The sequence below is a fragment of the Lagopus muta genome, chromosome 1 (assembly GCF_023343835.1).
Source record: "Lagopus muta isolate bLagMut1 chromosome 1, bLagMut1 primary, whole genome shotgun sequence".
Taxonomy (NCBI): Eukaryota; Metazoa; Chordata; class Aves; order Galliformes; family Phasianidae; genus Lagopus; species Lagopus muta.
The window spans coordinates 162,787,459-162,859,547 of record NC_064433.1 but is presented as its reverse complement, the minus strand read 5'-3'; positions in this window follow the sequence as shown (position 1 = coordinate 162,859,547).

Below are 72,089 nucleotides of genomic sequence, written 5' to 3'. Positions count from 1 at the left end.
TTTTTTTTTTTAATTATGTAGCAGACATTCAGGATTTTTATATTCCAGTTCAATTTCACGGACAATTAAATGCAATTTAAGTTCTAAGTTCTGTCAAGGTATGATGCAGATAACAATGACAAAAGAATAAGTGACAGTTCCTGCTTTCAGAGGAGTTGAAGCTCCCTTTTTCACGGAATCATAGAATTATAGAATGGTTTGAGTTGGAAGGGACCTCAATGATCTTCTAGTCCTTGAATACTGACAAGCTTTCTTTGGCCACTCTTTCCTTCGTGGTTTTACCCTGCCAAGCAGTTCCCTGAAAAGAGGTCCTTGTTGTAATGTTTATCTATTTGATAATTGATTCAAAGAATGTAGCTTTATTCATAAACCCATTAGTCTCATTCATGCAATGTGAATAGCATCTAAGATAAATCCAGTTTTAGCAGATTGTATCTCAGGCTACCACCAGTCCTCATATTACCCTGACATGTATATGCAGAGTGGTATGAGCAAGTTGGCTCCTGCATCCTTAAGAAGAAAGAAGAATAAGAAAGAAATAATTACAAAATCATGAACTGATTAGAAAGGGAGAAGCATGATTTTGCTAGAATTCATTGCTTTCCGAAAATCAGAATGTTAGACAATGATCGAAGAGTTAAAACTAGAAATTCAATCAAATCTATTCCTGCCAAATAAATGTGCAGTTTTTCTTAGGAACTTGCCAACTCCACGAATGCTCAGGCTTCCAAGTCAACTAGTTACGAAGTGTATTCCCTCGAAGCTTGCAGAAATTGTGGCAAATATCATCCTGTTTTTGTCATTTCTACCTCTTATGCTCCTGAAACAGATTGTTACAGGAACTGTCATGTGCCAACTGGAGAATCATGAGGACTATCAACCAGGTTTCTGACCCTGAAACCAACCAACCTGACATAGCCATCAACCTGTTATAATAGATTCCGCACTTTCCTGCTTGCTTCAATTTCAAATGAGAGAAAAACAAAACATTTTAACTATTAAATTGATTTATAAACTAAATTTTCTTATTTCCAATAGCAATCTCATATCTTTTAAATAAATTTTTGGTACATAAAAAAGGCTTTTAAATAGATGGAGAAATTTTTTTTTTACACAGGCAGATGCTGATAGAACAAGGGGAAATGATTTAAAAATAAAAGAGAATGGATTAGATTAGATGTGAGGAGTAAATACTTTACTCAGAAGGCAGTGAGGCCCTAGAGCTGACTGTCCAGAGAAGCTATGGATGACCTTGGAGGTGTTCAAGGCCAAGCTGTACGAGACCCTGAGCCAATGTGATCTAGTGTGTTGCACCCCTGCCTGTGATGATCAAGATAATCTCTAAGGTCTCTTCCAACCCAAGCCACTTCATAATTCTTTGAAAAACTAAAGCATCCTGGATGTGGCCCTGGGTAACTTGGTTTAGGTGTACTTGCCTGAGCTGGAAGTTTGGACTAGATGGCCTCCACAAGTCTCTTGCAATCTCAACCTTTTGATGATTCTGTGAAAAAGTTAGATTTACAGATTTACAGTCTGTGAAGTACTAGTGCCTTTTTTTTTCTTTTTTTTTTTCCTTCTATATCTCTGTGAGGAAGGTGGAAGGACACAAAGCAGAGGGAAGATGCAGATATAATAAACAAATAGGAAAAAAAGAGGCATACATTGCCAGAATACTTCCTAACTTCAGAAAGTTTTCAATATAAGCACTGTTCTGTAATCTCTAGAGACTTTATAGATCTCCACAGGCTTGTCTCAGTTTTTTTATGCCAGATTTCCTTAGAGATTTCACTTGAGCCTTTAAAATAAATGTTCATAAGGGAGATTGTATGATACAGTACTTCATTTTTGTTTCAGTATCTCGGTATCTCAAAGGAAAACCAAATTAATCTATTTTACCTATCAGTCGTGATGTTTTCAGAATATGTTGTTGATGCACTACCACTGTGTTGTTGTATAAATAAATTACCATAACATCAGAAGTTAGGAAGGGAAAAAGTAGATGGTAAGGTGGGAAATACTAAGACACAGTAAAATATTTTAAAGGCTCATAAAACTTCTGCTCAGCTTCTCTCCTTCTTTTGTTATACAAATTTCTGTTTTGCAGTAGAGCATCTATGTGTTTGCAGAATCAATCGTTCAAATAAAAGTAAGTAATGCATTCCTCACAGTGTGTTAAATGTGGTCTGGAAAGCTAAATATTCTCCCAAATCTTTCAAGTAGTTGTTGCTTGAAAATATTGCTACTTTTTTTTCTGTTTTGTTTTCCTACCCCCTTAATTAACTGTTAATTGGTATTTAAGCTGGAAGCTAACAGAGAGATGAAAAAAAAAAAAAAAAAAACACACACAGAAAAAATAAAAAATAGAATGAATGGAACCTCTCAGTAGACAAGTCTGTTTTCTTATCTGTTATCGGTAATCACGTAACACGGCAGCATTTGCATGAAAGGAGCAAATATTTAGCTCTTTGTGTTCACAGCCTTCTCCCTCTTTCTGTATGTGAAAGGGAAGAAAAATGGCATATTTGGAAGATGTGTGCAACATAAGATTAATCACTCTCCTACACCTCTTGCACAAGGCAAGCTGTAAGTCTCTCCATGTACTTACTGGTAATAGTCTGCATTTAAATGGTTATTTCAAGATAGGTTTAACTTTTGATGTATTACCTTGTCAGCCTCTTGCGAGGCCTATACATAACAAGGATGCAATGGGTCTTTTTTTTTCACCTTTCTGCATCAACTAAACAGCTGACACTTTAAAATCCTTTTGTGTTGATATAGTGAATGATCAGCACAGATAAACACCCACTGAGTGCCCAGCTTTCCAGTAAATCAGAAAAAGGAACACAATGGGTAACTGCATTTTCTAAGTAAGACTGAGTAAATGTCTCGAAAAGTCAATATGAGTCATCAGCTCTGGGGCCAGGTGTAACAGTATCAGCATCATATATAACCTTTTGCATAGACTGATCAAGCTCTGCCGTAAAATAAATAAATAAAAAGTTAAACTGCCTTCTGCCTTAAAATAAATAAATAAATAAAAAGTTAGACTGCCTTCTGTTCCTACTGCCTCTGTTTTTAAAGCTTGTTACTCTGACCAGAAAAAACCTTTAAATTTACATCCTGTATTCACAATCACTTCATAGACAGTTATGCTAGAGCATCACTAACTTTTACCCACAGTAGATCATGGATAAATGCTAAATCAGATCCAGGCCCTGAAATATTAAACATATAACTCCCCTGCAGTATATATTTTGTTATGTTTTGTTTTGTTTTATATTGTTTTGTTTTATTTGTTTGCTTATAGAATCTTTTTTTGCTTCACATTTACTTAATTACCACTTTCATAATTTCAGAACCAGTTCTTCCCTAATTTCATACACAGTTTCATATGCAGCACATTTTTTTTTTAATAATGCCTGAGGACACAAGACCTGTTGCATTCATTTTGCTTGAAAACTATGTGAATACATTGACAAAATCTATGAGTTTAGTCTGGTGCATTCAACCTTCATCTAAATCTAAATGTTTTTCAATTGATTCAAAATGCATAAAAAGCTTTGGACAGTGTGGAGCTCAGATTAGTGGTCAGTACAATTGAGAAAATCACATAAAATGGCATACTGAGGTCCAAAACATTACACTGGTGAGGAATTTGCATATTGCACTGTTTTTTGTTTGTTTGTTAGTTTGTTTGTTTTGAGGAAGGTAGGTCATTTCAAGGGTTTTTTAAAAAATTATTATTATTATTATTTTATTACAATGATCTAGTCAGATTTATTTATCTGGAGCTGAGTTATTGAGAGGAAAACAGTATTCCTCAAATTTTCAGTGCTGGGTAAGAATTACATGGTGGATACATTGCAGCACAAATACATAGAAAGTGCATTATCTCTGGTTATTCTTCTCTAATTTACTGCCTTTCATTATACCATAGGATTTCACTATTTTTTTCTTATATTAATATCTTCAGTCTGTTGTGAAAAATACTTTTAATTATTGTACTACACACAACTGCTTGACCCATTTGAACACACAAAGAAACATATCAAACCAGAACAACTAATTTGACTTTCCTTCTTTCTTTTTAAATAATACTCTCAAAATAGTTTTTATTAACATTTCATATTTTTGATCCCAGTAGAATTCCTTTCTTTTTGTTTTAGAGAAAATTAATAATATAAGGTGATGCATGACCAGAAATATGATGCATAAACATACTGAGTAAGAATAAATATATGCATATCTTTCCCTTAAATAGTTGTACCTTACTATACTTCCTCATGGGTTTATTTCTCCAGGGTAGACACAAATCGTTTTCTTAAACTGGCTGACCCGCCCTTACTCCATGATTTGCCAAAAATAATTTAGTCTCACTTTTTTGTCGTAGCAACTGCAGAAATAGCATAACCACTCATGGCTTTGGCTCACATAGAAACCCAAACCACTTTGATGCAATGTAATAATTTATTATGAGCTACATTTCCTCAGGCCAGATGCATAATAAAGTATATTAGATGTTCTGCCCTCTGTCCTGACAGTGTATTTTCCACCGTGGATATACAGTGAAAACCTCTAACTCTTTCCTGAACTGACATGAGTACTTCCTTAATGTTAAGAGTGTGTATGTATTGTAATGCAAATAAAGGAAAAAAGCAAATAAAATGGAGCACAGTTAAGAAGACAGATTAATTTCCCACATGCTTTGAACTGTTTTTCTTGTTTGTTTGTTTGTTCTTGTTTCTTTGCAAAATGCAGGGATAGAGTGAGGAAGTCTCAGAAAATCATTTTCTTTAATTATTCTTTGCACATTTTTTCACAATAGTAATCAGAAAATTATACTCTATTGTAAAATCAATATATTGATATATTTATTTTATTTTTGTTTTTATTTTTATTTTTACTTATTTGTATTTATTTTTATTTTATTTTGCTCAGAAGACTGCTGTCTGTGTTGTTATCATTTCTTCTCAGGGGGAACAGATATAAGGCCTTGGTAAGTCATCTGACAGTCCATTGTCAGGCTCTCCTCCCTGCTGCTCAACTGGACTGTGCATCTCACCGCAGTGTTATGGTGAAGCCTATCCACCTTTTGGATACTCTCTCCCATTATATTTGATTTATTAGCTTCAGTTCTAATTATATTGTATTACAGTGTGCTATCTAGCATTCCAATAATAAATTTAGTAAATTAGTTTGTTTCTCCTCAGATCATTGCCACTGTTTTTAATTATTTGGAGTCCCCTGTTTCCCTTTCCTGGAGGTACCCCGCTAGTCACGGAACCGAGCTGATCAAGCCCACAAACCACTGACACTCAATAATGTTTGACCGTAGAAGTAAATATTATCTACTTCTGTAACACTGGTGGCTGTCAGGCAATAGACCAAGATAAAAACTTCCTTTTATAACATTCCCATGTATCACAGCCTTGCCATTTGTGTAAGCAGCATGTCAATGCTGTTTTTACTGTAATAAATTTCTCTGAAACAAAAGTCATTAGGATTCTTAAATATCTCAACTGGAAATGATCCATATGGATAAACCAAAATGTGGCAGCTAAACAAGCTGAATGAACATGTCTTCATTTATGTCGCAAAATCTAAATTCTTCAATCACCTTGCATAAATTTTCCATGGTCATTTGTTTACTGAAATTATTTTGAACTACCAGTAGATTTCTCTTAAGGTTTGTGTCAGCTTATTCCTCTTTCTACTTCAAAAACATCACTGCTCAGCAGTGAAAAAGTTCTGTTGTGTCACAGACCCAATTATGCGCTGCAGTCCAAAGCTGCATTGCCCTTTCATAAACAACATTGCTAAACAGCACTTGTATTGAATCTGTTCTCATCTCATACAACTTAATGGAAAGAACAGGTGCCGTAAAAACCTATTCTTTAAAATTGAAAAGGTACAAAAAATTTATTTTGTTAAAAAAAAAAAGGCAGGGAGGGGGGAGGAGAAGGGTGGGAATGGTATTTTTTCTTGTAATTATTGTGGTTTTTTTATTTTGGTGTTTAGTTTTGGGGTTTTGTTTTCATTAAAAAAATAAATAAATAAAAAATATATAAATGTTTTTCTATGCAGCAGGTGATTAGAACAAATACCACATAACTTGTCTTTCAGAGCATCACTGTCTACCTAAAGAGGATTGCTATTGCCTCTCTCAGACATTCTGAGATGAACTTTTCTTTCTTTTCTCTCTCCATTTCATAATGTTGAAAGCTGGACCTCATGCACAGGCAACCTTGCATGAAGTTCTCCAATGAGCTAATAGTCCCTTCTGGTTTGGACAGTGATGCATTCTATTAATAATTTTGATTTTTTTTTAATTTTTGTTTTTTTTTAGGTAATTGCACATTAAAATAATTAGATCTTGTTTTCTGGCAATATTCACACTCCTTTTAGTGACAATTCATCTTTCTTGCTGTTTGCTAAAATTTAGAGAACTATGAGAAATTATCACTACCTATTTAAATATTAACAACAGACTCAGGGGAATTTATTTGAACATGCACAAACCTTTTATCTTTGTTTTCTCTAGTACATTATCTGCTTCTGCTTATGCATTTATGTGTGATCTTGGACTGAAAATTCATCAGGTTGAGTCATTCATTAATCTATATCATCTTAATCAATACAATGTAGTAGAACAAACCAGTGAACAAATAAGAAAGCCACACAGCAGCAACAGAAATACTCCTTATTAAGGAATCTGTGAACTTCTCAAAGCCTCCTAAGCATCTACAGGATGTTATAATTTGGGCAGATAATAGATATAAAAGACAAAGATTGGCCTTCTAAAGTAAATAGCAAACTTCCCACTGACTTCATGGAGTCCAAGGTTTTATTTCCAGGTTGAATAAATGTAGAGGGAAAAATAAATAAATAAATAAATAAATAGATAGATAAATAAATAGATAGATAGATAGATAGATACATACATACATACATACATACATAAAAATCTAAATTGGTAACTAATATTAGTCAGAATTAATAATTCAACCAAGTATATTTAAGGGAATTGTCCAGGAAAGATTTACATCATTCATTTTAAAAGAAAGTAACACAAACTTGTAATAAATGAGGTGGTGGCTTTTTTGAGTTATAGCTGTATAAAAATATTTCCCTCTGGATAGAGGTGTTACCTTTATTGTGTAATAACAGTCTTCAATCTCGGGCTTCAGGCATTTCATCAGGATCTCAGTAAACGGTCTACCTTTAGGACACTATTTTATCATTATTGCCCTTAAAACTAGTTACTATTTATGTGACAGAACATTTATAGTTTTGATGGTTTGGCTCACTGAAGATAGTCATGCTACTGAATAGCCAGTAGTGACAGATACAGTTTCTTACATCAAACTATTAGAAGAATAAGCTGTTTTATATGTAAGAGATTGAGTGTTTTCCAGGAATGCTAAACCAGTTCATCATGATGTTCAAATTTGTTCTAATTTCAAGACTGGACAACAACAAGAGAAAAAAAAAAAAAAAAAAAAAAAAAAAAAAAAAAAAAAAAAAAAAAAAAAGAGAGAGAGAGAGAGAGAGAACAAGAGAAAAATTCAAGTAATATTATTTTTTTCCTCAAAGGAAAAAGGTAAAAAGGTGGGTGGGAAATATAACTAGTATAGTAAGTAAATGAACTGAAGGAAACAAAATGTGATGTTCAGTCATCTACAAAATTTCTACAATTTACATCTACAAATTTCCTACTCCTAACAAGCACCTTCAGAATCCAGAGTTCAACCATAGATTTGCAAAACTATAACATGTTCTGGACAGTTAATATGAAAGAAATACATAAGAAACAAACAAACATATAAACAACAACTAACAAGAACATGATGTTATAATTAATTTAACTGTGTTCCACTCACATGTTAGTGTCCATCTACCACGTACAGAATATTTACTCTACAGGTAATATACTACATAGAAAATATCAGCAAGAAACATGTAACCATGCCACTGTACTGCTGATATTCTCAGAAACAAAGCTAATTTAGTACGAAAGTGACTACAGTTCTAGTCACATGTAGAACTGTAGTGAATTAATGTTAACTAAATCCTTGACTACTACAGAATTTTCATAGCGACAAAGTATACTATTTCTTTGTGAATACAGAACATAAAATTACTAGACTAACATATTTTTACTTCTTTTTCTGTTTCCCCTGATTTCTGATATAATAGGTTTATCTCAGGATTTTTGTATTTGGATGTGAATTTGTCACCCACAAAACCTTCCAGTTCTTACAAATAAACCAAGTTCTTTTTAATTTAATTTTAAGAATACGCCTCTGTTAGTTATTCTCCAGGTTTGAAAAGCTTTCTTTCTGACCCACGAGCAACACCAGAAATATTAAAATCTACACATATATTGTTTTCAGTACTTTTTCATAACTTAAATAGTAAGTGGAATTTTTCTTTTCATGTGGTTAGGAAGAACATAGTTGTGTTTTTCTTTAATTGTTACACTTACATTTAATTCCTTGCCTTGCATTTCTCATTTAAAAATTTTTTTGGGGGTAAATAAAGGCCATTGGTCTTTCAAGAGATTTGGAAGATTTTTGCCATTAGGTAGAATAGGAATGAAAAGAGTGGTCTTGCTGAAGAGTGGGACCAGAATTCTATTTCAAGTTTATAATCTATCGCAGGAAAGAGAGTAAGTAGAAACTTTTGAGGAATTCTAAGAGCATTTTTTTGCAGAGGGAAAATCATGATCTGAGCAGTGAGAGATTTAGACTATCAATAGTAATGCTATTCAGACCACAGAGAAATTAAAGAAATATTTCAGCTTTCTCTGAAGATGCGACAATCTTTCCCTGATTCTGTGGGAAGTCTTGGGGGCTGACATTCTCAATCAGCTGTAAATATTTAATGGTACATTCAAGAAAGAAGCAGTTTAAGTTCTTTCTTTACTTTGCCTAATTGAAAGTTACATCATTCATTTTCATTCTCTAAATACTTCTAACATAAAATCTTGTTTCTCTTCTGCTTACTGCTTTGAGTTATTGATATTATTTGTTGCTTACTGTGAATGCCAAGGCCGAGGAGTTAGACTTTGGCAAGATGAAAGTTGTGCTTGTACTGAGAGCAACAGTGAATAGAATACATTTGACTTAGGAACTAAGCAGATTTATCTCTTTATAGAAAACCTTCACTTTTGATATTTTATTTTCTTTTAATAGCTATTTTTAAGCTTGAGGAACAAAATATACAGAAAATATCTATATTTCTTTTTAATAATATATATATGAAACTTCTATTTTGGGAAAAAAAACTAAAATTTAGAGTAAAAACAGTTTATATAATACTTTAAAGAAAAATGCAAATTCACTTCTCTAAGTTTTTGTCTTGCTTTCTTGTGTTCTGTTTTGTTTTTTAAAAACACAGTCATTATTTTATCTATAAATTATAACTCCAGCAGTTCTTATTTCATTTGTGTTTTGTTTTTAGTCTTGAAATAGTGTTGCCCATATTTCTGTTCTGCTTTCATCTACCTGACTCGAAATTATTCTTAAATACTTAATAATTTATATAATCTGTTAGAGAAGTAAAAAAATGTCCCTGCTGAACTACGACATCTATCACCAAATTTATCATTTTTGTCATTACTTATGTTCTCCTAAATTATTTAAAGGGATCATTGTTATGGTAGTTACACTCCAATATTTAGTGGCATACAAAAAGCATTTCTTTTAATACATCCTATCCAATATAGTGTAAACAGAACATTAGATATTTTAATGAGGAGACATTTTGAGACTGCTTAAGGGAGAAACAGTGAATATAGTTCCATTTATGAACTACTCTACTAAAAGTGGCCCTTAGTACCACTGCAAATCTATTTCCTCTGTGGCAAATTAAAGGTCAGGATGGAGCAGGAATACATTTATATTACATTGTTGTAATAGATCTGTAGCCTGTTAACTGAAGTTTCCAGTACACATCTATGTTAGTTCTTGTAGTGACAAAATATTTTTGAATGTATTATAAGTATAGCAATAAAATATAACTCTCTGATACTGTGTTTATTTGCATATCAAATGTGATCAGGACTTCTGTCCTACTCATATTAATTTCAGTAGTACTGCATTATACAAGTAAGAACAGAAATGCAAGGAGACATTTTTGCTAAACTGTTTTGTTACTTTGCTTTTCCACCTTCATTCAGTTCATTTCTTTGTCAGCTTTTGACATACAGCATAAAATTTTCAGAAGTGCCTAAGGGCCATATTAAAAACAAAAAAAGGACTGAGGTATCTGAAATGAGACTTATTCTACAGATACTTACAATGAAGAGAGTGATCCTGAAAAGAGCAGCGCTACCTCTGCAAGCGTTATATGATTCAAGTGTAAAGTTTTCTAGGCAATTGAAATATATACCCCAATCTTCACAGACTTGAGTTCAGTATTGCAGTTTTTTGGGAATACAGAAATCAGACATTCCTCTACCTAAATCCCTCTGGAGTTGGCTCTGGGAAGCAATCTCAGAGTATGCATAATACAAGAGATACAGAACTGATGTCTTTCAACCTGCCTTAGCATTTCCTGCTCCCCTCTGAAGTATTGGTGGAAAAGAAAGAACCCCTTATATTCTGATCAGAAATTTCACCAGGTTGCTTCTTTTGCTATCTCAATTTCTTAGCTTAATGAAGAAGAATTATACCAGTAGATGACACACCACGCAGGGAGATCACCTTCTCTTTTTCTTTGTGGAAGCCATGATACAATTCACACCCTGATTCATCTCACCAGAAAGAGGTAGTAAAATAATCTATAAAACAGCAGTTACTGTAAGCTTAAGTCCTTTATTTCAAGGACCAATTAGTATTTAGACTAAAATTTCATGGCTTCCAACTTAAAACAAACTTCATTTTGATCTCTCTTAAGCATTGGAGTGGCACTCTCTTGTTAAGATTTTAATTGCTTCTTGGGGAATTATTTTCATAAATTATTTAGGGACTCCTGAATGTTTACATCTGCTCATAAACTAGAGGATATTTAAGAATAGCTTTGACTGCACTAACTACATTAAAGAATGTACTGCCATATAGAATGTAACAGTAATAATATTCAGTATTAAGAATCAGAATCATAGATTGGTTTTGGTTGGAAGGGATCAAAAATCATTTACTTCGAAACCCCCTGGCATGGACAGAGTTGCCAGCAGCTAAATCAAGCACTAGATAAGGTTGCCCAAGTTATAAATTATACAAGAAATATTTAATAATGTATTGCATCTTTTTTGGAATCTTCGAAACTATTTGCTTTAGATAATTTAGGTTATCTTTCCTCTCTCATTTTCCTGTATGGTTCTGCTAGTAATACAAGAGGATCACACAGTGAATCCCAGATTGCATGATGCTGCAGAGGCAGTAGCAGGTGCTTCTGTCTCCTTTCAGAGAAGATGAGCAGCAGCCAAATACTCACCCTGATCACAGAACTGGCAATGTCTGCTGCCTGAACCTGTCAGTTCCAGGTGGAGAGGAAGGACAGACTGATTTTGGGTGTGTGTGCAGGAGCAGGGGACAGAGATGGGTACAGTATGGGAATTGGCTATTTCTAGCAGTCAGTATATTAACCATACAAATGAAGACTGGGCTAGCAATAATCTTTCGAACAAAGTAAGACTGATTTTGGTGATAGGAGCTGTTCTGTCCTAAGAACTGCGTGTAAAATAGGGTCACTACTGAGGCTTTTAAAACATTGATTCACACAAGTATGCATTTTTAAACTCCACTAGTAATGCGCAGAATCAAATTACTTCTCTTTATGAGAAATTTATAATTCCTTACTGGACTGAGTATGGCATGTGACCTCCTTTACAAAATTTGCACAGAACATTAATTTTTGTTGTTATTTTGAAATATTCAATAATTTCCTAATAATGAGCAAAAATAAAAAACTTTTCCACAGCAGCAAATGAGGCATAGTGAAAATCTTTTGCTGGCCCAGAAACTTTGATGTTAAAATAAATTTTATTCCTTAGTATTGTCTTTGTTAGTGGATGGATATACATTACTGATAGTGAAGGACAGCAAGACGTTTCTGTCCTGTGTGTAGTCAATTGTAATTAATAATTATTAAAAAAAAATATGACCCTGAAATAAAATATTTACTGCATTTGTACTTTCTGATAGTAAATTTTTAGAATGAGCCCCTCAGGATCCACATGAGTAAGACCAGTATAATATTACTGTTGAGATCTGACTGCTCAATGACTTCAACACAGCACAGAACCAATCAGAGGGGGAGCATGAGCTTAACAAACAAACAAATAAACTAACTAACTAAAAAAGCAATGAAGTCAGGGAGCTTGAGTGCAAAATTTACAAAATGATTTCTCATGCAGTTCACCCCTGTGTCATTCCCTCCCTTGAGCGTCAAACAGTGTTATAAAAGCAGTTACTATAACAACGCTAATTAATTATAGTGAGATTTCATGTGTTGCAGTAAAAATCTAAGCCACAGCAGTCCTACTTTATGTCATAGCCAGTGGTGTAAGGCAGAGCTATATGATACTGAGATCAAACATAGCACAGTAATTACCAAGAAAGGCCATCTTGTGTCAAGGCAACAAATTCATATCTACCTTTATGTTTTGAATACATGAATAACCCTCAAAAATACTGAAACCTTTTGCACAGAACATTAAAAAACAAATTGAAACTGTGTGTGAAACTGTGAAAAAATGGTAAAAGCTTTGCAGAGCTATCCCTCTTAAAAAAAAAACTTGCTTGTCTGAGATCCAGACTGATGGATCTAAGTCAGGGGCTAAGAGACACCAGGAATTATTAAATGAATGTGAAATCTGTCTTGTGATAGGTGACGATTTAATGCTGGTCCAGTCATTAGATCGAGACAAGTTAACATGAATTATTCCATATCAGTGAAAATATATCTGAGAATTATATAAACAACAACTCCTACCAAACTTAACTATGCTAAGAAAGTATGAATGCTATATAAAGATAAATGTTTGTTCAGGGAAAATTAATACTCTTTTTTCATGATTGTTAATGTTTTATATGTTCTTAGTGTTATTATTTTGTTGATTTTGTGTGTTATTTTTTTCCTTCTGAATAAACTTTGTGATAAGAGAGTTTCAGTTTAAAGTTATATTGCTCACAATGTGAATTAATTCTTATTGAATAAATAGTAAATCTTAGAGTTATTTTAAAAGACTTCATATTTTTAGGAGATAATATTTTAAGTGGTGCCAGTGTGTTCATTTTAATATGTCCAGAATGGTCCACAATAAATTTATGTGCCAATGACCTAAAAACTGAAAGACAGAGGAGAATGCTCACTCATATAAAAATTGCTACACTGAGCAAATAATTATATATATATATACACAATACATACAATTTAAGGGATGCTTTAAATATTTTATATGTACATGTATTTAAGATATCCATTTAGGATGATCTTCTCATATATTGGAGCCTATGTTTTCGCTTGCTAAAAGTTGAAATAGATGTATCCTATTCTATGCTCGTTGGATTGTTTTCTGCAAGCTTATTAGACTGTCTTGGGTACATTTTGGCTGCAACCATCAGCAGCATTATAGCCTAAATTTTCACTGCAGTAGTGTAGGAGGCAGCTAATCAAAATCATTAAGTGAAAAAGAGACAGAAGCCTGTAGAATAACCATGTCAGTTTTAGTACTTTTTTTAGTTCTGTGTTGGACATTAACGTGGACTTGATCCATTTTCAGAAGTGATGCATATTTCATTGTTTTGATCATTCTTAGCTCTCAATCATATTGTACATTCTTATCACCGAAGAAACTATAAAATTAAAAAAAAACAATTTGTTAATGGATGTAAAAAGGCACCTACAAAATGAAAATAATATCTATAAATGTCATTTAGAAATTTAGTATAGATGTTCAGTAAAAGTTTAAAAATCTGTAATCTTACGTTGTTGTCTTTTCATATATTGAACTGTGTTTTTACTTGAAGTGTCTTATTGTGACTTTTAAAAAGTCATACAAGTTTGGGATATTTCAACTGTAAGTAGGAGTTAACTTGGAAGAGCCATCATGAAAAGACTAATCATTGGATTTCACATCTATAACTGTTATTCTACATCTTAATAATGGCACAAAACTTCATCTGTCCAGGTGGCAGATTTTGTCTATGTTTGGTCACTTTCTCCAGCTGATATCACAACATGTATATTGGTTCATTATATGTTTACTTCTGCTTTCAGATCCCAGCCATCAGAACCACCAGTAAGCCTAGGGAAAATAAATAAATAAGTAGATAGATAGATAGATAGATCAATAAATAAATAAATAAAATTACTTGAATGGTCCAGGGACAAGATTCCAAAGGCCTAAAACAAAGACTTTTCTTTTGCTAGGAGAAAAACCTCAATAATTTATTAGTTCATTGGCCAACGTTGTCTGAATATTTTGAGACACTGGGATGCATAATTCTCCAGTGAATATGGCTAGAAATACTGACCAGCTTGAAAAGTACACTTCATTCTAGCAGTTGTTTATTTGCTGAGACCACGGAGCAAGCTTCTTCTGGTAAAATTGACTTTCAGCAAAACGTAAAAAAGGAATCAAATTTATGAACTTCAAAAATGTGTATGACATGTCAAAACACTTTATTCTTTTGATCAAAACACCTGGAGTTTTTTTTCCCAATGAAGAGGGCATAAAGCAATTCATGGAGATGACAAGTTAATGGTCTTTGTGCTGTCGTATATTATCTAACCTGTGCATTAAAGACTCTTTGTTCATTTATTCAAATGACATCAGTCTCAATATCCATACTTGACCATCATCAGAATTGAATGCATATTGAATACCTATACTTAAGGCAGCTTCATCTTCAGCCAAGGACAAATAAAATGATACCCAATGTTTTAATCTTGCTTAATATGCCCCCTGCCAATCATTTTTAAGTGTATTTATATCTTAACATACTTTGATACTCACTACCCTGAGATTTTACAAATCTTTATAAAAAAATCAACCTGCTGCCAATTTCTCAATAATCTAGCTGGCTGAGCATGAAGTAAACATATTTGCATGTTCCATGTTATTTTATTTGATGACTGATGAAAGCAGCCCTGCAGAGAAGGACTTGTGCATCCTGGTGGATGAAAATTTGGACACAAGCCAGTAGTGTCTGCTTGCAGCTCAGAAGGCCAGCAGTATCCTGTGCTGTACAAAAAGAAGGGTGGCCAATAGAGAGAGGAAGGGGATTTTCTCCCTCTACTCTGCCCTTGCAAGACCCCATCTGGAGTACTGCGTCCAGGTCTGGGGTCCCCAGAAAAGATGTTGGAGTGGATCCAGAGAAGGGTCATGAAAATGATCAAAGTGCTGGAATACCTCTTTTATGAAGAAAGGTTGAGGGAACGGGTCTTTTTTAGTTTGGAAAAGAGAAGGCTCCAGGGAAACCTCATAGTGGTCTTGCAGTGCTTACAGGGAGCTTACAAGCAGGAGGGGGACAGAATTTTTACACAGTCTGACAGTAATAGGGCAAAGGAGAATGTCTTTGAACTAAAAGGGGAGATTTAGGTTAGATGTTAGGTGGAAATTTTTTAGTCAGAGGATGGTGAGGTGCTGGCATAGGCTGCCCAGAGAAGCTGTGGATACTGCAACCCCGGAGGTGTTCACAGTCATGTTGGATGGGATCCTTGACAGCCTGATCTAGTGGTTGGCAACCCTGCCCATGGTAGGGGGGTGGAGTTCTATGTTCTTTAAGGTCCCCTTCAGCATAATAAATTCTATGATTCTACGACCAACTTCAAAATGCTTTAACTTTTTATGATACAATTATGTTGTACCACAACAGACAAAATTGTCCACTGCAAGGAAAGAGTTCTATTGTTGCTATCTCTTGTTGTTGTTCATTTGTTTGTTTTTATTGTAAACTGATTTGTTGTTGTCTACCTTACCATGAACTTTCATAATTGTGACCTCCCACACTATCACACTATAGATTCAGACCAACTTTCAAAAAAAAAAAAAAAAAGAAAAGGGGAAATAAGACATCTTACCCTGCAGTTTGGGAAAGAGAAAGCCACAAAGCAGCACTGTGTAGAGAAGCGCCCTCTCTGGAGCTTCAGTAGCAACTGACATGGAATACTGCCAGCAAAACACCTGCTATTTGAGCTTAACAAAACCTACACACACCAGGTATGCAGATAAATAAATATGCACTTTTACTGTATGGGTGATATTTTTTTTCAGTCTGCAAAATATTCAGTTTCAAGCTGCAGTGGGATTTGTTTAATTCTGTTAAAGTTATCAACATTTTAATTTCTCTCTATTCTCCTATATGCTATTTTCTGAAAACTGCATACTTTGGCATAGATTAATGAATCTGCTACAGAGGAGCAAGAAGCCCTAGGTGACTCGTTTACCCTTCCCCAGTAGGGTATCAGCTGCCAATTGCCCCCACTCTGTGATGACTTGTCCTTCTTCTCACCTTGTCATTAAGCCAAGACTGCACACTGTAGGAGCACAGGTAAGCATCTGCCTCTCTAATCTCTGCCAACAGTTCTCCATTATCAGCTGCCAGGGGTGCTTCAAAGAACTGTGCACAACTTCCTCCAGATGCATACACCAAGTGCTTTTAAGTCTACAGCAAATTCTGCCTTTGCAACAGAGGGAAATCTCAAATGTCAAATATTTTTCCAGAGTTTCATTTCAACTCACCATGAAACACAATACAAGTTTATGCACTTTTTTTCCCCATCTTAACTAGCATATACTCCCAGATTGACTAAGTGCACAAATTCCATAAAAATAATAGAAATATCTTTCCTTATGAGATGATCTTTGCATCACAAAATTAAAATGGTAAGATAGAAGCCATTGGTTGTCTTTAAGATATTATTCATTCATTATTCCTTTCATAAATGGAGAATAATCCCTTACAGTATATCATAATTTACTGCAGAAATTGAGAAAAACAATTATCCAAACTGTTTTATTAGTCTGTGATCATGTAAAAGTAAGTGCTCATGTTTTTCTTTCTACTTTCCTGAAGTCCTATTGACTTAATGCAATTATGTGATACATTAACTGCAAACAGCTATGCAAAATAAAGGTTTTTTTAAATATTAAAATTCTAAAATAAATTCAAGCAGCTCCTCCTACAATAAAAACAAACTCTCAAGACCTAACAATCAAAACCAAGAATACTCAAGTGATCAGAACATTTTGATTGTTTTCTGCCGCAGCTCTTAGCTTCAACCTGTCAGGGACTGAGGAACAGAATATCTTAAATTATATTTGAATGAGCATACACAAATGAAAAGGAGCCTCAGGAACAACCTGATTTCAATGCCAGTCTTCCAGAAAAAAAATCAAATTACAATTAACAGTTTACTTTTCTAAACCTAAATGTTATGTTTTTCTTCAAAAGCTGAATTAAACCTCTTTTTGAATGAAGGAGACTTTAGAAGTACTTATGCAAGAATATGAAAATGGTCTATATTTCATTCACCAAAGAGTCTATGACTTAGCACTTTTTCTCATCATATGAGGGCTGCTCTGAAAATAATATCCTTTGTTTTATTATGTTGGCCCACGGTGTCATAAGCAGATGATGATGGTATGGCAGTAGAAGACAAACCTTCCCACCAATATTCCATTACATTTTGTTGCCGTGTGGCAGATGGCAGCGGAGGGGCACTGAGAAAATTGTGTCTGACATGGAAGTGCGGATGAAACAAAGGTGTGACACTGAATTCCTCCATGCAGAAAAGATTGCACCCAGTAATACTCATCAATGCTTGTTGATCATTTATGGAAACCAAACAGTGGATGTTAACAATGTGAGGTGATGGGTGATGTGTTCCAGCAATTGTAACAGCATCATGAAAGACAAGGCACATTACAAACAGCCAAGGAGATTTTTACAAGCATGGTATGCAGACCATTGCTGGTGAAAGTACAGAGCTAATAGTGGTGACTATGTTGAAAAATAGGTTTTTTTTCTTTTTTTTAGCTGAGTATTCACTCTATTAAATAGTATTAACATAATCTTTGACATAGTTTTTTTTATGAAAATAAACAAAAAGTATTACTTTTAGAGTGTTCTATGTATACTGTAAAACATTGTCTATTATTATCATTACATTTCTTATTAAATGGCCAATCACACTATAACTATACACTGAATCATCTTGATGTTACACATACACTTGGGCAGCAATGTTTGAGACATTTTTTATAGTCAATATGATTGTTCACATTCAATAAAAACTTTTAGTTACTGAAAGTATCAAGATTTGTAGCAAAAGCACAAATGCATGAAGTATTTTCGTTGGAGTTCTAAGGTTTTCACTACTTGGCAAAATGAGCTGAGTCCATCTTTCTGAAACAGCTGATGAGGTCTTTTTTTTTTTTTTTTTTTTTGGTAGTATTTGGTGGCCTTGAGCTTGACACGCTGACTGCTGTGAGTACCCTGTTACTCAGAAGTGCAGAGGCTGTCAGAATTTGTCACAGCTATTATAGTTTTTCTTACAGTGTGCTGAGATACAGTGTCCTGTAAATATTGTGCATATGCAACTTCTTTTTCATTAGGAAGAAAGCCATTCCTTGGGAAACTTGACAGCTTTATGGACAACATAGAATGAATAAATACTTCCTCAAATATTCCTACTTCACATAATTTACAAAGACAAAAAGATAAATCCACCTGCCTTCCAATCTAATTGCTTTAAACAAAATACTCATTTATTACTCATTTATTATTGTGAATATGCGACTATACTTGAAGCATATTTAGGATAGTTTTACCACTTTCTCACTAGGTGTATTTTCTCTTTGGTCAGAAAATTAAAAAATGATTTTCAGTAAAAAAATTCTACCCTCCCTACATGTTCTGAATGAAATAATTCTCATTACAATTCAAGAATCTCAAGGCTCTTATCTCAAACTTGAATTTAATTCCTGCAGAAATGTTTTAGCAAAAATAGGTAGCCAGGTGTAAAGTCTCTGATAGAGACATGTCTACTGATATATGATTTCTGTTTCTCAACTTTCAACTTTTCTAACTGGAAGCAAATAGAGCTTGGAAACAGCTGATATCTTTTTAGCTAATTCCCTAGAATGAGAAGGAATTGCCAAGTTGCCATAATATCTGCCTTCTTCAGAGCTTTTATTATTGTGTTAATAATTCTAGTTAAAAACAGCTAATGATGTAGGGGCTCAGTAGCATTACTTTGATTTTGTGTTTCAGTCTAAGACAGTTTTCTTTTCCAACCAGACAGATAGACCATTATATGTTAATATGATTTATAGTTGCTCAGTACCAAAACAGAAGGGAAAAAAAATAGTAAGGCATAATCCAGTCTTCATTTCTATATAATTCATGCATAAACAATAATTCACAGGACCATATTTATGAGACATATAGCTTTTCCTGGTAGATTTGCATTGATGCTATTTGACATATAGCGATTATCCCAAGGGCTGGTTTAGTGTTCACAGAAAATAAAACAAAGAGCTTGCCTATTTCCTTTATATTTTGTTTTCTATTAAATAGTTATTTATTGTTAAAAGGTGATAGTGAAATGAATCACTAAGGCAATTATGTAAGAGCTTTTTCTGTTCTTTATTACTCACAGTGTTGTTGGCAGTCTGCTTCAAAAAGTGACAAAAGAACATTATGTAAGGAAGTATAGCCAAGTAACATTACATCATATAAGCAAAGGTGGAGAGTTCAGTTGGTGGCACTCAGCAGGTTGGAGACCATTGACTGTAGATGAAAAATAATGAGTGTCAAAAGACCAGAAAGGCAGAAGGGCAGTGTTCATACAACGCCTGGAAAAAGAGGATGTCTCAATGGGTAGGCAATGAATTATATGAACAAGACTTAGGCCACTGCAATTTTTTTTTGTGCTTTCATTTTATTGTTTTGCACACACATTTCAGGATCCATTATCCTTAACAAAACTATTTGCAAAATATAGTTTTGTAAAATAATGCTCAGGGTGAGATTGCATACTTTTTCCCAGCCCCTCTTATTAGCTTTAATATTTTTAATATTGGATATTTTAATATCCACTGTATATATTTTTTAATATGTCTTAATTCCCAAGGGAATTGGCTGAAGAGGATGGGGACTGATAGAAATAATATTTTTAGGAGAGTTTGCTCTTGCACATGCACAATCTGTGAAATAGTAGTATAAGGAAATATTTCCTACTGCATTTTGTGTTTAAAAACAAAACAAAAAAAAAAAAACCCAGCACTTCTGTCACTGTACTTCTTCTGTCACTTCTGTAATAATGAAGCACATTAAAAAAAAAAAAAAAAACTTAGAAAATAGCTCATCAGTTTTCAAGCATGAATTATCAATGGCCCTGCTGTTATGTATTTCATCTCAGAGATATCCTAATGAGACCTCCTACATGACATCTTTTGTTGTGTTATACTCAGATTCTAGTCATATTTTTCCTCTGTGGGTGTAGTTATTGAAGTATTTATGCACTGTCAATTTAGATTTTTTGAAGATAATAAATGCTTGCTATCACTTTTTTAAAGCAATAGCTATTTCATTACAGAGATTATCGAAACAAAAATCACCTTCTCAGAAAAATATTTACTTTCTTCAAGACAATTGTATTTGCAGCTGTTTTTATTCTTATTTGGAATTCCTACTTCCAAGTAATAATGGAGAAGAATCAAAACACTGATAACCTCAAGTCAGAGTTGGAAGTGTTTCATTCACTGTCTGTACAATTAAGTGTACAACTGAAGAGAAATGAAGGCGTACTTTGAGTCCACCATTAGCAAAACTATGCCTATGAGATCCCTATACATGGTAAAAAAAGATGAGCTGTCATCTCTTTATGGATAATACCAGAGATAAAACATGGTCAACTATAGCTATGTAGGTACTTACATAAGACTTGGTTTTCTCCTCTCCTTAATTACATTAATATTTTATTAATAAATTTAAACATACAGATTGAGAAGTTTGGAACAGGAGCTTTGAAATTATCACAGAATCCCTTTAACCATCAGTGCAGTAACGTACACTTAACCAAAATTAGGCTGTAATTTATGCAGATTCTTCTTTGATTTGTGGCAGCGCTTAAAGTGTGTAACCCTGTTCTATGTCCCTAATGCACAAGATACTAAATATATAGGAATGAAAAAAGGGAGTTAATGTTCATGAGAAAAAAAATTTAATGAGGGGACAGAAGGTGAACTAAGATCAACAAGAACAACAAGTTAGAACAACAACAACAACAAACAAAATACGAGTGGAACCAAGCAATGTTAAAAAAGTATCATTGGTCAGTATAAGTGCCGCGTGCAAGCCTCTGATTTTATCTAGTGATTTTTTCAGATCAGTCTTCATTCTTCCCTTACATCTCCTTTTGAATTTGCAAATCTTCCATTTGTTATTGAGGTAGCAGATACTTCATTTGGAGACTTCAGAGGCTAAAAACACAAGCTTGTTTTTCCAGCCTTTTTCCTTTTCATTAAAGTTGTTAGTGTCACAGTATTTTTAGAGCAGTTTTTTCTAAACTGCTACTCTGAACATTTCAGATTCTGTCCTCCCACAGTCTGATCAAATATAACTGAGGTCTGATTTTCATGAAGTGCTGCAATAGGTCACATTGAAGTATTAGTCTTTTCAGCTTCTGAAACAAAAAGAAATTATTTTTTTAATTTCTTTGCTTGACATGACTCACAAAAAGCAACTTAAAGGAAATAACGTTTTAAATTTGAATGTAGGGCACAGATCAATTATTTGTGCAAGTGTATATCCTTGAGATATTATGTTAATGAATGACTAAACAATCTGGAATCTATTCTGACAGGGAATATTTTGCTTTAATCCTCGAGTCTTTCCCACCACTATTTTTATGTGTTTTCTAATGTTGAAGTTGAAATATAGCCAGGAGCTGCATTCAATTTTGTTGTGGTAAAAACAGTTACTATTTCTTCTCTGTAGCTTGGCTATAGCAGTACTCTGAGGGTTTCATGCTTTTTTTAAATTTTATATCCTTTCTGCAGATTCTCAGAAGCTGAAATATTATAGGGAATGAATGAACGTTATTTCAGCACAGATTACACAGCAGAGCTAAGGAAATTCATGCTTCTGAATTCAAAGAATATAAGATACACAAAAACATAAAAACAGGAGAGAGATGATAGAGAAATATTCAGGAATAGATCCTTGAAGAAAAGAATAATGTTTTGGAGAGTGACTGTGAAAGGAAGTTAGAAAGCAGTATGGAACTCTGGTAATGGAAAGACATCATGGGGAGAGGACATGAAGAAACAACTTCTTAATATAAAGTGCTAGAGAGATTTAGGGGAGGAAAAAATGTAAGAGTTAAGAAAGAGTAAATCTGCAGGGAAAGAAAGAACTCAGATATTGACTGAAGATTAACAACAGGGGAGGTGAACAAAAGATGGGCTTTTATTGTAATTGAGAAAAAGAATTGACAATACTTCTTTTTACCTTTGCTTGCTATGCTTCTTGCATTCTCTTCTCACTTACTTCAAGCAGAGTATTGCCTTGAAAGGTGGTGAGAGATTTCATGCGGCATATGAGCTTAGATTACTGGTATCATTTGGATAACGCTGAAACATTAGTGTGAGGATCTCATAGTAATGAGATCAATGAGTACTGAGAACATGAGTACAAGAAAATGCAATCTGTCTCAATAGACTAATGAAATTAAGATGTAGGCTGAAATAGAGCAAATTTGAAAAGAGTGCCTCCATAAACTAGGCAAACTTACATAAGTAGCAGATTTAACACCTTCCAGACCCTAAAGGGCACTATGTTCAGACCCCCCCAGTTTAAAACTTTGAGTAACTCCCTGACTTAGGGAAAAAAATGTAAAAGTTCCAATTTATGAACTGTTCAGAATATCCTATGTGCCAGTTTCTCAAGTAATTTCATTTGTGTAGACATGCGCAGACTCATTTGGAAAGGCATTGGCCATATGCTTGTCAGGCTCATTTAATTGCCTGAGTGTCAAGCCTTCAGCCAGGGAGTCATATACAACCACACACAGTATTTCATATCTCTGGCAAGAGCACAGATTGAAATCTACCACTTTCCATTAATCATGCTGTAATTCTCAAATTGTTCACCACAGTCATCAATCAGATCTACATTGTGCATTGTAATTTGCAAAGGGTGAAAACATACCTTTTTTGGTTAGTCATTTAAGATGTGATATTATCAGATCTCCATCTTTTACCTTTTTATAGACATGTTTTATTAGAGCAAATCTGTTCATGAAATCATCGTGGTCATCAGAGTTTTAGGGAAAAGAGCACAGCATGTTTCCTACAGGAGAAAAGTGAAATTATATAGAACATATATGACTATTTATGGATGTGCTCTTTGGTCTTCTAATGTCTCTTGCACTTTGAAATTTGTACATATATGTAAGATTTTAGTGTAGGCATCACTGGCTATGTCAAGATGTTCAGTTTCAAATTAAAAAAAAAAAAAAAAAGATTAAGGATTCTAAATCTTTTCTTCCACATTACTTCTTATTGTCACAAAAAATTGAGAGTCTGATGTTTATTTCTAATGTATGAAGTGAGCGACTAAACCAGTATTCCATGATGTAACTTGTGGTGAACAGTTCCTTGAAAGTAGAGATTAAGCTGCGCTCACCATACTGTACTTACCCAATGCAAATCTTCCATGCACTTTTATGAATGATGGAAATAGTGAAGAGAGGGAAATATCATTTGTTATATTGTATGGGATTTGGCTAGGCAGCAGATGAAGTTGTTTTTAAAAATAATGAAAAAGGTAATAATTTTATATTTTTATGTTGAGTATTTTTAATACATATATTTACATTATATAATTATGGTTTCAATCTTTTTATGTAGTTTTTTATTTATTAAACATTTCCGTGACAATGTACTCTTCAAATTGGATCTTGAACTATCTATTTTCATTTAAGTATAGCCAGAATTAGAGGACAAACATTTCCAAAGAATCACAAAAGGACTTAGTACAATTTGTTTCAACCCAGAAAATCAACAGCCTGAAATACTGTAGACTAGCAAGGAATCAAGCTTCATCCCAGTGCTCTGATAAAAGACTTTTTAACACACACATACACATATATATGAATTTATTTATACTGTCTCTCACTTTGTAATTTCTTTATTTCAAACAGTAGTAGTTTGTTTTTATTTTTAGTCTAGATATTGAATTTCTAATTATTGTTAGTGATTCTGGTATTCTCACCTCAGAGGAAAAGTTCAGATAGATCCACTTTGATGCTATCTGGTCTGGGGTCTTTTTCAGATTCATTTACCAGCAATGAATTTGAAATTCCAAGCAAGAAGTTGCCAAGCCTTCATGGAAATTAAATAAATAAATAAATAAATAAATAAATAAATAAATAAATAAATAAATTTGAAGTAGAGTTTTATTAAACTTATTTTCAGGACAGCTGTAAGAAGCACAGTATATGCCCATGAAATAAATTTCTTTATAATTATATTTGTGTGATATTTCTAAAAAAGGGAAACCGCTAACCTCTCTCCTCCATTTATTTACCCCTGTAACAAGTTTGTAGAAATAGACCACCAGTAAGCTTTCTTGCAAGCATGAAATTTCCTGAATCTTCGGAAAGGAACCTGGAAAGAAATTTATATATATATGATAAGATGTGTTATAACTTTATTTTCAGGTTCTTTTCCAAAGATTCACAATATTTCACACTTACAAGGCTGCTTACTGTGAATCTATTTCTACAAACCTATAGAATCAAACTAGATTACACTTAATCACCATAAGTGACAAGCACATCTTTGCTTCTTAAAAGGAATTTACATGGATCACATCAATGTAACAATCCAAAATAAAGATTGATTAGTGTGTGATCCTTGTACTTTTCTGCTTGTCATGCTTTAATCCCAAAAGCCATGAAGATGCAGGAAACAGATCAGCTGCCTGGTTAGATTTTACCTAGTTATACTTCCTCATCTAATCTTTATTTTTGCTTAACAACAAGTAGTCTACAGTTTTAACTGAAGACAAGAACATATAACAAGTAAAACCAGGAGGGAGGAGCTAAGTTCTTAAAAACAGAATGACTTCTTTATTTCTAATCATATAATTGTCTCCCTCTGTTTAAATAGCTTACCACCATTTAAGAAATTAAATGGTTGGCAGGTGAATCATGTGATATGCAGGTACTAGAAATATACACAGTTTATAGAAATATACACAGAAATATACAGTTGAGATACAAAGTCATTAAAATACCTGCTATCTATACTATCTATTCCTCTAGTGAGGAGTGAAAAAAATCTGCTCAAATGCATTGCTGGTTTTAAGAAAGTCCAGTTTAAGTAATAAAGACTAATCATGTACTTTTAATGCCAATATGTAAAACCTATGTTTACATCTCACACACTATTTTTACCTCTCTATCAGTGATCAGAAAAGGTCTGACTTGAAAGTACTGAAAGATGACAGATATGTATTCTCTAGAGATATCAGGTTATTAAAACTACTGCAAAGTGATGAGTCTGAAGCCAAGGTCATTGCTATTGCCTGGTGTGGCTCCATACTTTGGACTCTGCTTCTCCCAGTTGTACCTCTTCTATTTCTCTTCTTGGTACATCTTTTCAGGCAGTTGCCTTGGACCTTTACATCTTCTGCTCTAACATCTTTTCCCCTGTGTGCTTCAGTCTACTTCTTTTATACATGTATACAAAACTATTTTTTCACCTTTTCTCTCTGCTTTTAAAGCTTTTGCACACTGTAACATTGGAAAACCAAATCTTTGACAAGAAATTCTCCTACATACCTACATTCATGACAAATGAAACAGAAGCAGAAAATTATTTTTATTTTTCATTTATTTATTTATTTATTTATTGTTCGATGTCTATGGAGTTTTTTGAAAAAGATGAAGTATAAATTAGACCTAATGTATGGGTTGTTGTTCCTTCCCTAAGTCCATTAAAAAATTTCTCTTCTTTATTTTTAAATTGGCACCTATACAATTGTTCCTTAGGAAAAGCCAATATAGAACAGTTGTGCTTTGGATGAGCAAATTTCATAAAGTTTAGAGAATTTGAAGTAAAGCCAAATAATTCTCTATAGACAGAGAAAGGAACAGTTAAAACAAATAATACCGTTACTATGTAAAATGTACACATAATATTTCTTAAATAAAATGTACACATAATACTTCTTAAACTGTTTCTCATCGCTCTCTGAATTCTGCTTAAATATGAAGGCAGAAGACTGGAAGATAGAACACGGGTTGTATGTGTTATACAGGTAAGATGTTACAAGGCCTTGAAGAGATCCCTATCAAATGGATGAAATTCATTTGTCATGCAGTTTTTTTATGGCTGCCCTTTTAATTGTATGGTGTAAAATATGAATTTTATTCATATTTAAACAACTTAAATGACATGTAAAAAATTTCCAGTGATGTCTACGTAGAGTCAGTACTAGAAGCCCAGAGCCATATGTAGCAATGGAAAGACAGTGCAGCTGGGATAATATCTTGAATAAAAAAAAGTAGTAATTATTTTCAACCTGCAAGACCATGTTAATATCTTTGAATAGTATGACACTTTCACATGAGCAGTGCTGCCTTAGATCTTCATAAACTGGAGCATTATTGCACTAAGGTCAGGTATATGGGCCTATGAATGCAATGTTAATGTAAAGTCACTGAGACTCTCTTTTTCAGTGAGGTTAAATTCTAGGTTTGTCCCACCTAACAACTGCTCTCTTCTGCTGTCCTTTTCACTCCATTTAGTACTGAGAAAATTCACTACTTTTCTAATTTAAAAACCTCAAGTGAGTCCTTAGCAGTGGTACTCCTATTGCTTTTTTGCTAATTTTAGGTTGGAAAATCTTTGGTAGAATAGTTCTCATGTTACATACATCTGCTAAGCCCAAGTTGCCACCTGCCCTATGTTTGCAAGTAGTCAGGGCCAGATGCAGGCCACTGGGTAAATGAAGTCTTCTTAATTTATGCTCTGGCTACTGCACTTCTGTGGCTGCTCCTCATATCCCTCTTGTGTAATCCACATAGGACACAGAGGTAAAAACAAGGGGATGCTTAGTTCATAGGACTTGAGGACAGATCTTCCTCCAGCTGCAATGTCGGACAAGATAGATTTCCCACATCTACATGCACACCTAGTATAAAGACCACAAAAGAATATTTTTCTGCTTATTGGAAAGTAGAGATGTCTGCCATCAAAAACCTGCACCTAAAACACTTATAATTTTTGTTTCCAATGTGAAAAACTATTTGCTCTACTTATTAAGAGGATATCAACTATAACAAGCATTTTTGCAGTTCAGTCAGAAAGCATCCATCTTTTCAAAAGGGATGGTTGTTTCTATTAGGGTAGTCATGACAGTGACAGAAAAAAGACCTTGTGATTCTGGAAGGCAGACAAAAGAGTCTGAAAAATTTCCCAAAAGCTCTAATCTCGGAACAAAAAATACCTGAGTCAGGAAAGTCTGATATATTGATATTGATTATTTGAATCACTTAAACTTCAAAAACTTCAGCTGGAAATGTATAAAAATAGTTATAAAAATTCTTAGCAGTTTTTAGAAATCTCATCTGAAGTCATACTTCCCCATTTGACTACATAACCACAGATGCTTTAGACTCTGTGAAGTTCCCTGTCCTCAGCTGGGAATTGTTGTGGAGCACAGATTCATGTAATTGGGGCTGTTCATAGTGGCAATGGCAGATGCCTCATAACCAGTCAAAGTTTTTCTCCTCTTATTTCTCTTTCCCACTCCCCCTCCATTATTTTTTTTTCCCTATTTATTTTGTTCTCCCCCATAAATGGAAAAGGTAGAAGTGATTGCTAATTTCATTTACATTCATGTTTATTTTGTAAACTAAATCAACTCATATCAAACCCAATAAATTAAAAGCACTTAAGATATTCACCTGCAAAACTATTTAAATACTGTGTGTACACGATGCACCTGGAGTTCATATTGTTGGCATATATAAGATATGTTGCCCAAATTAGTATTCTTGAGCTATTAGTAGCATATCTCTATGCTACACCTAATAGCATACTTCTGCCTTGCTTTAAACATAGTTAATTATTATTTTCCTTTAAAACTGAAATAAAGATAAAAATTGCCTCAATGTCCTTTCAGTTTTTGCTAGAAAAAATTAAGATGGCAAATATGGACAGATCCAAGTCTCGCTGATAAAAATGCACATTTTTCTAACATAGTTAATCTGTGACTGTTATTTGCTGAAGGCATAAAGCTTTTCCAATACAGGAAAGAAGGTTTTGCACTGTAATACCTAGGTGAGACTGGTGGCCCATTTCTATCAGCTTGTCCACAGGAGACATGCACATATGCACATTGCAAGACAAGCATAAAATATTTTTAATAGTTTATACTTCACTTGCTTTTGAATTTTGGTACAATTGTTTCATTTGTTTTTGCACATGATATTTCTCATTTGAAATTATATAGTAGATTTTTGTTTATGAAAACTTAGTTCAACACAGTGTTTGTATACGTTCATTCCTTATAGATTTTTAACACTTTCAGTCAGCAGGATGTCTGTCTGTCTGCAACATGAATGGCCAAACATTTATTGTAAAGAACAGAATGCACTATGTTGCTGGAATTGCATAAAAAAAGTGATAGGAAAAAAGGCTGTGAGACCTTGGATGTCAGTTCTAGGAGAGATGAATTTATAGGCAGGACAATCTCTCTAGCAGAATTGACAACCGAGGTCCCAGAGGCTTTCTCCATAACACTGAGGATTTTCATTTTTTCACAGAGTGCCAACAAGACAGTGTTTGGTGCATGCAGTATTTTGAGCAATTTCACACTCACAGCACTATCAGCAAACATGGACTTAGAAAAATCTCCCCTCCACCTGATATTATAGAATAACTTATTTTCTTAGCAGTAATTTGCTCAAGAAAGCAGGAAACATCTCTTTGCAATGAAGGGTAAAAGAGATCAAATTTCAAAATCAAATGGTCATAATTGCTTTTTATTAAAACATAAATGTTCAAAATTGGCAAATGAGACAAATGAGTCTCCATCTAAATTAGACTTTTTTCCTTTTTTTTTTTTTTTCCCCTTTTCTTTTTCTATTTCAGTATATCACTCACATCTCCCTTCCATTTCAATTATTACAGTAGCTCTCAACATTAATTACATCTCTGGGAGAAACCGTCCAAGCCTGCATCTTTTCCTTTGGAAAATACTCTGCATTGATGAGCTGTATTTCTTAAACAAGTCAATATGCATCTACAGAAGTTTGCCATTGATTTAAAAGGAAATTTCACTTGACTTCATTGATAGGTAATGATTTTACTACCTCGGACCAACTGACTTTTTTTCAGTCAAAAAAGAGGGACAACACACCAAGATCTTCTATTTTGTCTCTGAATAAATTATGCATTTCTATTATGTAGAATGCTACATACTTCTGACTGCAGAAGTAGATCACTTAAAGAATTTTGTTATTAGACAACTGGATTCTGGAAACATTTGGAGATGGAGAGATAAAAACTTTGTTTCATGTTGAAATTCTCAGTTGGCCCATGGAGACAAATACACATCTCACATTTTTCAGATTAAGAAGTGCAAACAACAATAAAAAAGATTTCCGTTGTCCCTGATTTGCCATTTTTCATAAAGGTAATGGTGTTTTTAATGGTATTTTGGTGGAGAATAAATAAAAAAAAAAAACTACCTCATCTTTGAAGGAAATTATTAACTAGTAAAAGGCTGAATACAAAAATGTTAATATAGAAATATATATTCTAAAGCTTACTCTGTTTCCTGATTTTTCCTCAGATTTTTCTGCCAGGTTGGAATATTTTGTTTAGAGTAAATTTTGTATAAAACAGGCATATAATCCAGTGTTTGTGCTGAATACAGACTTCAAAATTTCATGTATGGATACATAACTATGTACTGTTAAAATATATGAAGTTATTCTACTCATTATCATTGTTCTGTTTCAGTGTAAATGCTTATGTTAATCCGTTACTTCAGAACAGTTGCCAAATGAGTGCAAAGTATTTTCAGATCATCACAAAACAGTGCTGTAAGTAATAGTCAAATTTGTATTTTTCTTTGAAAAGTAATTAAAAATTTGTTCCAGAAGTAGAGCCATATTTTGCAAGACTGAAAATAATATACGCATATATAATATCTAAAAGTTTGTAATGGTCTTTCTGTTGGTGCTAGTTTACATCTATCTCATTAAACATGAGTAATCAGTTGGTCATAATGTTTGTAGTTTATTGATATTTAATAAAGTATTAATAAAGTTAAATAAAGTGTTCAGTGAAAAAAAAATCTTGATGGTTTGCTTCCTAGAAGCTGAAAACTGATCATGTCTGTCTATAAGAGTGATAGATGACATTCAGTGTAAAACCTCCTTTGTATATGTAATGTTGCTGGAATATCAATGTAGTTCGAGTTCAGATGCTAAACTCATCCTTCACATAATGCTTTAGAATTTGCTTAAACCATGATCAGATTTTAGCCATGGTGGCTATAGAGGCAGTTGTTTTTTGATCTAATATCCTCCCATTACTTGGAAGCTCACAGTGTGTCTTTAGCATGGCACAGGATAGAAAGCACTCTCTTACCCAGCTCATTATTTTTTCTCTTCTACGGGAATAGCTGTATTAACTTCAAGTAAGAGAAACCAGGCAGAAACTATACCTATATTAGTTGTACAGTTCAGCTATTTCTGTACAACACATCCTATAACAATGAACAGTTGGCCTGTGATATACAGTCTCAATGTAGTGCTTTGCACTTTACATTCCTCCTCCTACTTCCTATTTAGGTGACAATCACCAGATTTAGATTCAAGATAAGAAAGATATTTTACTGGCAGCAATATTCTTTTTTTTTTTTTTTTTTTTTTTTTTTCAGGAGGCTTCATGAGTAATTGTGTGGGCAGCATTCAAATTGCCTGTGGGTCATTTTTGTGATTAGACAGCTGATAAGAAATCTTAGCTACCTTCTCCCCCTGCATGTCATTTGCTCTTAATTCACTTTGATTCATGGAATGTATATATATGCTTTTAACTAGCAATGAATAAAAATCAGCTCCTATAAACCTAGTTACCGGAAGCATGTCAGAAACAGTTCCTTAATAAGACAGTGCAGGAATATTTGTGTGTAAGGATAAAAATGTATGGGTTTTATGATGTTTAATATATTCCCCACTTTTGTTTTTTCTACTCCTGCCTTTATTTTGGTGTGTACAGAAAGAGTAAGGCATATATTTATATTAGATGAATAGGATTAAAATTATTTCCTTTTTGAAAATGTCTTACATTATGTGTAAAACCTGTAATATGAAAAGGTCAAAATCCTATATTTGGAATTACTGAAATGTTAGTGGATAAAGCTCATTTCTCATCCCCAAAGTCTTCATTTGTTACTTTCAAAAATAATATTTGTATTTCTATTCTGGTGGAAAAACCTTGTCTCTTTCAGTAAAACAGAGATAGGAAGCCAAATAATTGCTATGCACTTGTACCCAACAAAGAGAGACAAAAAAAAAAAATACAATATTTTTGAACCAAAGCTACAATTATTTGTGAGGAATATTGTCAGGAGCAGGGTGCAGGTTGAATTCTGTGTTTGTTTTTGATGCTGTTTTCAGGGCAGAACACAGTGCTGTTTGTAAAAGAGGAGAGACCTCTGCCTGGACCTCATAGGGGTTTCAAGTGAGCTTAGTAGCTCTTTATGTGATTTATAAACTGAGAACTTCTTTAAAAGACCGTGCCTGTGTCAGCACTGCTTTCTATGGTGTCTCATGATGCTGCTACAGAATTTTTTTGCTTCGCACTTCATTGGCAACTGCTCTTTACATAACTATTGAGTGAATGGATTGGAAGGTGCATAGTGTGGAAGCAGCGTCTCTCTCACTGTAAGTTAGTATTAGGTTCACGGGCACCTGAGGAACCTGAATGTACGTAAGTCTCTGTTTCCTGATGAGAGACATCCCAGAGTTCTGAGAGAATCATCTGATGTGATCTCCAAGCCACTCTTGATAATACTTGAAAAGTCAGGTAAAGCCCTGGTTATTGGAAAAAAAAGGCAATGACACACCCTTTTTTTAGAAGAGTAGAAACGATGTCCCAGGGAACTACTGATTTATCAGCCTCACATCTGTGCTGGGAAAAAGCATGGAACAGATACTCCTGAAAGCTATACTAAGGCACACGAAGGACAGGGTGGTGACAGGAGACAATGAGCATGGCTTCACCAAGTGCAAGTCCTGCCTGACCAACCTAGTGGCCTTTTGTGATGGCATAATTGCATCAGTGGATAAGGGAAGAACAGCTGGTTGTAGCAACCCCCATTTTCAATCCAAGCTGGGATGAAGGGATTGAGCACAGACCAGTCAGAAACAACTTGCCAGTACTGGTGGATGGCAAGCTGAACACAAGCTAGCAGTGTGTCCTTGCAGCCCAGAATAGAATCCATAAGCTCTCATGATCCATGAACTCTTTTACTGTGTGGGTGATGGAGTACTGGTACAGGCTGCACAGAGGTATTTTTTTTATTATATCCTCCTTGAAGATCTTTAAAAGACACTTGGACAAGGTCCTGGGCACCCTGAGCAGGGGAGATAGAACAGGATAAAATCGTAAGGATCCATAATAGAATAATAGAATCATAGAATGGTTTAGATTGTAAGGGAACTTAAAGATCATCTCATTCTAACCCTGTGCCACAGGCAGGGTTGCCAGGCTGTCCAGAGCCCATTGATCTTGAACGCCATCACGTATGGGACATCCACAACTTCTCTGAGCAATAATATATTTATTATAATAATCTCTAGTATATATATTTATTATAATAATCTCTAATAAAAATATTATAATAAATAATAAATAATATATTTATAATAATATAATTATATATAATATATATAATATATATTATATATTATAATATAATTATAATAATAATCTCCACCTAATCTCTAAGTTGAATTTCCCCTCTTTTAAAGCCATTCTCCTTTGTCTACCTCCCTACTAATAAGTTTCCTTCATGTACTGGATGGCTGCAATGAGGTCTCCTTGGAACCTTTTCTTCTTTAAAATAAACAAGCCCAGATCCCTCTGTTTTTCTTCTTAGGAAAGGTGCTCTAGCTCTTAGATAGTTTTCGTGTGCCTCCTCTGGATGCACTCCGACAGTTTCTGCTGGGGATCTCATTAGCAAACTTACTGAGGGTACACTCAATTCTGCTGTCTATGTTGTTGATAAAAACTTTGAAGAGCACTGGTCCCAAGATGGGGACCAGTTTCCTCCTGGAGGCATTCAAGATCAGTCTGGACCGGGCTCTGAGCAACCTGATCTAGCTACAGATGTCCCTGTTCATTTCAGGAGAGATGGGCTAGACAACCTTTAATATCCCTTCCAACTCAAAGGATTCTATGATTCTGTGACTAATAATGTACACCTCAAGTTCCAGAAGTATGGAAGTCAATGTGAAGGTGTGATAAGGACACTATAGTTCCTGATTTAATGGTAAGTAAACTAAATGGAATCTGTATATACCCACATTCTGCTATTACTTATGAAAGAAGTAAAAAACAAATACATAGTACAGAAGGCACAAGCTGTATAGTCTTGAGTCATACACAACATCCACAACTTGAGTGAAAGTTCTGCCACCAGCTCGCACTAGCTGAACTTCATTTATAATTACATCCTAAGTTACGGAAATGCCCAGAAATATAGTGTTTTTTTGTTTGTTTGTTTTTTGGTTTGTTTTTTTTTTTTTGTCTTTTTTTTCCAGCTTTTCTCCTTCAGATTTAACATTCTTTCCACCCTTTCCTAGATGATCAGACTGTAGTGTCTCCAAATGACACTGCTTTTTGTGGATATATTGAATTCTCTTGCTTCCTGCTCTAACTAGGAAGCCTGGGAAAACAGTTGTTCCAGGTTTTCTCCATCAGCACAGATGCCCTTCAAAATTTTGAACCACTTCTAGTAAACTGAATTCTTATTTATCTCCAACTGCCCTTATCCTGTACGCTGGAAATGTCGTCAAACTCATGGCTTTCTTCAGTGATCCTTTAAAGGTATTTCCTCAATTTCTTTTCTTTTTTTTTTTTTTTTTTTTTTTTTTTTTTTTTTTTTTTTGGTGTCTCCTAAGCTCCTTTCACTCTACAGCTGAGTTCCTACTTTCCAAACAACCCAGAAAATCTTTCTGCTTCATATTTGTCTGTACTCTGTGCATTATTCCAAAGGATGGATTAACTTCCTTCTGCAAGTGATACTTTTTTTGTTTTGTGATACTTGATTGTTCACATCAAAGTCGAGAATGAAGTCAGACTTATATCTGACAACTGGATGATTAGACATAGTTTAGATTAGAACCCCTAAAGATCCAGTTTGTGAAATTTCTTCTGTGATAAATATATTTATGCTACAAGTAAATTAAAATCTAAAGTGTTTTTTTTGTTTTGTTTTGTTTTTTGGTTTTTTTTTTGTTTTATTTCAGTTGCTCTGTAATAGCAATTGAATTAAATCAGTAAGCAGCACTGAAAGCATGATCATTTTAAGTGACTTTCTGCAGTTAATCCTGATAGAAGATTGCTGCATACTTGCTGTCTGGTGTTTGAATCTTCAATAATGAGATTGTTTTTTGCATTGTTTCAGTGCTTAAATATTCTGTTCATAGGAAATATGCAATCTGGCAATTGCTAAGGACAGGAAAAACCATTCTCTTTAACATCTTTATTAATAATTTTGATGAGAGGATTGGGTACATCCTCAGTAAGTTTGCAGATGACACCAAGTTGGGAGTGAGTGTTGATCTGCCTGAGAGGAAAAAGGCACTACAGAGGGACCTGTACAAACTGGATCAATGGGTCATAGTAAGAGTTTCAATAGGGCCAAGTATCAGGTCCTGCATTTTGATCACAACAACCCCAGGCAACCCTACAGATTTCGGGAGGAGTGGCTGGAAAGCTGCCTGATGGAAAGGGACCTTGGTGTGCTGATGGACAGTTGGCTGAATATGAGCCATAAGTGTGCCCAGGTAGCCTAGAAGGCCAATGGCATCCTGGCTTGTATCAGGAATGATGTGGTGAGCAGGACTAGAGAAATAATCCTGCCCCTGTATTCGGAACTGATGAGGCCCTATCTCGAGTACTGTGCTCAGTTTTGGGCACCTCAATAAAAAGGACACTGAGGTGTTGGAGCAGGTCCAAAGAAATGTCACAAGGCTTTTGAAGGGCTTGAAGAATATGCCCTACTAGGAGAGACTGAAGGAACTGGGGCTGTTCATTCTGGGGAAGAGGAGGCTGAGGGAGAACTTATTGCTCTCTTCCAGTACCTGAAAAGTTGCTTACAGCGAGAGCCAGGTTGGTCTCTTCTCACTGGTGACAGGTGACAGGACAAGGCGAAATAGCCTCAAGTAGTGCCAGGATATGTTTAGTTTGGATATCCAGAAACACTTATTTACTGAAAGGATTGTTAAACACTGGAATAGGCTCCCTAGGGAGGTGGTTGACTCACCATCCCTGGATGTGTTGCTCAGGGACATGATTTATCAGAGGGTTGTTGGAGTTAGGGTTATATGGTTAGGTTGCAGTTGGACTTGATGATCTTTAAGGTTTTTCTCAACCTGAACAATTCTATGATTCTATGATTGTTTTATAACATTTACAATGTTTAAAGAACAAGGGATAACATCTGCTAAGGGATCCTGCACTTCAAAATATAGTATGAAGTAGAAAAGATTATAAGAAGAGAAGAATGACAAAGAGTATTAAAGTAACAGGAATCCCATGAATATTCAATCAATAACTCTTGTCACTACTGATGAACACTAAGAGATCTCAAGTACAGAGCAGTATGGTTTAGGTGAGGCTAAGACTGACTACAGATCTCTGCACCCTTCAGATACTAATGCGAAAAAGTGTACATTAAAATTTAAGAGGACATTGTCAAATACATCTCACACTGGCATTCATGCTTGCCTTTAACTTGTATTGCATAGTGGGCATAATTCACAGATCTACAGATCTGAGAATATCATCAAAAAGCATTTAATTTTTTCAAAGTGAGTTTTAATACTTCCTTTAAAATTAATCAGTATCTCCTGACAAGAAAGAGCACTGTTCTACATTAAATGTCCATCTAAAGCCAGACAAAAATGTAAAAAAAATATGGGAATGCCCATTAAACAGAGTGAAGATGACATTATATTGGGCCTGGCTATCTGTGCCAGTTCCTCTGCTAAGTTCCTGCATTTAAAGATAAGTAGAATTACAAGGGATCTCTTATTTGTCTATGTTAGAAAATTAAATATCTATAAGTGAGCTATACTTTTATTTTCAGAAACATCGTTATAACATGAAATGCATCTGTAAAATCATACATTACAGCTATTATTCTGAATAAATTTTATCTGGGCTAGACAATTACGTTATTTTAAAAACATTGTGCTTCATACATAAAAATAGAATGTTAGCTATTTAATGAACCATGTGAGAATGCAAAATTTCTGCTTTTCTAATGATAATGCCTTGAAAATATATTTCTGAAAGATGGTAAAAAAAAGAGTAGAAAGAATAGGTTAGGACCTTTGACTGAAATATTCTTAAGGATAGATACTTCAAAATCTAATTGAGTAGGAAAAAAATCAAATGGAGGTGAGATAAAGCACATAAAGATCTGACTGTAAAATAAGTCTTTTACAGACATTTCTCAATATGAAGGTCTACATGTGCCTGAAGTATACTCCAGTACAACAAAGCAGATGCAGGTTTAATTTAACTTTCACACTTCCTAAAAGAAGATGAATTACTTAATCTTTATAAAGACATCTGTAGTAAACAGTTAACTTCAGTCATGATCTTAACATTTCTGTTCTCACTAGTGTTTTCACTGAAGATACATCATCTTGTTTCAACATACAAGAGTCTGGTGGGGGCAGTAGGTCCAAACACATACATGTTTTATATGATCTGTACCTTGGGCATCATGTAAGTGTATTATACAGTCAGCACGTACCAGATATCTCAAAATAAAACCGAGCAAAATAGCACCTGAATGAAAAAAGTAAAAAGTTCTTTCTCTTTTTCACTGTGATAAATGAATTAAAATGGTGAACAACTCAATATATATTCAGAATGAGTTCACAGTTTAATTTGAAATTTTTGCAAAACATATAAAATTTAATCTGGCTCTAAAGCTTTGGTAGAAGTCTTAAATATCATTGTAAAACCTGTTTCTCTTTTTTAGTAACAGAAAAAAAAAATTGAAGCAAAATGTCTCTTAATCCTTTTATTTTTTCCATGTAAATACATGAGGTGATAGAATTTATTATGTAAACACAGGAAAACATACTAAACATCAATTGAACTGAAATAATTATTTGTTATCTGGTGTATCTTAAATTGAACATTTTTAATATAGCATGCCTCAAAATAAATAAAACATATGTTCTGTAACCTGAAGATGCTGCACATACCAAGTCACTAAGCAAATAAAGAAAAAAAGAGAACCCCATGAACTCAGCAAAGAATAAAAATATCACATCGGTTTCACATACATTTTTAACAATTGTTATTGTCTGTTGACATAAAAAAGTAGAGTTAACATACCTAATTTATAATATTTGCCAGAATATAAATACTGAGTGAAATGATGGTTCTGGAGAGATCAAGATTTTAAATGTATGAAGTTCAGTGAAAAATACAATGTAAAAAATGATTAATCTCTTATTTTACTATAATCTGCTATACACTTTTTTTTTTTTTTTTTTTTTTTTCATTTTTGGCTTTCTAATTTCCTTTGACAGAATTGTATTTATTTCTATTCTAGTGCGGTTAAAAGAATGAATTGGGGAAAACTTCCTTTTTTGCCCCTAGAATTGTTCTTCGTTTTGCTTTCAAGCAGCAGTCCAGAGCATAGCTGTTGTGCTTAAAGTACTAGTGGGATCTATTCTGGGTTTTCTCCTCCTCTATACAAAAAATTAGTAGGATTGGAAAAGGAGTTTCAAGTGCCCAGCTGTGCCAGCATATGAGGCCATCATATTCTGGAGGTCTCCAGCAAGAAGCCTAACCTCCCGTAAGATCAGATAACTTGTAGAGAAGGAGGTAGCCAGGAAGTAGAGGCTTGGAGTCCTACTGTTCTCAGATTCATGTTTAAATTATGCCATAATATTTTTTATTATCACTATAGTTATTCTGATTTTGCAGATGTACAATAGTAAAATAGTATTTCCCATCATTTCATATCATCCCATACATATATTTTCATGCTTTCAACAATTGTAGCTACTACTGGATTATATGTACGTCAGTCAGTGTATGTTTATGACTCTAAGAGTTGTTCCACTCATCTAGTTGCAATAATTGCAGATGCAGTGGACACAAATTTTTAGAATACAAATCTATTACCCGTAATATTTACCACAAATTTATCAAAATTGTTTTTATCTGACTCACATCTACGAAATCACGTATATAATACCTCTATTTCTGATATAAAATTTGTATAGTTTTTTTTACCAGACGTATTCTCATGCCTTTATTTACACAAATGTTGAAGAACACATCACCCAAAAGTAGGCAACCGAATTCCCACACAGAGTAAGTTGGGCACTGACTCCTTGATCCTGGAGTTAAGAATGGCGGATGGCGAAGTGCAGACAGCGAAGCACAGACGGCGAAGCGCAGATGGTGAAGAGCAGGCGAAGAAGAAGAACTCAGGTGACCTTGCACAGAGTTATATCTCCCTGCTGACCGCAAAGCCTCCTGGGGAAATGTAGTTCTCTGTCGGATGAACATTCAGGAGAAGTCAACCTCCCCCCCCCCCAGTGCATTACATGATATTATGGTGTGGAATACTGATAGCCAAAAGTCATAAAACCATGACATTCCACCCCTTATTCTACATCACTACATCATGCTTAACACATGGGATTACAGACTGCACTCCCCCAACATCAAATTCCCTTGTGGTACACAATGAACATCCCCGTTTCTCTGCATCACCCACCAGGTGGACCCAGGTCCCTGGGCAAAAACAGTTCCACGAAGAGGTCTGCCCTTCCCAGAAGCTGGAAAAACCCAAACTGCCTTTCCTAACATGTTCTTTACATCTACTACAGGGACCTTATCTCCCTCTACAATATGTAGGGAGCTGGATTGGGTAGGACCATCTCGACCGACCGATCCTCTGGTGTTGACCAGCCAGGTGGCTTCTGCCAAATACTTCTCTCAGTGTTTAAATGTTCTGCCACCCATTGCTTTTAACAGGGTTTTTAACAACCCGTTGTAGCGTTCAATCTTACCAGAGGCTGGTGCATGATAGGGGATATGATAAATCCATTTGATGCCATGTTCTCTGGCCCAAGTATCCACAAGTGAATTTTTAAAATGAGTCCCATTATCTGACTCAATTCTTTCCGGGATGCCATGTCGCCACAGAATTTGCCTCTCCAGACCTAATATGGTGTTTCGGGTGGTGGCATAGGGTACTGCATATGTTTCAAGCCACCCGGTTGTTGCCTCCACCATGGTGAGCACATAACGCTTACCATTGTGAGATCGTGGCAAGGTGATATAATCAACCTGCCATGCCTCCCCATATTTGTACTTTTGCCATCGCTCTTCCCCCCAGAGAGGTTTCATCCCTTTAGCTTGTTTAATTGTGGTGCTTGTGTCACAGTCATGAATGATTTGTGCGATAGCATCCATACTTAAATTCACCCCTCTGTCTCTGGCCCACTTATATGTTGCATCTCTCCCTTGATGGCCTGAGGTCTCATGGGCCCACCGAGCTAAAAATAACTCACCCTTGTTCTGCCAATCTAGGTCTATTTGATCCACCTCAATTCTGGCAGTTTGGTCTACTTGATGGTTATTTCGCTGATCTTCTGTAGCTCTACTCTTGGGCACATGAGCATCTACATGACGCACCCTTATAACCATATTTTTTGTTCGGGTAGCAATATCTTTCCACAGTTCAGCAGCCCAAATAGGTTTACCCCTTCTTTGCCAATTATTTTGCTCCCACTGCTGTAACCACCCCCATAAGGCATTTGCTACCATCCATGAGTCAGTGTAAAGATAAAGCATTGGCCACCTCTCCTGTTCAGCAACATCTAAGGCCAGATGGACAGCCTTTACCTCTGCAAATTGGCTTGATTCTCCTTTCCCTTCAGTGGCCTCTGCAACTTGTCGTGTGGGGCTCCACACAGCAGATTTCCATCTGCTATGTTTTCCCACAATACGACACGATCCATCTGTGAACAGGGCATATTTCTTTTTCATTTTCCGTTAGTTCATTGTATGGTGGGGCTTCTTTAGCACGAGATACCTCTTCTGCTGGTGGTGTTCCAAACTTTTTACCTTCAGGCCAGTCCATGATGACCCGTAGGATTCCTGGACGGCTGAGGTTCCCCATCCACGCTTGTTGCATAATCAATGCAACCCACTTACTCCAAGTGGCATCAGTAGTATGATGGGTGGAAGGAACACCCAGTTCAGCACTGGCAGTCGAGGTGCCAGAAGAAGCTGTGTTTCAGTACCGACTACTTCAGAAGCAGCCCGAACCCCCTCATATGCAGCTAAGATCTCCTTCTCAGTTGGAGCGTAGCCCTCCTCCGACCCTCTGTAAGCTGGACTCCAGAATCCCAGGGGTCGGCCTCGGGTCTCTCCTGAGGCTCTTTGCCACAAACTCCAAGTGGGGCCTTTCTCTCCAGCAGCAGTGTAGAGGATGTTCTTCACATCCTGTTCCATCCGTACTGGCCCCAGGGCCACAGCACGGGCTATCTCCTGTTTAATCTGCTCAAAAGCCTGCTGTTGCTCAGGACCCCACACAAAATCATTCTTCTTCCGTGTCACCTGATAAAGTGGGCTTACAATGAGGCTGTAGTTTGGAACATGCATTCTCCAAAAACCCACTATGCCCAGAAATGATTGTGTCTCTTTCTTATTAGTGGGCAGAGACATGGCAGTGAGTTTGTCGACCACATCTGTTGGGATGTGACGACAGCCATCTTGCCACTTTATGCCTAGGAACTGAATTTTCTGGGCAGGTCCTTTCACTTTGCTTCGCTTAATAGCGAAACCAGCGCGGAGAAGGATCTGGATTATTTGCTCTCCTTTCTCAAAAACTTCCTTTGCTGTGTTGCCCCCACACAATGATGTCATCAATGTACTGTAAGTGCTCAGGAGCACCCCCCTGTTCCAGTGCGGCTTGGATCAGCCCATGGCAAATGGTTGGGCTATGTTTCCACCCCTGGGGCAAACGATTCCAGGTATACTGAATGCCCCTCCAGGTGAAAGCAAACTGTGGCCTAGATTCTTTGGCCAAAGGAATGGAGAAAAAGGCATTAGCAAAGTCAGTGGTGGCATACCACTTGGCTGCTTTTGACTCCAGTTCATACTGGAGTTCTAACATATCTGGCACAGCAGCACTCAGTGGGGGTGTGACTTCATTCAGGCCACAGTAGTCCACCGTCAGCCTCCATTCTCCACTGGCTTTACGCACTGGCCATATGGGGCTGTTAAAAGGCGAGTGAGTTTTGCTGATCACTCCCTGGCTCTCTAGTTGATGAATCAACTTATGAATGGGGAGCAAGGAATCCCTGTTGGTGCGGTACTGCCATCTGTGCACCGTTTTTGTAGCAATTGGTACCTGTTGCTCTTCCACTTGTAGCAGCCCCACAACAGACGTATCTTCTGATAGGTCAGGCAGAACAGACAACTGCTTAACACCTTCTGTGTCTACAGCAGCTATTCCAAAGGCCCATCGATACCCTTTGGGATCCTTAAAATATCTCCTTCTGAGGTAATCAATAGCAAGTATACATGGAGCCCTTGGACCAGTCACAATAGGGTGCTTTTGCCAGTCTTTACCAGGGAGGCTGATTTTGGCCTCCAACATAGTCAGCTCTTGGGAACCCCCAGTCACCCCATGAATATAAATTGATTTTGTCCCTTGGTGACTCGAGGGCATTAGAGTGCACTGAGCACCAGTATCCACCAGGGCCTTATATTTCCATGATTCTGATGTGCCAGGCCATCTAATCCACACAGTCCAATAAACTCTATTATCCCTTTCCCCCCCCTGGCTGGGGGCAGGGCCCCTCTATTTGTTACCTCTGTTGTCTGCAGCAACTGGAGCAATCACCTTTTTGGAGAAGTTCACCTTGGTGGTTGATTTGTCTTGTAATTCTTTTACCCGTGCTTGAAGTGCTGGAGTAGGTTGCTTATGCCACTTGTTCATATCTTCTCCATGGTCACGTAAGTAATGCCACAAGGCAAAACGTGAATTGGTCTTACTGTTGTCACTTGTTCGAGCAGGAGGACGTCTTCTTTTGATAGCTGAGACATTAGATGACACTGGCTGGGAAGAAATCAAGTTGATCAGCCCCTCAAGTAGGCTGTTTTGGGAATTCTGATCTCCATTGGATGTGTCTGTTACCACCATGGATCCATCAGCATTAGGCATGGTAGACAATTTGTCTATAATATCTTCTTGCTTGCTCTCCATTCTGTTCAGCTTTTCAGCTACCTCTGCAATGGCTGAAACACAAACTCGTAGAGGGCTTAAATGTAACTCAAAGTCTTGAAGTTTATTAACCAACTCATTTATAAGGGGTCTTTTTTCCCCTCTGCCATACATTGCTGCAAATGTGCCTGCGTACCTTTCTGGTGCAGTCTTCGTGAATGTACGCCACATGTTTGGTGTACACCTGGCTCTCTGAGGATCATGCTCTTGGTCTGGATCACCAGGAATGAAATCGGGGCTATGTAGTGTTTCCACCACAGCATATTCTCTCAAATAATGGATGCCTTCTTCCATATCATCCCATTTCTTCTTCTCAAGCATCAGATCGTCTTTGAAGGGGTATCTTTCTCTTACAGCTAACAACATCCTCTTCCAGAGGGTGAAGGCCTGGTTCTGGCATGTACTAATACCTCTATCAATGGCTGAGTCCCTAGCAATGCCACCCAGTTGGCGAGCTTCTCTACTATCTAGCCACACACTGTTGGCCCCATTGTCCCAGCATCGAAGTAACCAAAGTAGCAATAGGCTCATTTGGGTGACTTGAGAAGTCTTTTCTCAGACTTCGAATTTCATTCATTTTCAGAGATCGATCAACAAAGGTAACGATATCTTGCTCACCTCTTCCCCTTCCAGGACTTCTTGCCCTCATAGGCATTGGTGACCGTGGTCTTACTGAGGGCCCCTCCCCTGGACTCAGAGGTGCTTCTCTTGGACCTCGGAGCCACTCCTCTGGACCTCTTTCCTCCTCTTTCTTCTGTTCTAACTGAGTCGAGATTCATTTCGTTTTCCGTCCTCTTACAGGGGCGACTGACATCAATTGTGGTGCCTCCTGTGGTTGATCAGGTTGATCAGTTCCAATGCTCTCATCCTCCAGCTCAGCTTGGAGCGTGTCTCGTTCGATTATGACAGTATCTAGCTCAGATTGGAGGGTGTGTTGTTGAGATTGAAGATTGTTGAGTTTGGATTGCAGGGAGTCTCTCTCAATTCGGAGGGCATCTCTCTCAGATCAGAGGTTTTTTCTCTTGAGCAGGAGACTCTCTCGCTCATTTTGAACTGTTTCCCTGAGACTCTCCCTTTCAATTTCACAAGCTCTCTCTCTCTCCAGGATAGTATTGAATAAGGCCCGATAAGCATTAGCCAGGCCCCAAATCAATTGTGCCTCCTCAGAACTGCCCAAGCTGCAACATTCCTGCCTCAAATAGCTATTTAGACTCTCAGGGTCTTTCAGGTGTTCTGGAGTGCAATTCCACGACACCGAAGATTTCCATCTGTCTAAAGTCCCTCCCACACCTCTCCACACTCCCTGCCACTCAGTATTCTCCAGTTTTGGGGAGGACATCCTCAAAATATAATAAATACTAATACTAAGTGAAACAATGAGCAATACATTCAGGGAGATTAACAACGCAACTAGGTGATCATTCAGAAACTGCATAACAGGTTGAAAGGAGAGACTAGAAACCTTAAAAATCCCCAGTCCTGTAAAATTAACAGCTGTCTCTGGAATTGTATGCCATATTGTACGAACATGCCAAGTCCATATTTCCACCCATGTTTTCAATTGATTGTATATGCCTGTTACTCCATAGAGCAAGGTGGCAAGCTTAATTAATGCCCAGTATGATTTGAGCTTTAGGAAAGAAGAAGCAGTAGCACGCAATCCCTTAAAAGTCAGTTTCACAACACAAAGCTTTTTTTTTTTTTTTTTTTTTTTTTTTTACAGAGGCAAGATAGTAAAGCTCAGAGTTTACAAATATCCTAGGATATTGGCAGTCCGCCTGGAGTTTTCAAGGTCACGTTTCAGAGAGTAGCGGTGAAACAGATAAGCTTTCCCAATGAAGCTCTCCGTGAGCACAGAGAGAGATTTGTTCTAAACAGCTAGAAAGCAACTGCTGCCCACGTTCTCCACCAAAGAATGTCAACAGTTTACGGGCTGGTTCGGCCTGGTTCCATGACCAGCAGGGCAGAGGGATCTGCGGATCCGCACCTCCGGGAAAGGGGAAACAGGGGACCCCAAAATACTTGAAAACAACAGCAATAATCTGAGGTGGAACAAATGATATACTAAATATAGTATTAGCAAATTACAGTGAGAGAGAGAGAGAGAGAGCCTGTCTGGATGGTAGATAGACATCACCACAATGCTGAGGTGAGAAGTGCAGTCCAGTTCAGTGACTGAAGAAAAGCAGACAGTGAAGTGTGGATGGCGAAGCGCAGACAGCGAAGCACAGACGGCGAAGAGCAGACGGCGAAGAGCAGGCGAAGAAGAAGAACTCAGGTGACCTTGCCCAGAGTTATACCTCCTTGCCGACCGCAAAGCCTCCTGGGGAAATGTAGTTCTTCTCCGTCGGACAAACATTCGGCAGAAGTTAACTCCCCTCCCCCCCCCCCCCCAGTGCATTACATGATGTTATGGTGTGGAATACTGATAGCCAAAAATCATAAAACCATGACATCTCTACAGATTGATAACCCAACTAGGGAATAGATCCCCCAGTTAGGGAACTGGCACTTATTGAAAAAAATTTACAACTTTGTCCGACCATTATTATTAACTCTGGCCCTTTCCTGAAGCATCATTTACTTGTGAATATGTGCTGGGGTCAGCCAAGGAATCCTAAAATTTCAAGATGCCCTGGATTTGGCAGCTTTGGTTAATATAAAGCTGGTTACAAACAAATAAGCGAATGTGTTATCAGCATATCAACAATAGTCACAGGTGATGAAGATAAAAAAAACAAAAACAAAACAAAACCCTAAGTTTTATCCATAGAAGAACTGGAGAAATTATGTGTGATGCATCTTAAGAGAGGAAAAAATAAAAAAATAATAAAAAAAAGTAATCATGGACTTGAAAATTATTGCAAATTTTTAGTTGTATCAAGAAGGTGTGCTACTCATTGGAGTGGCAGAGAAATTGAGGAAATACTTGACAATGTCTCCAGGGGAAAGAGAAGCTCTTGACAGATTGTACACCACATGAAAGAACTGAAAACCCAACTATCCTATATTTCATGCCTCTGAGAAAGGGTTTCTCAACCTCAGAAAGAGGATGAAAGAAAGCCTAGTTAGGGTCATTGCTTTTGTTGTCATAGACTGAGTAAAATGACAGATAGAGTATAAAAATCCACTTATCATTATAGGTAAAAAATAAGCAAAATAAACTAAAATTGTTTTGTGTAAAACATAAAAAAAATGTATATACTTATCTGGTTTCTCATATATAAATATGTAAATATATATATGAGGAGCATATGAGGAGCATGTTTATACTACCTTTAAGGACAGTAAAAGCCAACTATCCTCCTACACTTCCAGAAACAAGAAGCAAACACATGTGAATGCCTTAACACCCCTGCCTTCCCCTCCTACTCCCTCAACTATCACACACATGAAAGCCTTGCCACTTAAACCCAGTACATACATTTGTGTTTGTACTGTAAGGGTGGGGGCAATGTATATGCAGAGACATACTGATTCTTGTAGAACTGTCTGAATGAATGATGAGTAGTTTAAATCCTTGAGAGTCTGATCAGGCATATATATTGCACAGCTTTGAAAATTTTAGAAACGTATTAAGGTTTACGAAAGCACAAAATAGTTCCTGAAAGTCCATTTTCAGAAGGCTGTGCATAGTACTATATTACTAGAGATAAGAATAACATGGAAATAGAAAACAAATCATCCATGCCTCACAACTCAAGGATAGAATTACATAGTTGGAATAAACCACATTTTTGTGAGCGCTTATCTCCCATTTATATATTTTATGAATATTTGAACACTAATTCCCATAGTAGAAAATTCCCATAGTAACATAAAAAATCATCAGAGCCTTTACATACGAAGCAGAAGGTATAATAGTTTGATAAATAAATAGCTTAAATAAAGTGAAATGAAAATGATAAAACTGAGTTCAAGGGAACTTCAAATGATTTATAACAGCTGAAGTTCTTGATCATAGAGTTGAAGCATTCTCAGTTAGATTTAACTATATTTTTCTCAGGTGGTATTCAAACTATTTTTCCTCACAATCTCTCAGCTGGAACATGTCACCTCCAACAACAATTCTGCAGGCATTTTCACCTGAAGATGGCCTTTGTGAAGATATATATTTGTATCTGGCAAGCAATGCCATTTCCTTTCAGAAACATTCTAAGCTTTTCCTTAAATGTCAAAAGAAGAGCACAAAACCAAACTGTTGCCAAACCCAGACTGTCTGCGCGAATGTCACAGTGAAGTATGCTACATACATACTGTATGTGTATTTTTTATGCATGTCAAATTCTGTCAGGTTCACCTTAAAGAAATGCTGTATTTTAGAAGCAGTTACCTGTGGCCTACAGTAAAATAATATTTATGCTCTGCATGGGTCAGTAGTTACAAGAGTTTACCACTATCAGAGTAAATAAATGTTTTTTGCACATCACTGTTTCCTGGGTTTTAACTCATTCTAGGGTTTGCTATTATAAAATGACCTTATTAATAATTTTTTCAGTTACATTTATCAAAACAGCTATTTAACTTAATTATATATATGGTTCCTATGTGACTTTATTTCTTAATTTTTTATGTACCTTTCATATGACAGAAAAATTTATTGTCTATTTTCATTAATCCATAGCTGAATGCAAGACAAGAACATCTTAAGTAGAGAAGGTCTGATAAGCCTCAGTCCTGAAGATGCACAAACAGTACAAATTTGGTGGCCTGTTACTAGTATTGGTATTACCATCTTACAGGATAATAATTCTCCACAATCAGGGCATCAGGAGCACAGAATGCAGATAGTCAGATGTTATCTTTCAGTCAATACATACACACTATAATAGCTCTTTGGATATGCATTCTGTGTAATGAGCTGTTCATGATTTTCCTACTTAGGGACTCTTGAAGAATTGTTTCATGATATACAAAAAATTTCTGAAGTCCCCTGGATGTTGCCTTAGTTCCTGCCTCATCATCATATATATATTTCTCCACGTATATAAGCCCTGAACCATGGTGTTTGGAAAATAAATCTGCACAGATGGTGCAGGCAAACACAAGGTCCTATGTTTGAACCGAAGTAGAAGAATATGAATCAACTTCTGCTCAAGTCTTTTTTTGTCAGTGTTGGCATTAATATATTATAATTCGCTAACATAAAAAGCTCCAAAGAATCTCACTAAAAATTTGTAAGCTTTTCATGCTAGATCTGAATGACATAGTTTTACTAGGGATCTTGTCTGCTTGTAACTATTTGTGTAGAAAGATGAGGTCCAGTAGACGCATAGGGATAGACTGTGTCCTTCTTTCAGATTATTTTCTAAAGAGAGCTGCTGAAGGACCATGATCATATCTTGTCAGTAGATAGAATAATTGGGAATTTTTTAGTCACTGTTCTATTACAGTTAATCTTGGCAAAAGCTCTGCGTTTTCATTAAGCTACCTCCAGAAATACAAAGAACTGAAGTCCTTGTCTTTAGACAATTGCAAGGACAGCTACTACTATTTTGAAATTCTCAATGGACCAAATATTAAAAGACCAATATATTAGTAATTGCCAGTAAGGAGTCAGTTACAGAATTGTAAAACTGTCACCCAAGTCTGGAAAAAAAGTTGCTATCCCAACTCTGTACTTACATAATACAGGAAAGAACTTACATAGGAGTTGAACTGCCACTGAAACTTCAATCAGAAATTTGTATTTGCAATTTTTCTTTTTTTTTGTCAATCACTAGTCTTCTCAAAATAAGCACTGATTATTAGCTTAGAAAGTATTTCTTTGAGTTACACAAATAAAAACAATGCAATATCCCATAAAATGTCTAAGAACTGATTAGAAATTGTGTTTTGCACAAAGTGAAACATTTGTTCTCTACGTGGAAGTTTTATAACTAACTTAATAGCTTGTTACAACTTTTTCTGTCCCCAGAACTGCAAGAAATTGCCATACATAACAGAACCTGTATAAATGTAATGAATATTTTTGAAATAATAGTGAATTATAGTCTTTCTTTTCCCCTTCTTTAAATGTATCATACATGACATTTTCATCTGGTTCAATGAGGTCACATCAAATTATGTAACATCATAAAGTATGTTTAATCTAATGAAATGTGATATATGCACAATCTCTCTGCTTAAATTTTAAAGTAATAATTTAAAATAAGAGAAAAAGTAAGAATTGTTATATTTCAGTCTGTTTTTCCAAATATAATTCTGCTTTCCTGTAGTGAACTGATGTCCCTATGTTCTCAGAGTTGGTAGAGGTACTTCAACCCAAGCTAGTTACAAAATAAAATAGATAGATAGATAGGTAGATAGATAGATAGATAGATAGATAGATAGATAGATAGATAGATAGATAGATAGATAGATAAAAGGACTATTTCATTCAAATGCCGCTTACTTTTTCTTGTAATGGGTCTTGACAAGGAAATATTCATGCTGTGTGACTTTGAAAATGCCCTTTTCTGGCAGGCAGTCTTTCTGACAGCACTACCGTTTGCTGGCTTTAAAAAACAGGAACAGTGGCCAATTTAAAGTCCAAGGAAGCAACCAATTTGAGATGCACAGGCTCCCTGTGAAGTAATTATTCCCTTGGATGGACATACTGTCTTCATTATTCCATAAATTTGGTGAATTTAAATGTTCTATCACTGATGCACATTCTTTGCACTTTCGATAACATATGTGGTGTGATTGACCAAAACAGAAAATGCAACTGTGTCTCTGAATGCATAGGGTGATATTTCAGTCCACAGGGATGAGAATGGAGAAAACATATATACTAGTATTAAATCATGTCCTGCGGAGATGAGCTGGACATGTTTAAAGAAAGAAAGGGAAGTTTTCAATAGCCTTTGAACAGGGTAGTTTACAGATATGAGCATATGCTTTACTCATTTCTTGTTCAAAATATAGATTCATTCTCTGCCTCCTTTGAGATGTTTTCATATTTCCTACTTTCCCCAGTAGCTGGTATCTTATTTTCATTCAAATTATTGGTTAAACTCGGTATCTCTGTAACAAGAATTTTGCTTAAGCGTGCTAGGGGTTCTTGTTATCTTTCAGAAAATGCTATATATTTTTATTCTTTCTAAAATATACTATATGGAGCAGCAATAGAAGGCTAAGGAAAAAAAATCAAAGGAAAAAGAAAATAAAGCAAATTTCTATGTTTTGCAATGGTTATGAAATTTTTCCCTGACATTCAACAGGGGAAGAAAAAAAAGGATTTTTACTGTGCCTTATAGTAGATGTTTTCTACTGATCAGTCAATTTTGTTTTTGTTTTTGTTTTTTTGTTTCTCCTTAATCTCTACTATCAATACACACTCATCCTATAAAGTGAGGATATAACAATTGATACATCAGTTTTCTGAGACTGGAATCCTCCTCCAAAGGAATGCCAACAGAAAGAAAATGAAAATCTTACTCAAGAACAGGATGTTCTGACTTTTATATTTATTTACATTGTAAGCCCTTATAGGTCAAAGCTTTTGCAAAGGACATTTTTAAACAGAGATCAGACCAACCACTCAAAAATTAAGCCTTATAAGTGTTAATCAAATTTGCTTCTGAACCTGTTTTCTAATCTAGCCTTGTCATACATCCACTTCATTTCCTCATGGACATAGATTTAAGTTGAGATACAGAGATATCTAGGAAGGGAGAATTCTTGCCACTATATCATCACTATTTTGTGCTTTTTACTGAGCACAGATTAGACTGTGGAAAGTACACCATCAACATTTTCTCAGTGCAGCTCTTCCATAAGATTACAAGAAACTTTGAATTCCATCTCCATCACATGAAGAAAATATCTTACAACTTCTTGAATATGAGGACCCGGTAACTTTTTTCTCTTACAGATCAGAAATTTCTGAAGAATGAGTTAGAATAGATATTAATAGCTATGGACTGCAAATTTTTAGATCTGTTGGGATTGTACTTGAATTTATTCTATTGACTATAGGATAAGATGGACACTTGCGATCAAGTCAGATAGGGAATGCAAATTTGTATGACAGAAAAATACTTTTGTTGGACAGAAGACACTACTTCCAATGACTACTATGCTAGACTCTACTGAGACTTTTGCTAAACAGAAGGAGAAAAGAAGAAACAGACACGCAGACAGATGATATGATAAGTCTGCCAACTGCTTCTTCAGTTCTTTTAATAACACCTAAAAGTAACAATCTGCTGTCTAGCTAACACTATCCAATCATATTCTGTTACTTTCTCTGTGGGTGTGCTGTGTCATATTAAAATAATTATATGTAAATCTGTGGTCTGGATGATCTGCATTTGATTAAAAAATAAACTAGTTTTGCAAGATACATTCAAGTCACAATTGGTTCAGCATATTACTACATTATGCTATAAGTTCTGATATCATAGAATCACAGAAAAAATAGCAAATTCTTATGTGAGAGATAGGAAATTGAAATACTCATGATTGTGTTTGAAACATTCAAACAGCTAAGTGGTGACACAGTCCTAAGTAAAATTTAAATGGAACTTTAAATGTTGTCTATATTTGGAAATTCACTTCCACATAGTTTACACAATGGGTGAAGTGGGAAAGGACTTCTGGAGGTCATCTTATCCAACTTCCTACTCAAGCTGTGTCTTGCTCCAATTTATAGGAGGGAGAGGAGGTTCTTTTATTATCTATATACCCGGCGTGAGATTAAGAAACAGCGGTTCAAATGTTGGTCCGACCAGTTTATTACAAATCTTAATCAGGGGAAATGGGGAAGGGGAGAACGGACACTATTATGAATTAGGGTAATGGGGAAGGGAAGGAAGGTGATAGAAAAGATAGAAAAGAAGCAAGGAGTCTTTATAGGCAGCAAGAGGGACATAGTCACCTCCATGGATCTGGCAAGGTTCATAGTTCAGTCTTTGATCTTCAGTAGTGGTGGGTTGTCAGGCGGAGTTGTTCTATTGACGACAACGATGAAGGATGGTGACGACCATGGTGATGATGGCCCCTTTTCAATAGTTTCAGAGTGGTCGAGTCAGTTGTCCTTTTAGTGGCAGCTTCTGGCTCTGGGATCTCAGCAGAAACTCCTTTGTTCCCATCTTCCGGGCCTTGCCAGCAGATAAGAGGGAGCAGGGATGCCCATCTGCATCCTGTTTCTCACAGAACAAGATGGTATCGTTCCCCAATTTTCTCGCACCTAGATGGAGCGGTTTAGTCACAGGCCAGATCTTCCGCCAGTAAACACTGCTGAGTACTCTCATCCGCTCTTCTACAGAACAAGCAGCTCTGGAGAAAGGGGCTTTCAAATGTTCCCAAAGCGATATCGATTGTCACACAGTTAGCACCTATCAGTTGCCTCCTCAACAAATCACTCAGAGTCTTATAACAAGAATACCTCAGGAAGCAAGCTTTGAGCCAAAAAAACAAAGAAGGATTCTCACAAGCTGGGACACCAAGAGCAGGTTGCCCAGGCCCATGTTTTTTAAATGTCTCCAAGGAGGGAGGTTTCATAGTCTCTCTGGGCAATGTTTACCAGTGCTCCAGAACCACTGTGGAAAAAAAGAACATGTTTCTTATGTTCAGACACATACTTCTGCACTTAAGTTTGTGCCCATTGCTTCTTGTTCTGTCAATATGCATCACAAAAGAGCCTGGTCCCATCCCACTGTATATTCCTTTTAGGCACACTTGTATTTATGAGACTCCCCTCAGATTTATTTTCTCTAGACTACAGTCCCGTCTCTCTCAGCTTTTTGTCATAGAAAAGATGCTACAGTTCCTAATTATCTTAGTGGCTCTTTGCTGGACTGTCTCAAATGCATTCATATCCCTCTTGTTCTGGGGGGGGCAGAACTCTATACAGTACTCCAGGTGTGCCTATACCAGTGCTGAGTAAGGAAATACATGCAAGGATAATATTGTACTAAAACGTTTTGAACAAAGCAATGGACTTGAAGTTTATTTGTCAAGTACAGTAGTTCAACAGTATCTGTTGCATAGTGTAAATATGCTCAATTTTCCTTAGTAGTTGTCCTGCTCCAATTTATAGGAGGGAGATGAGGTTCTTTTAATATCTGTATACCCGGCATGAGATTAAGAAACAACGGTTCATATGTTGGTCCAACCAGTTTATTACAAAATCAGGGAGACAGGGAAGGGAAGGAGGGTGATAGAAAAGATACGAAAGATGCAAGAATTGTGTAAAGCGGGGATAGTCACCGCTAGGATCCAGCAGCGGTCCTGTGTCATGACGTTTGAAGGTCCAAGGCAGAAGCAGTGGGGGGCGGGGAGAAGCAGCGTGGCCGGCCTTGGGCAGCAAGCAGGTAGCGGAGGCAGTCGCAGAGCCAATCTTTGAGGAAGCAGCAGCGCTCAGGTTGCAGGCCCAGAAGAATCTGTCAGCATGCAGGTATCACTTCATAAGGAATTGATAGTCAGGAATCCTGCCCTCATGGTTTTCGGTTCCTCTTTTATCCTCCTTGTTCTCTTGCCTACATGACAAAGATGGGCCTTGAGCAAGAGTCATTGAGTACCCTCTGAGATGGCCATCATCCTGAGATAAGTCCACACAAAGGAGCACTTCTCAGCTATTTAGCTGCAGTTCATCTCGCTCTCGTTGCCCCTGGCCTTGTCCATCTGTGTCCTTCAGACAAAGGATTTCACAATCTTTGCTTGGGACTTGTCTGGACTTGAACAAGTCCATCTGTGTCCCCAGCAAGCTTTGAGATACAGACGGTAACAGAATAATATCTTGCACCACCCCGTGACTCAAAGGTTGCTTTAAAATGGGACACAGATGATCCACAATGGTGAGAAAAGGATAGCAAGCATAAGGGTAAAGGAAGGAAGGGGGCAAGGAATGAAATATATATATATATAATCATTACAAATGATTTCTCAGGCTGGGCCCTGATGTGCTTGACTTCCTCATCAGTAGAGGAGGTTACAAACTACATAGGTGATACAACACATTTTATAAAATACAGAACCATACAATTAACAAACATAAGAGTTGCAACAGCACACAATATCAACTTGCCACAGACACCACTCGGTGATACCTCGGGAGTGGTGACATGAATGTTACATGATGAATAAAAAGTAGAAAGTGAAAAGAGACAATCATACATTTGGCAATAACCAATAACAAATAAATATAACAGAGATACAACATTACCACCCACAACAACACAAAACATAGTACTTTTGCAACCAAAATACAAAATGTAATCAAGAGTTCTTTTTTTCAGTATTCTAACATGATCAAATTTTCAATGTTTCTGTCACAAAACATTAGAGTCCTTTCTGTGTTCAGTCAAGGTCCACAGGACCTGTAAAATAAAATGAGACACCGACTTGCCCTTTTTTGGGGGCTTTGTTAATATGGTTAAAAAATGAGGGAACAATACAGCAAGTGTTAATTTTATATTCCTTCTTCGGGGTGTCTTTGGCCTTCCAAGGATATTTGTTAAGGTATCCCATTAAGGTTAGGGAAACCAGCCTCAGGTTAGCTGAGCCAATTGACACAGGTTGGCCCGGGAGATAAGTGTTTCCCTTTGTTGTCATCTTTCTAATGCATCCACCCTTCACCGCCCCCACCCTGCTCACTTGGGAGGGGCGGAGACATCAGTTTTCTAATGGCTTGGATAGCCGTTCAGGTTCCCTGGGAGAGGCCCTAGGACCTGGGGTTTTGCTTTCCTCAAGATTCTCGAGCTTTTGTTCTGGCCACCATTTAACTAATTTCTCTAACCTATCTGTTGTCAATCCATCCATCAAATTTCGTGGAATACCCTTTTTCCAGCCTAGAGTCCAAAGTCCATTACGTTTATGGAAGATACTATGCCTACTGATTTTTACTGGCAATGAGGTCCTTCCAGACCCACTGAGCTTTGGACTAGGTGGCCTGGGGGCAAGACTGGCTGCTGCAAACCTTACACCTCTTGGCTCAGATTTACTGGGAAAAGAAACCACCGGCCCATATTTTCTTCCATAGTTAATTAACTCTTGGGCTACCTATCCCCACGTCCATACTTTTCATCTAACTGCAGATGGTTGGGGATTACAGTTTCTTCTAACACTGCCCAGGTTCTTTCTCCCTGTGACATAGCTTGTATCCTTGCTTGTAATTGTATGCCTATGGGTTTCAGTGATTCCAGAAGCCCTCTAATTAAAGGGGTCATTCTCTCAGGATCAACGGGCATCATCATGGATGATTCATGATGTGGCTGCAGCTTTCTATCATACATCAGTTGGAGACAAGCAGCCTTTTCAACGCTCTCTACTAATTGGTCAGTTGTTCCAGTAATGGTAAGAGAGTCTCCCCGTTCTAAAGGGTTGAGACCATCTGCCCAATAGGCAGCCCTTTGTGTTAATGACCAGGGAGTACGATTATTACCGGTAGTTAAAAATACTCCTGGTCCCCAATAACCTTCTGCTTCCTTTTCTGTTAACCGAATCTGGTCGCCACCAGTGAGACTGACCCTCCATACACATTCTGTCTCTGATTCCTTTGGAGTCCCTTTTCAATTTTTCTAGCTCAGTGGCCAAGAACGGAATTTCCTTAACATTCATTTGAGAATCTAGATCCTCACTGTTATTGAAGGTATATTCGGTTTTTATCAAGGGACGCAATGGGGCTACTGGGGCTTCTAATTTGTTTAGTCTTTTCTTTATCTCTTGTAGTTCCTCCTGAGGAAAAGTTTTTTTCTTGAGGCAAACTATGGGTGACAGTATCGCTAGTATCCTTAGATGTTAACAGTTCCTTGAAAGCCATCTGCAACAAAGCCGAATTACTTTTCTCTCTTTCTAATTGTTCCTCGAGATTAACTATTTGATTCTGCAGAGTTTTTACAAATTCTTGTGTAACTCTAACTGATTCCTGTAGTGCTTCTATGGTTTGGAGTTCTGCCGAATGCTTTTCATTTCGGAACTCCACGACAGCTTTTAAAACAGCCCTGAGTACAGCACGAACAACTTTCCTTTTCCAGCTTGAGTACGAGCATTCTTTTGCAGGATACTAGTACGGTCCGAAACACTGCAAATTATACCAGTTCTGTGGTGCCCAATCCATACCTGATAAAGAGGGTCGAGCACCATGTTTTTCTAAAAGATCAAATAATACATCTTCACTTTTCATACTGGCAGTACTGTTACTCATTTCTTAACACAATGAAAGATCTACACTAAGGGAGGAGGAGGTACACATATTCAAAAGCTCAGTTACTCCTTAGCAGGGAGATACACCACACCTAAACAAATGCAAATGCTCCAATCAGGCCTCCCTTTTGCTGAGGGGAGCACACAAAGACAAAAGGCTAAAAAAAAAAACTGCAAGCACCACGCCTAAGTTACAGTTCACTCCTTGCAACTCCAGGAGGTGCACACAGCTCAAGCCACTCCTCCCTTTCTTTGGGTGAGAATAAAAAATGTGAAGCTAAAGCAACAATTTCTAGGTTTCAATACAGTAAATAAAACTTCTTGGAGAGGCACACACGTTTAAGTCACAAAATATTACTTCCTCACTTCCCCAAGAGGCGCGTGCGCACACACACACACACACACACACAAAGTTCAAGTTTCGCACTTCAGTTGCCAAATAACCAGAGAGGTATTCCCGAGGAGGCACACACGTATTAAACAAAATGCAAGTATTCAAAATACGTCCACGAGAGGTAGACACATAAAAGGTCCAAGTTTAGCATTTCAGTTACAACATAACTGTAGAGAGGTCTTCCCAAGGAGGCACATACATATTAAACAATATGCAAATAGTCAAAATACATCCCCGAAAGGTACACGCATAAAAGGTAAGGATTCAGAATATGGAGCGGTCTTCCTGGAGAAGGACTCACATCTAAATTTTCAAAAATATCGCTCCTTGCAACTCCAGGAGGTGCACACAGAAAAAAGTTTCAAACTATATCTGGAAAGACAATATTCTCACAGCGGGTATCCTGCCGACTACGCCAGCAGTCTTTATGATTGCCAGAACTTTTGAGCAGTTTAGTAAGAAGTTAATTTAAACAGTTTAAACTTTTACTTGATATAGAGTAACTAATCATTTTTTCCCCTTTATTTTCTTTTGATCTGAAATTAGCTTTCCAGGGAAAATACATACGTCTTTCTGAGGTTCAGAACAACTCATATTCACATTCAGAACATCTCTGAAGACTGGAAGAATTTATCCTATGATAAATTAGTTGCTCCACATTTAACTCTCTCTACCCTACACAGTCCTTCAACAGAAGCTCAGATGGCTTTGAAATCTGAGAGATATCTACACCTTAGATCCTCAGGCACAAATTGCATAGTCTAGCTCCATTAAAACACCATTCTAGTAGGATAGAACATATCCTTGTGTTATTTCATTTATTTAAGCTATGATAAAATTTGCTTGGGTGTCAATTCTTCCATGTATATGTTCCTATATGCTCCTACATGTATAACTGTGTGTTCAAGTGATTGCATGTCCGTCTCCAGTAAGTGTCCTTGATTTTCAGATAGTTTAAGGGTTTTTTTGATAATGATGAATGTTAGTCACATGAGTCTCATTAATGCTATTTGTATGTATCTTGCTTGCTATGAGCATCAGTATGCATAAAGACAAAACTGGGAGAAGGTTCCAAGGTTGCAATGTCTGGAGGTTTTTGTTTGTTTGTTTGTTTCGAAATACCATATCTTAAAATTTGTTTTATTACCAAGCTCTGAGCAACTCAAAGTAATTTGATATATTTCACTGCTTTAGGATCTGATCAAAACTATAAATAAATCAATGGAAAAATTCCTACCAGTTTAGTGGGCTTTAAATCCTATTAATGTTTCTTCTGTAATACTTATGCTTATTCTTTTCTTTGAGCTATCAGAGACTGGATAATAACATCTATTATTAAAAATTGGTATTTTGGTTTATCTCCAGCAAATAATTTAAAAAATATATTACAATTTTATTATTTATTACTAATTTTATTATTAATTTATTTTTGTTTAGATTATGTTTTTAAGATGATCATTAAATACACACACTGACAGTGATGAAATGAACTGGAATACTTTCTTGATAATGATAAACAGTTCCAGAGTAAGAAAAACCTTTTAGATCAGAAATTTTTCACTGGCATTGAAAACATACCAATTGGCTTATTAGAAGAAGTGTAAAATATATACATATATAACGGCCTGGCTAGTATGCTAAACCTATAACAGTGTTATATCTACTTCAAATTTTTTTTAATTGAAAATCTTCCATTATCTTCTAATTTTCACATTTGAAAATATTATTTCTTTAATGAACTGTCTTTTCAGTATTTAAAGAGTCACAGCTACAGAGAGTTACATTTGAATACCATTATTCGTCCACAAAAAGTGAAGAATCGAGATACTTTTTCTTGATTTGAAGTTCTGTTCATCTGATAAAGTGTTCATGGAGCACTTTCGCTGAAATCAAGTTATGATGGTAAGCCTAATGGCAGATCAGTCTTTAATGTTATGTTTCCCAAGCTATTGGTAGTACAGCACTTTCTTAATAGATGAAAAAGAGAATTGCTTTGCTTTGTTAAGTTTATATTCATAACAATCTGCTAAGGTTGGGGAAGGCTTTGTTTATAAAGAAAGAGAATATGATCATAAGATTAAAATTAGTGTTAAGAAATTTGTAGTATGTAATAGGAAAACAGAAATAAGAAAATTAAAATAATCTGAAATTCCTAAATTACTTTGGAACCTAAAGTCAGTGTTGACTTGTGCCTAACTTTCTCGGTTTCTACATATCAGGAAAACAGGTGTTCTCATTTTTGTTTTCTGGTCTTTTAATAGTCATTCTGGATTCCCTGAATGGGATTCATCATCTCTTTCTTAAACATCTACACAGAATGTGAATTAATCAACCAGGTCTCCCTTTATAGTTGGTAGAGAATAATAGCCATTCTTGGAGCAGTTCATCTGACCTACTTTAGATGCCTTTTTTAGCATATGAGAAATTGTGACCTAGAAGTGCCTGTTTCTCTCCTTTGACTATTAGGAAGCCTAAAGCTCAGTTACAGGTATCTTACAGTCTCAATGTGTACATTTAGCAAAATTAATTTCAACTTCTTCTCTGTGATTTATACCTTAGGAAATTTCACATACCAGAATGTGTATCTGTAACTTTATCTCTGCAAAATATTGCTTATGTTAGCGCTCATGTTAATGCTTAAACTTTCACCTTATTACCAAAAATATTTAATTTGAAAAGGAGGAAAATACATTTGTATACCTGAACTTATTTGTTCCAGTGAGCTGCCATGCCATTTAACCCATCAGGCAGCTTAGCACCACATAACTATTCACTCCCTTCCCCACAGTGAAGGAGAGAACTGTGAGAGAGGTAAAACTCATGGACTGAGATAGAGACAGTTTAATAGGATGGAAAAAGAAAGGAAAATGAAAACAACAATGATAAAAGAATATACAAATCAAGTGGTGTGTCACGTAGTTGCTCAGCAGCTGCTGACCAATGCCCAGCCAGATGCCAAGCAGCAGCAGCTCCCTATGGTCAGCTTCTCCCCTAGTTTTATTTTTCAACATGATGTCATATGGTATGAATTATTTCTTAGGCCAGCTTAGGTCAAGTGTCCTGATTTTGTCCCTTCCTATCTTCCTGTGCACCCAAAACCTCCTTGCTGACAGGACAGCATGAGAGGCCACTGAGAAGAATTGATCAGGACAAAACATCTTTGTGTTATCAAAAGTTATTCTCATCCAAAATTCAGACCACAGCACCATACCTGCCACTGTGGTAACAACTATCATAGAAATTTATAGAATCTTAGATTGCTTAGGTTGAAGGAGATCTTAAAATCATCTAGATTCAACCTCTCTGCCATGCTGTAGATCAGGCTGCCCAGGGCCTCATCCAACCTGGCTTTGAGTGCCTCCAGGGATGGAGCATTTATAACCTCTCTGGGTAACCTGTTCCAGCACCTCACCACACTGAGTAAACATTTTTTTTCCTAACATCTAACTTAACTTAAAAAATTGGTCTCCTTCCTGCTTTTAAAATCCTTTCAAGTTCTTGAAGGTCTCCCTGAAGTCTTATCTTCTCCAAGGTAAACAAACCCAACTCACTCCACCTTTTTTCATAGGAGAGATGCTCCAGCCTTTGATCATCTTCATGGCCCTCCTCTGTATCCATGCCAACAGCTCTGTATACTTTCTGTACTGGGGTCCCAGATGAACTCTGTCCTAGCTGAAATCATGGCAATGAACTATCCATACTGAGGAAGAAAAGATCTGACAAGAATTTGTATATGTGTTTGTGTTCGGTTTATTTCTGTTGCGAATTACTGAGTCATGATTATATATTGAGTGGAATCCTGACTAATGATGATTTTCTTCTACCGTGGTTACATGGGAAGGGAAGCATGGCATGCAAGCTGAGTGCGAGCTACCACACTCCCCTGTTCAGTCTAACTCAGCCTTTCAACAGTGTATCTGATAAGTTAAAAGGCAGAACAAGCAGAACGCAATCTGCACCTCCTTCCAAGAAGAATATTTGTTTGGCAATTTCCTGTTCCATTGCTTGTTGTTACCTACCCCTGGAACCAAATAGAATGAGGAATTCTGTTATTTCTTCTTTCCAGATGCAAATAGTTTCTTGGCAAATGCTATACAAATTGAATAATCAAAAATGGCAAAATTCAAAAATATCTGTTATTCGTAATAAAATGTATGCACATGCATCATCTACAACCTCATGGAGGCTATAATGAGGCGGGGATTGGTCTCTTCTCCCAGGCAGCAAGTGACAATACAAGCGGAAATGCCATCCAGTTGTGCCAGGTAAGGTTTAGAGTCACTGTTTCTCCTCTGAAATGATTACTATTAATCTATAAATACAAAACAGTATTCTCATACATACATTTCAGACAGAGTAGCAGTAGTAGTAGCAGTAGTAGTAGTATTAAGAGCAGTATTGCATCCTTTGGAGCCTTCCTTTGATCTCAGTACTAGCTCCCATTAATGTCAGCTGTCAGGAAATATATCAACTTCTCTTTGATTCATCTTTGAAGCTTTGATCTAGATTCCATGAATGACTTATTTTCCAGAAAATGCAGTAATTTCTAGCCTTTCTATGCTACCAGTTCAATGTTAATTATGGTTCTCGTTAAATAGAAAACTACTTATTTGAGAAGAAGAAGATTATCATTTGCTCATAGTATATTTATAAATATTGCCTTGAGACAGATAAGGTTTTCAAACAGACAGGAAATATTGGCCAGTGGTTAAGTACTATGATGAAGAACCTCTCCAGGATTTTTATTTTTATCTTTATTTATTTATTTAATTATTTATTGTGGGGTGTTTTCCTTTGTTTTCCTCTTGAATTTATAAGACTCCTGCTCATGTAAATGTGCTTGTTCATGTAGTCAAGTCAATTTTAGGACAACATCAAAGATGTTCCTAAATATTTACTAAAAATAAAAAAAATTAAGAGCATTTCTTGAAGATGAGCTGGCAATCAAATCTTATTTGAAAAAGCTTATCAAATCTAGCCAATCACCTTAATCATTAGGAAATTATTTTAACTGAGTAATTATTGCACTTATAAGTTGATGAGGAAAAAAAAAAAAAGAGATAATATAATCAATACTGAAATCTTGCCATCCTGCCTCTTTTTTAAAAATAATTGTTGAAACTCAATGGAAAGATTAAAGCAATATTGGTAACAATATATCAAATGCACTTCTAAATATCAGTAATCCTGGACCAATTTATGTTGCTGTTCTTCTACTTAAATCTTTGTTATATGACTAATTGGACTTTATAAATGATATAATTTAGGATGTCTTCTTACTGCTTAGAATCTATATAAAATAAAAACAGTTTTATTCTTTTAATTGACCTAATTAAATACTTCTTGATTTTACTTGAAATGCTAAATATATATATATATATATATATATATATATATATATTTGTGGTCATGTTGTAATTGCGTAAATATATATAAGATTAATTAAACACTGATACACTGATATGTTCACAAACACTTGATTTTGTAGCAAATTCATAACCAGAGTCCTGAGTTATTTGACTAAGCCATAGGCTGAACTTATTGGATTGGTTTGTCCACCAGAGACAAGAGACCTTTCAGAGTTAAGCATATTGTGCAGAATGTTGGCTTGGCTGAACAGAGCTGTTCTAGAGCTTAAGCAGAAAAAGTATGATCAGTAGAAGCAAGGTCAGACAGTATGGCACGGTGGATGGAATTATGCTGTTCACAATTGTAAGGAACAAATTAATGTAGCCAAACTCAATGAAGAAGGCTTTTAAAAATATATTAACAGACAAAGAAGAATGAGAGATAGCACTGGTCCATCACTTGGCAGAGACTGTCACCTCACAAGTAGAGGTACAGACAAAAGAGAGAAGTTTAATGCCTTTTTTGCCTCTATCTTCAGCATAAATGAAGGGCCCTGAGCTAGATGACCATAGCTGCAAGAAAGACAAACTCCTAGTCAGTTCCAAATTTTCATGTGATTTTCTTCTCAAGCTGGATGCCTATAAATTTATGGGACATAATGAAATTCATCCCAGGGTACTCAAAGAGCTGACTGAGACATGACCAACAACATGAAGCTTAACAAGAGCTGGTGAGGGGTCCGGAGCACAGGCCTTATGAGGAGTGGTTGAAGGAGCTGGGATTGATCAGTCTGGAGAAGAGGAGGCTCAGCGGAGACCTTATTGCTCTCTATAACTACCTGAAGGGAGGTTGTAGTGAGCTGGGGGTTGGCCTCTTCTCTTGTGTAACTAGTGATAGAACTAGAGGGAATGGCTTCAAGCTGCGCTAGGGGAGATTTAGGATGGATGTTAGAAAATACTACTTTTCTGAAAGAGTGGTCAGGCACTGGAATGGGCTGCCCAGGGAGGTACTGGAGTCACTGACTCTGGAGGTGTTCAAGGAATGTTTGGATTTTGTGTTGATGGATATGGTTTAGTGAGTACTATTGGTGATAGGTGGATGGTTGGACTGGATAATCTTGAAGGTCTTTTCCAACCTTGGTGATTCTGTGAAGGGCAAATGGTGGATTCTGCACTGAGAATGCAGCAACTCTGGATATATGTACAGTCTGGAGGACAAGGGGCTGTAGTGCAGTCCCATGGAAAGGGATCTAGGGATTCTGGTTGATGGCAAGTTGAATAGGAGTCAGCAGTGTGCCTTGTTAACCAAAAGATCCAAAGTACGCCTATGTTGTGACAGTCACAGGTCTATTAGCCAGTTATGGAGGGGGACTGTGGCCTCACCTTTAGTACTGTGTACAGTTTCCAGTATCACTACAAAGAAAGATACAAAAATATTTCAGAGCATCCAAAGAAAGATTAGGATGGTGGTGAAGGGTCTAGATGGGATGATTTGTGAGGAGTACCTCAAATCAATGGTTTCTCCAGCCTAGAGAAGGGGAGAGTGAGAGGAGTCTTTATTGTGGTCTACAGTTTCCTCAAACAGGGAAGTAAAGGGTGGTCATTCTTGGGAACAGGATCCACAAATCATGGCACCAAACCTGCTGGAGTTCAAGAAGTATTTGGACAATGCTCTCAGACATATGGTTTAATTTTTGAATGGTACTGTGTAGAGCCATGAGTTGGACTCTATTATCCTTTTAGGTTCCTTCCAATTTATGATATTTTATGATTCTACACGGCCTTTACATTTAAATTAGAACTTCTACAGAAGCATTCTTAGGCCTTATATATCCAAGTTAAATTCAGCTGGAAGACCAATTCTTTAGTACCATTTTTTGTATTAATGAATTGCTAGGGATGCAGTTTTGCCAGAGAGTTGATATGTAAGCTAGTTAAGCAGTTGCAGTGTCAATACTCACCGTTTTGAAGAAATGTCTGTACATGAGGCTGAAACATTCAGTTAACACAGTCTATGCTATAGTCCTTCATAGTTCATGAGGAAATAGACAAAGACATTGAGAAAATTTATATCTGTGACAACATGGTCTGTACTCATATGAAAAAAAAATACTAGAAGACAATTCAAGATTTTTGTTTGTGTGTTTTAGGATGGTGAAGCACTTGAACAGGTTGCCCAGAGAGGTGATGGATGCCCTGTCCCTGAAGACATTCAGAGCCAGTCTGAATGAATTTCTGAGCAACCTGACTGAGTTGTAAGTGTCCCTGCTCTTTGCAGGGGAGTTGGACCAGATGAACTTTAATGGTCCCTTGCAACTCAAACGATTCTATGATTCTATGATTAAAGTTTACCATTTAAGAGTACCAACCTTTGACAGAAATATGTTAGCTAGGTGTTTTTATATGTCTAACCAATTGGATACTACATTGGAAAAAATGAGAAATAATACTGAAGGTTGAAATTATCTGCAAAATCATCTGGCAAAATAAACAAACGTTCTAGATGGTGGATCAAAGGCGCCTTCTCTGAGAGATAACATTCTGAGCGGAAATGTACAGAGAATAGAAGAATGAATATTTTCTACAGCTGGAAACATTTCAAACTGATATACTAGGTCATTTTCAATACCCAAGTTGGTTTACTGTTTGCTATAATCCTCAAAAGAAAAATATACTTCAGAGATATAGTGAAAGAAAAATGACAATGGAACCTCGAGAAACAAAAGAACAAAGCAAATAAAAATTAACAATAAGAAGCAGATATTTAACAGCCCTTTTGTCTGAATACTGAAGCTTATCAAAACAGCAGGCGAACAAGATGAGAAAAGAATTACAGATGAGAGATCAAACTGTTATTAAGCCTTCCTTTCTCTGCTAAATATAACACTAGTTACAGAGTTAGCTTATAAAGTTTGGGATAGCAAGTGAAAAAGAAAATCAAAGAATCATGGAATCACAGCATCGTAGAATCACAGGAGTTGGAAGGGACCCCTGGAGATCATCTAGTCCATTCCCACTGTTAAAGCAGCATCCCTCAAGTAGATTGCATGGGAAAGTTTCCAGAAATAATTTGAATTTGTCCGGAGAAGGAGACTCCACAACTTCTCTGGGAAGCTTGTACTAGTCCTTTGTCACCTTCAAAATAAAGTTTTTTATCACCTCCAGAACTCATCAATTTAAAAAACAAATAAACAAACAACAATAAAATCCACCACCATCATGACCTCCAACAAAGCCAGTCGAAAAAAACCCAAAAACTTCTAAGGAAGAAGATCAAGGTAAAAGGAAAAAAATATGCATGGACTTGCTTTATGTTGTCAGTACGTGCATAGACAGTACATGTTCAAGCAAAGACTCTGAAATTACAGAACAGGAGACAGCAGGTAAAAGCTAATTAAATGAAGATTCAGATTAAATAAAATAAAGACAGATCCTGAGAAAATTTTAAAAGAATAAGGAATAAAGCATATAAAGATGTGTAGGCTCAAAGGAATGTGATGGAAGTTGAAGAAATATAAGAAGAACTTAGAGTGGCCCATCTAAGTCCAACAAAGTGATAGCTAAATATGCTATTACTTTGACATGAAAAGAGGAAGATGATGATTTACAGGAGTTAATGAAATGAAAATGTTTACTTTTTTATAGAAGTAGAGAATAAGAATCAATGTAAGTCAGTTGTATATAGGTGCTATAGAGAAGTTTTATCTTTGTTACCATAATATGGATTTTGCTTTGATTGATTACAAACATTCTTGATATCTACTAACAGTATGTGAGTTGGCTCAAAGCTTGCTTCCTGAGGTATTCTTGTGATAAGACTCTGATTTGTTGAGGAGGCAACTGATGGGTGCTACAGTGTGACAATCGACATCACTTTGGGAACATTTGAAAATCCCTTCCTCCAGAGCTGCTTGCCTCTGGAAGGGAATGCTCAGGAGTGTTTACTAGTGGAAGATCTGGCCTGTGACTAAACCGCTCTAGCTAGGTATGGGAAAACTGGGGAATGATACCATTGTGTCCTGTGTAAAACAGGATGCAGACTGGCATCCCTGCTCCCTCTTATCTGCTGGCAAGGCCCGGAAGATGGGAACAAAGGAGTTTCTGCTGAGATCCCAGAGCCAGAAGCTGGCATTTCAAGGAGAGCTGACTCAAACACTTTGGGTTTAAGCTGTCACTCCAAAGACAGCTGACTCTACCACTTTGAAACCACTGAAAAAGGGGCCATCATCGCTATGGTTGTTGTCGTCGTCATCAACAGAACAACAACGCCCAATGACCCACCACTACTGAAGACTAAGGACTGAAATACGAGCCACGCTGGATCCATGGTGGTGACTATCTCTCTCTTGCTTCCTATAAAGACTCCTTGCTTCTTCTTTTCTAACTTTTCTATTACCCTCCTTCCCTTCCCCATTACCCTAATTCACAATAGTGTCCGTCCTCCCCTTCCCTGCCTCCCTGATTAAGATCTGTAATAAACTGGTCAGACCAACATTTGAACTGCTGTTTCTTAATCTCACGCCGGGTATACAGATATTAAAAGAACCTCCTCTACATTCTATAAATTGGGGTGAGACACAGTGAAATGCATTTTTTTAATACAATTTTTATTTATTTTACCTAATTTCAGAAATAAAAAAATAGACCTTAAACTGTCATCCAATGTCCATTTATAGTCAACAAAGAAAAATAATCACTATTGAAGTGGGATGCATGTGTTCAGTTTTGGATTTCTGTCTTGGAACAATACATGTCACCTTCAGAAAACCACATCTAAAGTTAGGATAGAGGAATTTTGCCCAAGAGAACAAACCATTTAAATAGGCAAGCAACATGGAAACAAACTATAATTGAGTTAAATCAACAATCTTAATTCTAAAATTAATGATCATTCTCTATTTTTCTTGATCAAGTTTTACTATTTAATCAGAGCTGTAAGAAATGAATCTTTTGACAGAAAACCACTTTGTATGTTATTAAATGTTTTCATTCTGTAAGCAAATCTTTAAACATGAAGAACAAAATAACCTAGATGACCAGCTTTCAGGAATTTAGAGGCAAACACAGGACTATATGAGGTGGGAAGGCATGTTTTTAATATGTTTAATAGGAAATAAAGGTTAAAGATATTCAGAAGTGATTTCTCCACTCATCTACCTGCACATGTTGAAATCCAGCTAATATAGCAAAACTGATAAGACTGAGACTTTTAGCAGACCAATATAAAGAAAATTAGAAGAATAATTATGCTTTCAGATAAAGCTTAACAAGGAGAGCATGCTCCAGGCCCTTCACCATCTCTGTGGCCCTCCGCTGGACTTCTTCCAAAAGATCCCTGTCTTTTTTATACTGGGGAGCCCAGAACTGGACGCAGTACTCCAGATGAGGCCTCACCAGGGCAGAGTAGAGGGGGAGGATCACTTCCCTCGACCTACTGGCCACGCTCTTTTTAATGCATCCCAGGATGCCATTGGCCCTCTTGGCCACAAGGGCACACTGCTGGCTCATGACCAACCTGCTGTCCACCAGGACACCCAGGTCCCTCTCTGCAGAGCTCCTCTCCAGCAGGTCATCCCCCAACCTGTACCGGTGCATGCAATTGTTCCTTCCTAGATGCAAGACTCTATGCTTGCTTTTGTTAAACCTCATCTGGTTTTCCTCTTTCAACTCTGTATTCTGAGGCCTACAAACAATTGACTTAGTGTATTAATTATCTAGCAGTAATATCATGACAATTATGTTTCTTGAGTTATTTATCATTTACTTTTCCTCTCCTTGAGGCTCAGAGCACAGTTATTTGAGCTATGTGAACAAATCTGCACTCACTACATTTGTAACAGGGAAATATATTTGGTCATAATGTGAAACTTCAAGAAGGTTTGTGGGGAAGAAACAAAGACAGTGTTAACAAAGGAGCTGCAGAGGAACAGTCTTCCCTGTCTTGCATGATCACAACCTGAATTGCAAAAAGATTGCTTATCATCTGCCATGGTGAGCTGTGCAGCAAAAAAAATGCTTGCTTTTAATGTTTCATTATCACTGCTCTAGTAGTACAATCAAAGTATTATCTCTATATGAAGGGAGTTATTCCTTTCTCTTTCCTTTCCTTTTTCCTTTCCTTTTTCCTTTCCTTTTTCCTTTCCTTTTTCCTTTCCTTTTTCCTTTCCTTTTTCCTTTCCTTTTTCCTTTCCTTTTTCCTTTCCTTTTTCCTTTCCTTTTTCCTTTCCTTTTTCCTTTCCTTTTTCCTTTCCTTTTTCCTTTCCTTTTTCCTTTCCTTTTTCCTTTCCTTTCCTTTCCTTTCCTTTCCTTTCCTTTCCTTTCCTTTCCTTTCCTTTCCTTTCCTTTCCTTTCCTTTCCTTTCCTTTCCTTTCCTTTCCTTTCCTTTCCTTTCCTTTCCTTTCCTTTCCTTTCCTTTCCTTTCCTTTTTTTTCTTTTCTTCTATGCATTTTTATTATCATAGTTAAAAATGTCATGTCCCTACATGACAAGATACAAAAAATCTAGAAATAAAAGAATAGTTTACTAGCCACATGCACTTGTCATCTAAGCCTCTGCTTATGCTGGCAGAACCTTGTAAAAATGATAAAATTGTACAAATTCATTGACTTTCTATCCCTGATAAGGAACCAAAAACTTGAAGCAAGTAAAAAATGGAAATCTCTCTTGTATGTGTAAGAAAAGAAAGAGTTTATGTGGAAGGACAACATTTGTTTCCAGCCTACTGAAATACTTATTTCAATGATTTTATTATTTGTGAAAACATTTTCAGTGCAATGCTGGTCCATATCGGTTTGGATTTTCTCCTAAATGAGTATCACTGAGGCAAATTAGTTTTGCCATAAGGGCTAGCCAAATCTGGGCATATGGATACTTACCTAACTACCATCACCCGTGTTTAACTTTTCACCTTAATACAGTTGTCCTTGTGACACGTGTGAAATTGGCCAATGAATACTTTTGGGTGTCCAATCTTTTGGTTTGCCTGGGCTGTATTTATTGAAAAGAAATTGTCTTGGGCTGCATATACATAGGTCGCTCTAAAAGTAATGCCTCCTATTTATTTTCACAGAAACTGCAATGAAAAGCACAATAACACTATTTGATAGAGCAAATTCTCAGATACAAAACACTATTTCTCAACAGTCACCACCATTAGCTATACATTTTTGCCAGCAATGAATAAGAGGTGAGAATATGAGAGAGAGAAAAGAAGAGATGCAATTCACATCTTGAATTAATTAACTTTTTCTTAACTGTAACCTAAGCTCTCACTCCACATGCACTGTCTTGCAGTACTCTCTTTGAAATACATTTTGTTCTTCCTTGGCTGTTAAGAATTCAAGTCAAAAAATGTGGCAGTGTTCAGTATAGTAAAACTGGCATGGTGCTAGCACAAATTTATTTCTTCACACCTGCAAACAAAGTCCACTTTAATTTCCCTTCACTCTGTGATAATCTGCACACACGCATGGTCTCCTTTAAGTTCACATACACACAGCCTCCTTTGGATACATGTAGTCTTCTTCATCTTGTAAAAGAGATCCTAACATTGTATGCCACTACTGGAAAGACAGGATAGATACAAAGAAATGAGAGTGGCAATCTATTTAGAGGTAGTTTATATCTTTTTAATTTTTTCTACAGAACGCTAGTGTAGTCAAGAGACAGGCCTTCCTTTCTGAATATTTAAGTGTATTTCCTGGTAGAAGATGGGAATGGAAAATAGAACTTGGGAATGATCAGTGTTGTCATTACAAGCTTTTAATCAGCGGCCCAGGGTCACCTGTCATTACTCTGGAGACAGAGACAGGCAAGTTTGGGTTGGGATTATGGGCCCATGTATGGTTCTAGCTCAGCAAGGCCCATAGAGAGATTGGGTAGGTCTGTGGGGATTTGGGGAGCGGGCCTGCTGGGGCTCTGCTGGGGAAAGGACTAATGGCTCCAGTGGCCATCAAGGGCTCCGAATTGAGGCATGACAGCAGGAGCCCAAGGGACTGATGAGCAACAGTCAGGCTCATAAATGCCTCTTATGTTCTGGTAGCTTGTTCTGTACTGAAAAAAGAATTACATACTCAATAGACCTTTTATATTATTTAGTAGTGATAATGAAGCTTCTGTCTTATCTGAGAAATGAGGCAACAAACACAAACTGGAACACAGAAAGTTCCATCTGAACATCAGGAAACACTTCTTCATTTGTATGGTGACTGAACACTAGAACAGACTGCCTGGAGAGGTTGTCAAGTTCCCTCCTTGCAACTCTTCCAAAACCATCTGGACATAGTCCTGGGCAACCTACTCAACGCATCCCCAACTGAGCAGGAGAATTAGACCAAATAGACCAAAGAGGTTCCTTCCAACCTAAATAACTCTGTGATTCTGTGATGCTGTTGTTGCTAACACCATAATAAACACGTTTAATAGTCTAAAAAAAGTCGTAAATCAGTCTGATCATTCTGATAGTCTAGGAATTTGACATTCTATGTTTTTATTCACAAATATAGATATACAGGTAGCATTTCCAATGCTCCAGTCTAACAGCAATGAATTACATTTCTTTTTATAGAAAGCCAATTTAGATTGTAGGACATGAATTTGTCATCTACTGTTCTGACTACAACTGAAATATCAACATCCATCTTCAACTGACATCACTAATTTCAAAGTAGCCTCAGGTAATTGAGATAGTAGATGGGGCAGTAGGGGAAATTTTGAAATCTGGAAATTCAGGTATTTGAAATATTTGGATAGAAAAACTGGTTAAAGCATAGAAGAATGAAGGATATATTTATGATTACTAAATGAAATATAGCTATGTCTAAAAGACTATTCAGGAAGAACAATCCATTAAATGAAATTGTCCTTGTTTTGCCCATAAGAAATTATGTGCACTTTGTTAGTTTCAGGTACCTGTAGGGTTTTTCCACATAATACAGCTCATACCTTATACCTTGACCACACTTAAGAAATTTATAATATTTAAGACATGGGAAAGATCAAATTAAATTTTATATCATGCATTCTTTGTTCTTGTTGATTGGAAAATTAACTGATTATTTTTTCCCCTCAATTTATCACCAATAACTTGAAAGTGATACGATGTGTTTTTAATGTAAAATGCACATTTTAAATTCAAATTGAATCTACTAATTTTGAAATTCAATATCTAATTTTTATAGCAGAGTAAGAATTTGTTGAATACAATTCTATATGATAGAATACATAGAGGTACAATTCTATAATCTTTTTTTTTTTTTTTTTTTTTTTTTTTTCTGTACTGAAATGCAAATAATTTAACATGGACAAACTATAACTAAAGTGAATCATATTTGCAGAGTGAAAATCTTTGTGGGCCTATTGATTACCACTACGATGATGTGGTTTCTTTGAGGAGATATGAAAGAAAAGCACAGAGTACAAGTATGAAAACAGTTTGTTTCAAAGAGGATACATACTGAGAGAAAAAAGTTAAAAAATATATTTTGGAAATTATTAAACTTTGAGAAAACTTGTTATTAGGCTATAATTATGGTTTCCTTCTTCTGGTACAAGAGAATAACTTGTATTGAATAACTGTATTAACTGAGAACTCACAGGGAATGTTGTATATCATATGTGTATCTATATAAATATTTCTTTTTTTTCTCCTAGCCACATATGTTCAGTTATTTTACGCAAGTCCAGATGAAAAGAGTTTTAGGCCATAAAATGCAATGATTAATGAAGAGAGTTTAAGTATGAGAGCCCTTGGTTATGAGTCTGTGTACCTCATTGAATAAATAATTTCAGTAGGGAAATGAAGCAAACGTATATCTAGTTTTCATCACTACAGATAAGGATTATTTGCTATATTTGGAACATTTCAAAATATTTTTGAAGTGTTTGATGGCAGATTTCACTTTGGAATCTATGAAAACTGAAAAATGCTGAGTTTTGGAGATGAATTTAATGTTTCTGCCTCATGAAATACATTAATCACAGTCACAAATGTCACCATTTATATCACTTAAATTTTACAACGTCTATGATCTGCCCTCTCTAAAGCAAAAAGTTTCTTGATAATAAAGGTAATTAACTCTGTAGAATTTTTGACATATTGTTCCCCTGTAGAATTTGGGAATAGCGAAGCCAATGATTAGGGAAAATACTGGTACCCAAAGGGTTAGACTCTCATAATTCTTTTGATGAAATGTTTTTTATTTTATCTAGATCCGTATTGCAATAGTTGATAAAATGTAATTGGAATATTATTTCCACTCATATTATTTTCAGCAGTATTTGTTTCCACAGGGTATAAAATAGTTTACAAGACTAGAAGAACAAAATCATCCCATTTTTTTTTGTAAAATGGGCTAAAGCTAACTCTACCCTTTTTAACTCATACCTCACTCATCTACCTCAGTCTGTAGAACTCAGAAATTTAAATAAAATTGCCTATGTCATAAAAGAGTGTCAAAACAATGAGTAAAATGTTGTAGTTTACCCATTATTCCAGTCTACAATACACTGCTTAAAGGAAAAGTCAGTTTTCATGGGCAGGCTTCTTCACAACTCAGCTCCTATAACCTTGAGTTTAAATCATGGATTATCCCAGCCCTTTAGAATGAAGAAATGCCTATGTGTAGAAATGAAAAACAGCTACCATTTCTTTTAATTCTTGGAAAT